Source organism: Onychostruthus taczanowskii, unplaced genomic scaffold (genome assembly GCF_017590055.1).
Source record: "Onychostruthus taczanowskii isolate IOZ18803 unplaced genomic scaffold, ASM1759005v1 scaffold57, whole genome shotgun sequence".
NCBI lineage: Eukaryota > Metazoa > Chordata > Aves > Passeriformes > Passeridae > Onychostruthus > Onychostruthus taczanowskii.
Window position 1 is genome coordinate 1991633 of NW_024503346.1, and position 63462 is coordinate 2055094.

The 63462-nt window shown below is 47.1% G+C and overlaps 1 protein-coding gene across 1 annotated transcript; it reads right to left on the reverse strand.

Moving 5' to 3' along the window:
- Positions 1-13823: 13823 nt before the first annotated feature.
- Positions 13824-45756, reverse strand: BCAS1 (brain enriched myelin associated protein 1). Its single transcript, XM_041417806.1, is given in 14 exon segments — positions 13824-14291; positions 17174-17432; positions 17539-17610; positions 17612-17655; positions 20983-21048; positions 23725-23892; positions 27467-27667; positions 27898-27933; positions 29965-30105; positions 32872-32916; positions 33423-33575; positions 38477-38994; positions 45515-45596; positions 45688-45756. Coding segments are annotated over 14 exon segments (1929 nt in total). The 3' UTR covers positions 13824-14216.
- Between the last annotated feature and the right edge of the window lie 17706 nt (positions 45757-63462).

A 63462-nucleotide genomic window follows, 5' to 3' on the forward strand; every position in this document is an offset into this window, starting at 1 on the left:
GAGCTTGCAGCAAAAATAATGCTGGAAAATGATTTCTCAGCTGCAGTTTAGGAAGGGACTAGCAACACTTTGGTCCAGTGCAACTGAAGGAGAAAAAAACCTTCTTTTTAAAAGCTACTGATTCCATGAGAGTTATTCTGCTGAGGTTACAGATAACAAGGTAAGGCTCCCAGTTACCTCAGTTATCTCCACATGAAAAACTCAAGGCTCCCAGTTACCCCAGTGTACCCCAAAGTAACAACTCAAGGCTTTCAGTGTACCCCAAATTAATAACTCAAGGCTCCCAGTTACCCCGAATTAATAAGTCAATGCTCCCAGTGTACTCCTCATTAATCACTCAAGGCTCCCAGTTACCCCAGTTACCCCCACAGTAATAACCCAAGGACCCCAGTTACCCCAATGCTCCCCTCATTAATAACTCAAGGCTCCCAGTTTCCCCAGTTTACCCCACATTAACAACTCAAGGATCCCAGTTACCCCAGTTATCCCCACATTAAAAACTCAAGGCTCCCAGTTACCCCAGTGTACCCCAAAGTAACAACTCAAGGCTTTCAGTGTACCCCACATTAACAACTCAAGGACCCCAGTTACCCCAAATTAATAACTCAAGGCTCCCAGTTTCCCCAGTTTACCCCACATTAACAACTCAAGGATCCCAGTTACCCCACATTAACCACTCAAGGACCCCAGTAGCCCCACATTAACAACTCAAGGATCCCAGTTACCCCAGTTATCCCCACATTAAAAACTCAAGGCTCCCAGTTACCCCAGTGTACCCCAAAGTAACAACTCAAGGCTTTCAGTGTACCCCACATTAACAACTCAAGGACCCCAGTTACCCCAAATTAATAACTCAAGGCTCCCAGTTTCCCCAGTTTGCCCCACATTAACAACTCAAGGATCCCAGTTACCCCACATTAACCACTCAAGGATCCCAGTAGCCCCACATTAACAACTCAAGGATCCCAGTTACCCCAGTTATCCCCACATTAAAAACTCAAGGCTCCCAGTTACCCCAGTGTACCCCAAATTAATAACTCAAAGCTCCCAATTACCCCACATGAATGACTCAAGGAACTCCCAGTAATGTGGGGGTAACTCCCAGTTATCCCCACATTACAAACTCATGGCTCCCATTTACCCCAGTGTACCCCACATTAACAGCTCAAGGCTCCCAGCTGTACCCCACATTCACAACTCAGCCCTGGCTGCACCCCTGCTTTCCTCAGGCAGCTGATTGCACCAGCGCCTCATTAATTACAGCCCCAAGCAGAGCAGCTCTGGCTGTCCCAGAGCAGCCGTGCAGCTCCCTGACTGCTGCCGGAGCTGAAAGCACACACCTGACTGTACAGGGGGGAATAAATACACTGATGGCCTGCAAAGCACAAATAAATACATGTATGGCCTACAAATCACAAATAAATACATGTATGGCCTGGAAATCACATGAAATCACAAATAAATACACTTATGGCCTGGAAATCACATGAAATCAGAAATAAATACATGTATGGGCTGGAAATCACATGAAATCCCCAACAAACACACGTGTGCCCTGTACATCCCATGCAGTTCCCAACAAACACACGTGTGCCCCATACATCCCATGCAATCCCAAACACAGGTGTGCCCCACACATCCCATGCAAATAAACACACGTGTGCCCTGTAAATCACAAATAAATACATGTATGCCCTGTACATCCCATGCCATCCCCAACAAACATGTGTGCCCTGTACATCCCATACAATCCCCACCAAACACACGTGTGCCCTGTAAATCACACGAAATCCCAAACAAATACACTTGTGGCCTGGAAATCACATGAAATCCCAAGTAAATACATGTATGGCCTGTAAATCACATGCCATCCCCAACAAACACACGTGTGCCCTGTAAATCACAAATAAATACACGTGTGCCCTGTAAATCACATGAAATCCCAAATAAATACAAGTATGGCCTGTAAATCACATGCCATCCCCAACAAACACACGTGTGCCCTGTACATCCCATGCAGTTCCCAACAAACACACGTGTGCCCCATACATCCCATGCAATCCCAAACACAGGTGTGCCCCACACATCCCATGCAATCCTGTACATCCCATGCAGTCACACGCAGCCGTCCCTGCCGCTCCCCGTGCGGTTCCCCTGCACCGCTCCCTCCGCGCACAGAACACCCGCAGTGTCCCCGGCTCTCCTTGGATCTGGGGGCTCAGGCCGGGCTCTGGGGGCTCAGGCTGGGCTCTGGGGGCTCGGGCCGGGCTCTGGGGGCTCAGGCCGGGCTCAGGCCGGGCTCTGGGGGCTCAGGCCGGGCTCAGGCCGGGCTCAGGCCGGGCTCTGGGGGCTCAGGCCGGGCTCTGGCCGGGCTCTGGGGGCTCAGGCCGGGCTCTGGGGGCTGGGGCACACTGCAGGCTGCTTCCCGAGCAGCTCCTGCTCAGACCCAGCTGCAGCTTTTCCTCAAAGCCCTGCGGTGAGGCTCTCAGGTGAGCGCTTTCCTCCCCACCGCAGCTTTGGCTCTTCCTCAGCGGCGTTGTTTTAATTTCGTTCTGACTCTTGAGGGGACGCTGAGAGAAGAACAATGCCACATTCAGAGCAGCACGAAAAGTCACTTCCGTGTTATGGCACGGCCAAGTCTCTCCTGACCTTTTTGTTTCTTCTGCATTTGAAAGACAAAGGGAGAACGGAGCAGGGAATATATCTTTTCATGTACATCAGGCACTTATTCTCATTAATCCTCTCTCTTTTTAATTTAAAGGCACTTCTGTGGTGCTTGCTTAGCATTCTCATCACACTGTGCAATTACATTTTTAGTTTTAGTTGCATTATTTTTTTTTTTTGCCCTAAGCATGCCAGTTTTTGCAAGGATCAGTCTCTCATTTCCCCTTTACCATCACCCCTTCCCCGGCACTCCTTGGCTTTTGTTTGCCCCACATCAGCTTTTAACCAGTGGGATCCCAACAAAGGCACCAAATGAAACCCCAGAGATGCCCCAACAGTGCCAGGCAGGAGCTCTCAGGGCCAGCAATTGGGATTAAACCAAGCAGGGGCATTGCTTTATTCTGCACGAGGGAGGGGAGGACAGCAGGAAACCTGAGCAGAGATCACCAGCCTGAGCTGCAAATCCTGGAAAACACCAAAATATCCCAAAGGACAAACAGACGAGCAGGGAAGTTCAGGGGGGCTGAGCTGGGCTGGGATAAAGCCTGGTTTCGCTGAGGCTGCAGGAGTTTATTTACCCAGAGCTGTGCAGAAATTGCTCCGAAAACATCTCGGAGGAGCTGCTCATTATCCTCCTCCCAGGAGGAGAAAAATCCTCCTCAGGAGCAGAGGGGCTGGAATTCAGCACAGTGGGGAGCCCTGCAGGGCCCCCCACTCCTCCCAGGCTCCTAAACTGGGATTTTGGTGGGATCTGGGACCCTAAACTGGGATTATGGGTTTGTTTGGGGTCCTATATTGGGATTATGGGCTTGTTTGGGATCCTCAACTGGGATTATGGGCTTGTTTGGGGTTTGGGATCTGGGATCCTAAACTGGGGTTATGGGCTTGTTTGGGATTCTCAACTGGGATTATGAATTTGTTTGGGATTCTAAACTGGGATTATGGGTTTGGGATCCAGGACCCTAAAATGGGATTATGGGTTTGTTTGAGGTTTGGGATCCTAAACTGGGATTATGAGCTTGTTCGGGGTTTCTCAGGAAAAAAAAAAATATCCCAAAAACCCTGTAAATGCTACTGCTGAACAGTTTTAGAGCCTGAACCATGGCAGAAATTAAATCCAAGTGCCCTCTGCTGGCATTGGCGAGAGATGGGGCTGAGCAGGGAAGGGAGGTGAGGCAACATCCAAAGGAGCTGTGGCAGGAACGGGAATTGTTAGATTGGGAATTTGTGGGCATCACACAGAATTCCAGGTAAATCTTTTACATTTGTTAAATTGGGATTTGTCAATTCCAGGTGACCAGCACTGAAACAGCCCAAAAAAAGCTCCAAACCTTGCTCACCTTTCCGATGTAAAGACAAAGCCAGAGCTCCCTGGGGCTGTTTGATTCCTGCCTCTGACAGTGCCCACACACCCCAGAGCAATCTGATTTTCCACAGCCAGGATTGCTTGCTCTGCTCAATCTTGAATATTTCAGCACGTCCTGCAGATGTTTCTGCAGCAGTTTGTGAACTTTTAGGGGAAATTAACTGGATTAGACCTATTTTGGGAATTACCAACGATGAACTTGCTCCACTTTTTGATCTGCTGAGGGGAGACTGTGACATTAAATCTCCCAGGACTTTAACACCTGAAGCTCAGCTCGCCATAAAAAAGGTCGCTGAGGCTTTCCAAAGAAGACAAGCCCAGCGTTGTGCTCCAGAGAAACCTTTTTGGGGCAGAAGCTGCCACTTTATGGCCTCATTTTTCAATGGGATCCCACTGAGAGAGATCCTTTGTTAATAATGGAATGGGTTTTTCTTCCCTACAAGTCTTCAAAGATTATTTCTACAACCCTGGAGATGACAGCACAAATTGTAATTAAGGCCAGGGCAAGAATATTAACCTTGGCAGGCAAAGATTTTGCAGTTATATATTTACCTCTGAAAAAAATTACTTAGATTGGGCATTGTAAAATTCAGATGATTTACGAAATGCATTGTTAAATTTTTCAGGTGTTTGTTCTATTCATTAACCAGGTCACAAATTATTACAAGCAAAATTGAGTTTTGGAGAAAAGCCCTGGCTAAGTGCAGAGCCTTTGGGTGCTATAATGCTCTTCACTGATGGGTCAGGAAAAACACACAAATCAGTGGTCGTGTGGTTAAATCAAACAAGAAAAAAATGGGAATCAGATATTTAAATGGTAGAAGGCTCTCAAATAGTTGAGCTGGCTGCTGCTGTTAGAGCTTTTCGGCTATTTTCTCAAATAATGAAAAAAAAAAATCTCAAATCTCTCAAACTCAAGCTCAATTTGAATATTTCAGCAGGTCCTGCAGATGGTTCTGCAGCAGTTTGTGAGTATTTTTGGGGAAATGTGATGGATCCAGGGTGGATCTCCCTTCTGGCACCTTCCCACCTGAGCTGAGCTTTGCTGCAGGGCAGCACCTTCAGCTTTCCCACTGCTCATCACCTGGGCCCAGCCTAAACCTCCTGCTGGGCTGGATTTTAAATCAGAACATGCTCAGGACTGCTTCTGGTGATGGAAGTTAGAAAAAAAAATAAAGAAAAAGAAAGAATAAAGAAATATATAATATATAAAGAAGAATAAAGACATATTACTTAATATAATATATATTTATATATTTCTTTAATAAGAAATACATAATAATAAAATAGAAATATATAATAATAAATAAATAATACATAACAATAAATTAATAATGAAACAAAGATATAGTTTAATATTTAATAATTTATATAGTATTTATATTTATAATTATATTATATAATGATAAATAGATGTATATTATATTTTATATAATTAATAGTATATAAAATAAAATAATATATAAAGAAATAAATAATTAATAAAGAAATAAATAAAGAAAAGCCTGTCTTGCCTGAGTGTGGCCATCTCTCACCTGAATGGCCACAGGGCAGTCTCTGGTACCAAAGCTTGTGCAGAAACAGCTGGGAAAAGGGAAATTAAACTGTGGATGGAGCTCTCCTATTGTGTGTGCTCTGCATCTCTGCCTTGAGTGTAAAAAACCCCAGAGACATCCAAGAAGTGTAAACAAATGTAGGAAGAATAAAGCATTCTCCTCCTGGAGTGTCTGATTTGAAGTCAACACTGCATTAACTTCCAAAAACTGATGGTTAATTTTAATTTTTTTTTTTTTCTACAGACAGTTAACAGCAAAATCTAAATTCAGGCTCACAACTGGAATAAAAATCTCACTTGAAATATCTGAGATGGCTGTTGGTGATGACAACCAGGCTGCTGCATTAGTTTTAACTGTCTCAAATTGCAAACTGAGATCTTTCAGGAGTACTTTGTGTTCTCCCTTGGCAGGGCAGCGATCAACTAAATGTGTTAAGAAGTCAGATATAAAAAACTACTTAGATAAATGTGGTTGATATGTGGAGTCCAGCAATAAATTAAAAATAGACAATGTTCCACAAAAACAGTGATTTGTCCCCAAACTTCCAAACCAACATCAAATTTTTCACCTTTTATAGGAACTAAGTACAATCTCATGAAGAGTCAATTGGGAGTAAATTCAGGGTAAAGGAGAAGTTGAAAACGAGCTGACAATGCCAATTTGGGGTCACCTCCACCACATCTCACAAAAGCCAAAGAATCAGCATTTACAAAATCTTCAGCTTTTGGAGAAATTAGGAGCAGAACCCCCCAAATCTGAAGTCTGCATAATCAGTAGTTGCTTAGGAAATTCTTGGCAGCCGTGTGCCCGTAAGAACAAAGCTACATCTGTGAACAACAAGCCTGAGGAACACGTTCTGCAAAGCCCTGAATTCTATTTCCAGCCTCCAATACAGACATTTACAAGCAATTCTGCCAGTAACCAGCAGTAATTTTAGTGCAATGTTTGTTTCCAAGTTCTTGAAAGCACCTACTCTGTAAAGGACTGGGAATAGCAACTACCATCTTTACCCTGTCTACAGCAATTATGTTTTTTCCCATTTTTCCTGCCCTTGAAGCTCAAAAAATGAGGCACAGGCTGGATGGAAAGTGAGGAAATTTTCCTGATTTCTTCCCCTTTCAGCATATGGTTTAATTTCAGTTTTTTTCCAGGCTAGAACAATGTGCTGTACAGGAGACAAGATGATGAATGCTTCATTTTGGGCTCAGTTAAAACAAACAACTTTCCCTAAAAGCACATGCTTTGTTTCAAAGTGACATTTGGTAAAAGTCTCGTGTCCATATTATGTTACATCACTGCAGGTCAGCTCTGTGACTGACACACAGGGCCAGGGAAAAAAGGAGATTTCCCTTAACCCTCACCTTGCCACAGCCCCGAGTGCTCTAAAGGCAGAATTCAGGCTCCTTTTACACCATTTCTTAATCTCTACACTAATCGAGTCACAAACTTAAGTGATGCTGAGTATTTTGTTTGTTGAGAATGAAAAAAACAGAAACAATTTCCCACCAAGATCAACCCAAGGAAGAGCATTTCACAATTTCCTTCACCAAGAAAACTTTTCTGATGCTGGAATTCAGGTTCCTTTAACACCATTTCACAATCTCTGCACTAATCAAGGCACTTACTAACTTACAGATGCTGAGAATTTTGTTTGTTGAGAATGAAAAAAACAGAAACAATTTCCCACCAAGATAAACCCAAGAAAGAGCATTTCACAATTTCTTTCACCAAGAAAGCTTTTCTGATGCTGATGCACCAAAATCCATCATTTTTGCACATCAAAACTCTCAATACCATTGAAGAAGCTTTAGTGTCACATCCCCTCCTTCCCAGCACATTTTACAGGGAAAGGCAACTTTAAAAACTTGTTATTTCTGTGATAAATGTTCCCCTGTACTCCCAGGCCTCACTAAATTCACTTTTTAGCATTGCCATTCACCTTTAAATAGCTATTTAAGGAGGTCAGAGTTATTTATGCTCTCAAGGTTGAATGAGGTGGCCAAGGCCACGTTTTGGCTTCCAGCAGAAAGGTGGGAGAGCAGAGGGATGTGCTGGGGCACGGGTGGGCAGCACTTCCCAAACAGTGGGGTTTGGTGGGGATGGAGCCAAGGAGCTGCACAGCACTGCCAGGGGAGCCACCCCACAGACAAAGCATGGGGGAACCACCCCAAAAAATCCAGAGGAACCACCCCAAACCACGGGGGAATCACCCCATAAAATCCAGAGGAACCACCCCACAAAATCTTGGGGAATCACCTCAAACCACGGGGGAACCACCCCACAAAATCCAGAGGAACGACCCCACACCACGGGGGAGTCACCCCACAGAATCCAGGGGAATCAGTCCAGAGGAGCCACCCCACAAACTCCAGGGGGAACTACCCCACAAACCACGGAGGAATCAGCCCAAACTAGGGGGGAAACCATCCCACAAAATCCAGGGAAACCATCCCAAACCGTGGGGGAATCAGCCCACAAAATCCAGGGGAATCAGCCCAGGGGAACCACCCCACAAACCATGGGGGAATCGCCCCAAACCACGAGGAAACCGCCCCACAAAATCCAGGAGAATCAGTCCAAACCATGAGGGAATCACCCCAAACCATGGGGTGATTCGCCCCACAAAAATCCAGGGGAACCACCCCAAGGGAATCATCCCACAAAACCCAGGGGAATCACCCCACAAACCACGAGGGAACCTCTCCACAAACTGCAGAGGAATCACCCCAAACCATGAGGAAACCGCCCCACAAAATACAGGAGAATCAGCCCAAACCATGAGGGAACCACCCCACAAAAATCCAGGGGAACCACCCCAAGGGAACCACCCCACAAAACCCAGGGGAATCAGCCCAGGGGAACCACCCCACAAACTGCAGAGGAATCAGCCCAAACCATGGGGGAACCATTCCACAAAATGCAGAGGAATCCTCTCGAAGCACAGGAGGACCACCCCACAAACTGCAGGGAAAGCTGGAACCACAAAACCTTACGGGGCACTGCTGTCTCCTTGGGAAGCCACAAAAAGACGGAAAGGCACCAGAGCATGGCAAGGCCACCCAGAGCCGGCTGGGCACAGCTCTTACCTGATCCTGGGAAAAGCCAGCCCTTCCTCCTGCAGCCCTGCCTCCCTTCCCATCCCTTCCAGGGGATTAAACCTTCTCATCACCTCCCAAATGAACCCAACCGGGCTGACCCCAGTGCAGCCCTTAACCCCTTCTGTGCCCCGTGGCACCTGCAGACCCCCTCAGCAGATTGACACAGGCAAAACCTCGTTTTTACTCAGCAGTTTTATTGTGGTAGGACTGTGTGGAGGCAACAAATCGGGAGAAGAGAGCCAAAAAATTATTTTTGAGTGTAGTCACAATGGCAGTAAAAGGCTTTGCATGGATTTAGTCTCGCTGGGATGAAATTTGTGTGGTTGTGTCTCTGCAGGGCTGCTCCACTCACTGTTGGAAGCACCAAAATCCTTCTGGTGTGGCCCAGCCCTGGGTTCTTGGGGTAAAGAAATTTTTTTTTCTAGAATGTCTAAGACTGGTTCTGCTCTGTGGCTGGGTTGGGAATGTCGATAGAGCATTTTGTGGCAATAAACAGGGAGTAATAAAGTTATCTAGCCCTGATTACTGAATTTGATGAAGGGTTCCTGAACGGGGCATTTGATAATTATGTGCCTTTTCAGTATGTGAAGCAGTGGTTAAAAAAAAATTAGAATTTTTAAAAATAGGAAAAAAAGATTGCTTCAGCTCAATTTTACAAGCAAATTTTTCACAGGCAATTCTTTTCTTTGACTCATGGCAGCCACTGCCAGGGCTCAAAAGCTTCCTGTGATGATGGAGTCCCAACATTCTGGAATACTTCAGATTCATTTACCAAAGTCATAAAATTTCAGCCTGTACCAGCTCAGAATCTATTTCTCCAATAGACTCGAAACTGCTGACAGCAAAAAAAGTGAAACCTCTGCAGCTTAATCCCCACTTCCCTTCTGTTTTCCAACCAACTCCAATGAAGTAATCACAAACATCCTGAAACTGGTGCACAAAGATGAGTCTGCAAAACTCTAATTGTGTTTTAGGTGAGGGTCTGTCCTTATCATCCCTGTGCCTGTGAGCAGAATGAAGGACTGTGACCAGGATGAAGGACTGTGAGCAGAATGAAGGACTGTGAGCAGAATAAAGGACTGTGAGCAGAATGAAGGACTGTGACCAGGATGAAGGACTGTGAGCAGGATGAAGGACTGTGAGCAGAATAAAGGCCCTTGCTGTGTGCAAAGGCAGGTGAAGGGGCACTGCTGGGCTCTGCATCACCTGCTCACCCTGGGATGTGATAAAGGAGGAATTTGGACTTTGTCCCTTTCCGGTTTGAAGTCAAATCTCTGGTGCTTCCTGTGCAGGAGGTTCTTTCCTCTGCCCTTCAGCAGGTGACAGATTTAATAGGAAATGATGAAGTCAAAGCAAAGAGTGCTGATAAGAATTTTATTCTTCTTCTTCTTCTTCTTCTTCGAGGGAGAGAGGATTTTGTTTCCAGAAAATGACACTTCTTTAAGGAATTCGTAAGCATCTTCAGCCTCGTCAGGGCTGCTGCAGAATTTCCTGTTTTTGTGTTCTCAGAACTGCTGAGCTGCTGAAATTGCCAGTAAAGCCCGGGGTGTGTCATCCAGAAGAGGTGGAGTCTATAGCAAATCCAGATTTCTCACTGCTGTTCTCAGATTGTGTGACTGCATGGAATTCAGAGCCATCCCAGCTCCAGCCTCCCATGGCTCAGTCCCACAGCCACCAGCTCTGTGTTTGCCTCCTGTCACACCATCCTTCCAGGCAGGAAACCACAGGTTTTGTTGCATGAGTGGCTTTAAAGCCAGCTGTGAAGATTTCCATCCCAAAAGGTATCCAAGGGTTCTTAAAACATGTTGTGGGTGCAGAGCTGTGAAACACAAACCCCAAATCAGGGCTTGGCTCAGTGTGAGCAGACTCAGCTCCTAAATAAGGACCTTAAACTTCCAAGGGGCAAGATCCTGCCCAGATTCCCTGCTCTGAGGCTGGATGGGTCTGGCATGCTCAGCAGGGAGGAGTTCATGGCTCTGCAGCCCTGCTGGGAATGGACACAGAGAACCCAGCTCCTGGGATGGACACAGAGAGCCCTGCTGGGAACCTGCAAATCACCCTGTGCGTGCTGTAAGCCAGCATTTCTTGCACAAAAACCTGCAGTTTTGATCCATTCCCCTTTATATTTATCAGATGCTTAAAACCCTTCCAAAATCCCCCCCTGAAACACACCCTGAGAGCCTCGAGCAGTGTGATGTGCCCCGATTGTGCTCCAAAGCATAAAACCAGAGCCTGTTTGCTGACAACGGGCTCTAATGCAATGTATGGCCTTGGCTGCTCCTTTCCTTTGTCCTGGGCTGCAGCCCTTCCAAAGCTTTGATTTCCAAATGACTTGTTAAGATTTCCTGGACATGAAAGCTGCATTTAATGTTCCTTATATCCGTGAGGAATGCGGAAACTCCCTGAGCTGGGGATGCTTCTCCTAAGACCTTTCTTCCTCTGGGTTCCACGTGTGGCAGAGTCATGGGCAGGCTGAGGGGCTTCTGCAAGGCTGCTGCTGGCAGCAGGAATCAAAGAAAACCAGGGAGGAATCAAAGAAAACCAGGGAGGAATCAAACAAAATCAGGGGAGGAATCAAACAAAACCAGGGAGGAATCAAACAAAATCAGGGGAGGAATCAAACAAAACCAGGGAGGAATCAAGGAAAATCAGGGGGGGAATCAAACAAAACCAGGGGAGGAATCAAAGAAAAACAGGGAGGAATCAAAGAAAAACAGGGGAGGAATCAAACAAAACCAGGGAGGAATCAAGGAAAATCAGGGGGGGAATCAAACAAAATAAGGGGAGGAATCAAACAAAATCAGGGGAGGAATCAAACAAAATCAGAGGAGGAATCAAACAAAACCAGTGAGGAATCAAGCAAAACCAGAGGAGGAATCAAGCCAAAAAAACAAAAAAACAAAAAACAAACAAACAAAAAAAAGAAACCAAAAAAAAAACAAAACAAAAAACCAACCCCAAAAAACCCAGGCAGTTTCTGCCAGGAGCCTGTGCCAGCTCTCTGAGTGGTTTTATTTTGCCTGCAGTGAGAGCCCCGTGCCGTGGAGGGCACCCACAGCCACCCTTGGTGCTTGTTTCTCTGCCAAGAGCCATTCCTGACTCCTCAAAGCAGCCCCTTTGCCAAGGGATGGGGTCAGGGCACAGCAGCCCCGATTCCTGGGAGCTCAGGGTGCCCCCAGCACAGGCTGCTCCCCGAGGGGAGAGCTCTTCTCCTCCAGAGAAGGTCTGGTCTAGCCAAAATACAATATTAATTAAGGTCTACACAGCCCATAATATAGAAATAGATATATATTCTGTATTTTCAGCCTGGAAAAGAGAAGGTTTTCTTCCTTCCACTGCCTGAAGGAGCTGCAGCAAAGATGGAGAGAGAGGATTTCCAAGGGATGGAGGGACAGCACACAGGGAATGGCTTCAAACTGACAGAGAGGAGGGTTAGGTGGGATACTGGGGAGGAATTCCTGGTTGTGAGGGTGAGGAGGGGCTGGGCTGGAATTCCCAGAGCAGCTGTGGCTGTTCTGGATCCCTGGCAGTGCCCAAGGCCAGGCTGGACAGGGCTTGGAGCACTTGGGACAGTGGCAAGTGTCCCTGCCATGGCACGGGGTAGGCTTTAATGTCCCTTCCCACCCAAACCCCTCTGTGATTTTATGCTAATTGATCATATTCATAATTTTTATTTGAAAATTACTGAACTACTATTCCTGAGGTAATCCCAGCAGTGTGATCACACCATTTATTCCCTCTGCTCTGCTAAGAGCCCCTGTCTCACCCCTGGCACTGCCACAGCCTGTGTAACCACTGCAGTTGTCTCCCTGGCTCTGCTTTATTCCATTCAATCTCATCCAATGTAGACAAAGCCTAATTTTATTTATTTCTTTTTGTGGAGCAAAGCTGGGCAGAACAACCCCAATTCTGTCACCCTGGTGCTGCCCAGAAGGACAAGGAGGGGCTGTGGGTCAATCACCATGGATTGATGTCCCTTTACATGGAATCAGAGTGCCAGGGAGGGAGCAGAAAGTGCCTTTATAATAAAGAACCCTTGGTCTGTGCTCTCTGTGCACAGAACCAGCTGAAGTTTGGGCTGGGCACCCCAAACCTGCAGGTCTGCAGAATCCAGAGCCAAAATCTCACTGAACTGCAGGGGCTTTGCATCTCTGTCCTCTCAGATTAGTTAGAAACACAATTGTGCAGAATTTACAGAATTCTCCCCTGCTTTCCATGTGTAATATTCACTCAAATAAAGAGAGAATAACAACTGTTCCCTCCACGGGTAAGGTTTGTCTGTGCTGATTTATGCCTTAGTGTCACATCAATCATCAGGCCACGGGGATGTAAATAACAAACTTGGTTTGCAAATTGAAACAGCAGCTGATTTTTTGTTTCAAAGGATAAGTATTAGTTTATTTAAAGATAAGGATGTCAAAATATACAGTATTGCATCATTAAGATCAGTGTGGATTACAGTGTCAGGCCCCTGGTTCCCTGTACAGGCTAGGATTGAACAAACAGAAATCTTAATTTTCTGTAAAATTTATTAACTACAGTTATTACAGGAGTCTTGTGAAGCACAGAGCTGCCTGGGCAGCTTCGATTTTGGTTTTTTATTAGGATTAATTACAAGTATGGATACAAACAAACATCAGGATGAACAACTAAGTTTCCTATGATCTAAGGAACATTAATTCCGGGCTGGCAGGCACAGCCCGGCGTTAGGGGACGTGGCTGCCCTCTTGTGTCCTATTAGAACCTTAAATAGCTTTTAATTTGTTATCCCACCCTGCCGGCCGAGACAGGAGCTGCCCCCATCACGGCAAGCCTTTGCATTTTAGCGTTTTAATTTACATTAATAACCATCAGGAAGCAGGACTCGATCACCACGGGTTCTGCCGGGCTGAAGGGCTCAGCTCTCATTCCAGCTCTGTCGAAACCCCACCAGAAGTGACTCGGCTGTTGTTACACTGCAGCAGAACATTTCTCCAGGGGATTTGTGTTTTCCTGGCTGCTTTCAAGCTCTCTGAAGAGGAGGATTCTCTGCCCGTGCCTCGCTGCCTTCCTCTGTCACCTGCTTGCTTTTTCTGCCATTTATTGAATTCCCTGCCTGCCTCACCCTCCCCTCTGCACACTTCAAACCATCCACAGCCTTGTACCTGACTCACCCTCCCCTCTGCACACTTCAAACCATCCATAGCACCTTACCTTAAACACATTTCATGGGATCTGCAGAGCTGCTTTCTACAGGTGAGGAACAAACCCTGCAGAGACAACCTGCAACATGACAAACCCTGCAAAGACAACCTGAAAAAGTGACAAACCCTGCAAAGACAACCTGAAAAATGACAAACCCTGCAAAGACAACCTGAAAAATGACAAACCCTGCCATGACAACCTGCAGTGGTACCCGGTGTTCAGCTTTTTTTGCTTCAGCCTCAGGTGTTTGTGACAGCCGTGGGAAGGAAAAGGAGTCATTTCTGCTGCCAGAAAGGAGTCATTTCTGGAGCTCCAGAGAGCTGCTGAGCCTCCCTCCAGCAGCTGGCACTACTTGGATTTCCCAGCAGGGAGGATGGACACGGGATCTGTCTGCACTTCTGCATCCGACATCCTTTTGGAGCCCTGTGGAACAAGAGGGACACCTTTAGAAACATTTCCAACTATTTCTGAATGGTCAAGTCTGGAATTGTGCCCTAGACTTTTGCTGCCAGATATTTCCCACTGATTTAATCTCCCTGCTTTTCTTCATTTAATATGCACAAATATACGAGCACCATCTGCATCATGAGAACCACACAAAGTTCCTGCCTAAATGTGGGGGTTATTTTAATAAAATTGTCTCAACTGGCATGGAAACAATTGTTGTCAGGAACTGGGCTCACCTACCAGAGCCAGGCTGCTGTGTGTCTGTAGTATTGGAGTTTTGGCATAACTTTCTCTACCATTTCCCTGCCCTAAACGCTTCACTGCAGCCCTGCTGAGAGTCCTTCAGGCATGATGAATGGTGTATTATAGCCAGCCCTGCTCTGCTCTAGGTTAAAGGAACATTAAATACTTTTATGCATGACAGGTATTCGACAATGTTCGAGTGATAAAGCTTTTTTTACACTGCAAACATAATTCTGGGTTTGGAACTACTCCAAGACACTAATCCAGCTTAGATGAAGGAAATGTATAGCTCTAACTATACCAACTACATTTTTCACTAACTGATAAAAACTTGGCTCTGGTTTAAGGTGCCTGACCTAATTTTGCTGGCCTTGAAGCTGCCAAAACTTCAGCAAAACGGACCCACAATCAGTGTTTGAGGTCACTGTTACCACTGTGGGGTGTCAGTGCTGTTTGTAACCCAAATCATGCCTTGCTAAGCAGAAAATCCAGCATGACAAAGCCAAAGGTGCCTCTGTGCTTTCCCTAGGATAGGAACCTGGCAGAATAATGTGTGAATTGTCCCTTCCTGGAAACCTGAGTCACCACTTCAGGAGGATTCTGTGTTACACGTGCAGAGTTGAAAGGTCTTGACTTCTTCATCCCCTTCAGGGAAGTAAAACCAGCAAGGTTTTTGCACTGATAAGGCTCCACCTCACTGATCTTCCTTTAAGGTTCCACCTTGGAGGATCTAAGCGTGAAAAAGGGCAGCCAAAAATCACAATGGACTGAAAAATCCCATGTAAAACTGATTGTAGCCTTGTGCAGCTGAGCTGGCTGCAGTGGCTTCACTTCTCCTGGCGTTGAGTTTGGAGGATGCTCTAGAGCAGAATGAAAGGTTTGGCCATTTACAGGTAGCAGCAAATCCATCATTTATCCACCAACCAATACTAAGTGAGCTATTCATTCCAAATTTAGCCAGAAACCCTAAAAACCTCCACATCAGGTAAAGATTTCCCACATGACAGGAGTAATGGGGTCTGCCAGCTCCAGCTCCTGTCTGAGCACGATGAAGTCACTTCTGAACTGATCAGGGAATACGATGCTACAATTTGCCTTTTTTTCCTATAAAAGGGTGGAGGGAGGAGACAGGAGAGGAGGATTCTCCGTGGAGATAATCCCCATTTTGCCTCTTTTAGCACCCATTTTGCAGAGGTCACTTATTTGCTCGCTGCAGTCCCCTGCTGCACCCTTTTTCAAGGTGGTTGCTGATTAAAGCAGGAAGATCAGACTGGCTGATGATTCCTGTTGAACTGGAATTTCCAAGCCCTTCTTTCTCGTGAAAGAAAGAGCTTTGTTCTGCCTTTTTTAAGGGACAGATTCCAGCTCTGGCCTGGGATTCAGGAGCTCAGGTACCACCAGCTCATAGCTTTGTGACACCGAGCTTGGAACATTTGGGCAGAGCATTTTAAAGGGCACACACAGCAAAACCTTGGTGCTGGAGTACTTTTTCCCCCCAGGTTTTGCTCAGGAGAAGCTTGGGTTAGTGCAGCACATACTCTGATCAGAAAAAATCCGAATACTTCCCACGTGCTGAGCACTCCCAGCTCCTGACAACTGGACTATGAGTTATTCCAGCCCAGGAAACAATGTTATTAATCTTTTTTCCCCCTTTTTCTTTCTAATCTAATCTTTCAAAGACTCCCTAAATACATTTGCTACAGATTATAAATTAATCTCTTTTACCATAGGAACAACCTTATCTGTGCTCAAACCCTGCAGCTGGGCACTGATCCCCCTTTCTGGAAGAATTCTAAATGTGTGTCTCTTGTTAAACTCCACAAAGGAGTTTTGATTTTGATCACCTGCCTTGATTTTGAACTTGCAGGGATTTTGTTTGGCAGGGATTTTGTTTGGCAGGGATGTCCCAGCTGCACCCCCATGGGGCAGGCAGCTTCCTCTGCTAAACCAGCCCCACCTCCACTTTCCTTTAATGACCACCCTGTAATTTGTAGGAACTCTGAGTCATCCCCACAGCCAAGGCATGAACCCCAAACCCAGCGCTGTGCCAAAAATTCCAGCTCCTCCTGGGCAAACCATCCCTGCCTCAACCAGCTCCTCCTGGGCAAACCACCAAACCATTCCTGCCTCAACCAGCACCCCGAGGGCAAACCATCCCTGCCTTAACCAGCAGCAGCACCCTGAGGGCAAACCACCAAACCATCCCTGCCTCAATCAGCTCCTCCTGGGCAAACCATCCCTGCCTCAACCAGCAGCAGCACCCTGAGGGCAAACCACCAAACCATCCCTGCCTCAACCAGCACCCCGAGGGCAAACCATCCCTGCCTCAACCAGCAGCAGCACCCCAAGGGCAAACCATCCCTGCCTCAATCAGCTCTCCCAGGGCAAATCACCAAACCATCCCTGCCTCAATCAGCTCCTCCTGGGCAAACCACCAAACCATCCCTGCCTCAAGCAGCATCCCGAGGCCCGAATTTTCCTTCCTTTCCCAAAACCTTGCTGTTCTTTGGCCCAAGTCCTGCTGGTGAAATTGAAGCACAAATCCCACGTGGATCAGAGCCTGCATGTCTAAACCAGCTGGAAAAGAGCAAAAACAGGAAGATAAATGAACGTACAAGGCCTTTAAAAAACCCTCCCAGGGACTGCCTCTTCTCTGTCTTCTTGTAGGAGGGCTCCTTGGCGTCCCCGCCGTTGTGGATGGAGTCAGGGTCAGCTGCTGGCTGCTCCCGGGGCTCTGGCTGCTCCCTGCCCTTCTGCTTGCCCAGCTCCACCGTGGACTTCTTGTCTTTGGAGCCCTCTTTGCTCCTTGGGCCCCCAGGGTCGCTCTCAGATGGGGCAGGAGGCTTCTCCGTGGCGTTTAAAGTCTGCAGGGGTTTCAAACAGGGGTTATTTTTAGTGGGGAACAGAAAGAGTTCAGAAGGAGATCCATAAATATGTTAGGGGAAAAAAAATAATTAAAAAAATGAAAGGCCACCTGGCAGGAGGAGTCCCGCTGCCCAGCAGGTTTGCATTTCCAGAGGCTGGGATGAACTCCTGCAGTGTTGGCTCAGGGAGCTGATGGAATTCCGTGAGCAAAGACTGCGGGATCAAACCAGCCCTGCCTGGAACAACATCCCTGAAGTGCCTGCTGGGGCTGCTCGAGGAGGCAGGGAACACCACTGAGAGTCACTGCCCACTGAAACACCTCCAGAGTCTGCACCCCAAGCAGGGAAAGCACCCAAAAAAGTGCAAGGAAAAGATCTGAGAGAGGACAAAAATCAAAAGACCCCATAAAGCAAAGGGTGAAAACAAATTCCCTGTGAATGAGCAGCACTCCACCCAAAAATGATCAACACAGGGTTTGGATGTGGAAAGCCAGAATATCATAGAACATTTCATGTGCAAGTGCAAAAGAAGAGACAGGAAATCTTCCAAAAAGCCACAATCACCAAGCACCTGTCTAGAGTAAAGGGGAAGATCCTGGAACTCAGAGAAGTTCAGGATATATTTGAAGTGCACACAAGGAAAATAATATCTGGCAAACAAAGGATCAGACAATGAAATCATCACTGTTTGGACAGCAGTAAATGAGGGTGTTTTAGCCAGGAAATCTGTTTGCAAATAGGATTTTCCTTTTTTTTTAAATGAAAAAAAAAAAAAAAGAAAACCCTAAACCCATATGGCTTTATTTATTGCCATCATTAAAACAGCACAAATTTGCCATGCTGAAAAGCTGGAAATCTCACATCTGCCCTCAGGCCATGGCCCAAGCTGAATGCTGTGTATTTTTCCAGCTTTGGGAATTTTACCATTAGTCTTGAAATATTTGGTGTTCTTCTGAAGGCCTGGGGTTATGTGCTCACACGCCAGGCTTAGCTTTCATTCAAAACAAAAACATTTTTAGATATCATGATTTCAGAGAAAACGCTGAAAGGAGAAACTTGAGAGAAACAGAATGCAAATACACCTCTTGTATTTAAAAATAAAGAATGTTCAAGCCTGTCTAATTCTGGGGAAACAAGAACGAGAGGGGACAACAATCCTGCTGCTTTGCTTTTTTCACTCAATTCAGCTTTTCTCACTGCCCAGCCTTAAAGAAGTTCCCTGTTTAAATCACAGAACCCATTTAATACATTCAGACTTGACCAGGAGACTCAACTCCTCCACTAAACACGAGCTTTTGGAATTATTTCTTTTTCCAGAGATTAATATATGTGGTAAATATTTCCTCACACCTGGATTGCTCTGCTCTTAAAAAAACCCAGTCAGCAGCTTGTCTTTGTGCAGGAGAACGTGAAGGAGGGGATCAGCAGATTTATGAATGTTTAAAGCAGGTTCAGTGGGGTCAGAGGAGAGCAGAGCTGTGGTCTGGGCTCACAGGCACCACGCACAGCCCACCTGTGTCCCCTCACCTGGGCAGTGACACTGCCGTGCCCAAGGGATGCAGGAGCTCTCCCAGCACGAGGATGGACACAAAGCAAATGGAAAGTTGTCTCTCAGTGAAGTCTGGGAGCTCTGAGCTGCTTCCCAAGACTCTTCTCACTGGAAGTGGCCTCAGCTCACCTTTGAAAGGATTCTCTGGTGAAATTGCAAAAATTCACCCTCACTGCAGCAACAAGCACAGCTCCGGGACTGAGCCCAGCCACAGCCGAGTTCAGAGGGGCAGAGGAGCCTGGAACCCTCAGAAACACTCTGTGCAATCTGTGGCTTTGCTCTGTGGGTGTAAAATTAGAGTTTTCCTCCCCACACGTGCCTGAGACAGCGCTGCAGCCAAAGCAGAACCGTCCCCGTGGCCGAGAGCAGGTGGGGCCTTTGATGTCAGGCAGACTAAACAGTTTTTAAAAAATATTCATAATACATTTCCCAGGCAAAAAATACCCAACTCCAACCCTATCAGATCATCTCTTTGAGGTGTTTCATATTAACCTTGAAAGGCAGGAAATTGGCAGATTTGATATTGACGGGAGCAGCTCAGGAAATGCGGAGTGAGGCCAAGGAATAATGAAAGATGTTAATGCTCCTTATTCCAAAGGGGAGCTGCTCCTGGCAGTTTGCTTTGCCTCCCTCAACATCAGCAGTGCCACTGAAATAAAAAAAGAAAAATGGACAGCATTTTCCCCGTTACCTTACAGGAGACCTTGGGCCAAGGCTGAGTTTTAAGCCTGGGATTTCTGTGGTTTTGGAGCAGTGCTGAAATTTCAGGAGGGTGCAGAGTGGCAGGGATGGGAAGGGGAGAAGAATCACAGCATTCCAGAGACACTACAGCATAATTTAAGGAAATCCTTTCAAAGAAATCCCCAAAAAGGAAGAAGTCAGCAGCAGATCCAGTTTTCCTTGGGCTCCTCTGAGGAATAAAACTGTTCTACTTTACACCAGGGCAAGGGAGAGAAGGAGGAAGAACAATAAACTGATTGACAGAAATGGAGGGAAGCTGGCTGCTCATTAAAATAATAAAATAGATCCAGGGCTGAAACTTTTGGTGTCTTAGCCAGATCACTTCACAAAGCTCTTGTATGAAATAAGGATTAAGTGTCACAAGACAAGGCCCTTCTATATTTAGCGTGCTTTTAGAGACATAATTCATACAAATTAACCTTGGTGTCATCAGACATTGTGAAAATAGGAAGAGAGAGATATAATTTTACAGCTATTTAAAAGAGGAAATTCTGAAATGACAGTTTTGAATGCAACTTCAGTTTTCCTCTTAAAGGAAACTGTCTATAGACAGAACCTTGTTTTAGTTCTCATTACTGAGAGATGAATTCTTCAGGATATCTTCACTTGCAGCACATGAGGGTTTGACTCTCAAATTAACAGAATTTGTATTTCTAATGAAAATTTTTTTTTTTTTTGGAGCATTTTGAAAGCCATGAAGATTAGATTGAAAACACCACACCCAAAGTTTGGGTTTAGATTTTATGAACACAGAACAAAAGAAACAAAAACAGAACAAGAAACAAATATTTTCATGGCTTTTGTTACATTGCAGTGAACAGTTTTCATTCTCGTTTTCAGTTCTCTTTCGTAGAGTTTCCACCTAAATGATTCTTTCCTCAGAAGTCAAGTAAATCAACAAAGTAAAAATAATTTTGTGTGTATTTAGCTCCACTGCCTGAGCCAAGGTTCTTGCAGAAAGTCAAAAAGCAGCAAGAGAGAGGAAGAAGATTGTACATAAACCCACTGATTATTTTAAGAAAAGGAACACACCCGGAAAAAGCTTTTTTTAAAAAATAAAATATGATGTTGACTCTTTAAAATCTTGTTTAATATTCTGAACAGATAAAAGAAACAGAAGCTGTGTGTAAATACATGAAGCTCAGTTAGTGTAGCACTCTCCTTTCAGTGACTTTTCCATCTCAAGAGGCAGAGCTGTGTGGAAGGAGGTGACAAGAACCCACCACCAGAGGATGAAGAAGTCCAGGCCAAAGATCCAAAGTCCACTTACGTGGTGTCTGGGGCTGGGACCATCTCCCTCTTCGGAGCAGGGGGTCCCTCCATCCCCCCTGACTGACTAAAACAACAAAGGGTCCTGTTTGAGGCTTCGTTCAGGAGGAAAACTCCCAGGAATCAAGGCTTGAAGGCACTTCAGCACCTCCACTTTGGAAATGTCCCCATCTCCAGGGTGGGTTTTGCTGGCTCTGTTCTGTGGGATTGCCTCTTGCCAGTCAGGTTTCCCATCAAGGCCTGAGCAGGGATCATTTCAGCCACTAAACAAGAACCTGCTGTCAGCCCTGCTGCTGGAATTTTCTAGGAAAGAGCTTTTCTTTGCTTTGCAGAGCCAAATCTGTCCTACAAGACCTAGTGGGACTTGCTCTTTACTCACCCTACTAAGTGCATGTGCTGTGAATAATTAAAGCCCACTCACATTTAGAGGGATGTTTCCATATTTTGTCATCAGCATCCATTTAATCCTGATTTTTACTTTCCAGTTTATTCCTGCAGTCCTTAAGCCTCTAAAAAATAATCCTCCTTGGTTCCCACACTTCCCAGTCAGGACAATCCAGGCAGAGCCTGAGGCTGCAGCACTGGAAGGTCACTCAGAGCAAACCGTGACTCTGAAATATCTTTTTAAGGTAAAAACCCATTTCCATCTAGATTTAAAAGTGAGAAACCCCTGTTTGACCAAACTAAGTAAACAGTACACATTTTGTGAGAATTAGGTTAAGCTTAAGTTACAATCAGTGCTACAAAAGGGACAACAGGAATGAGCATTTGTGTTTAAAAATGTGTTGGGAGGGTTCAGTGTGTTCTCCTGAGCCACAGAACTCAGCAGCAAAGCATGAAATAAACTGCAGGATTTCAGAGTGCCCAAATTTAAATGTCATTTTTCATTGCAGAAGTTCAATGAAAACAATGAAAGGATGTGACTTTTGTTCTAAATTTATCTCAGGCGGAATTGTGGTTTGCTGCAGCTCTACGTTGGTAGAGCTACAGCAGCACCAGCCTGGTCCCACAGATGGGGTTACTGCAACCCTGACTTTCCTACAAAACCACAAAAATCAATGCATGGCAGCAGCAGGAGAGAAAATTAAACCACTCCATGACAGTTCATGGGTTTTGTGGGGAAAACCCTGTCCCTGGCAGGTGCCATGCTGAGCCTGGCAGGGTTTGTGCTCGGGAGCTTTATCTGTGCAGGAGGTGCAGGGGAGGAAGCACAGTGTGGTCTGTGCTGGGGACAAACCCAGTCCAGAGTGCATGGAGATGGGCTGTGATGAGATCTGCTCTGCATTTGTGTTTTAGCAAGTCCTCAAATGCCTTTAGGAAAAAAACCAAACCTGCTTTAACAGCAATCAGTGTTACCTTTTCCCCTATAAACACCACAAACCCAGATAAAAATAGCCCTGCTTTAGCCAACCTCTCTAATCCACCTCGTATTTTTATTGTTATGATTATTTTTAACCAAAAACAGAGTAAAGACCTTGAGGTCTAGACAAAGCTCCCTCTTGCTGCCAGTGAGATGAGGACGAAACAATCCCAAGGATTTCTCTCCAGAGCACTGCTGACCTCTTATCCTTGCCTCTGGTCACTTGGGCTTGCTGCTGCCCACAAAGTTTTCAGCAGTCAGCAGGGTGGGTTGGGATGTTTTTAAATGGAGGAGGGTGGGGACAGACAACACCCTGCTGCATTTTCACCAATAGTTGTGACAACATAGTTATTCTCAATTCTAAATGCTATTCATTGCCTAAAAGTTTGATTATGTGGGACTGCAGATGATCTGGGAACAGTTTTGCCCTGAGAAGCAGGATTAGATTCTACTTTCTGCCTTTCCTCTTTCCCTCCTGATGGACCTTTGCAGGAGTGGCTGCCTCCTTTCCTTTCACGTGCCAGTTTACCTAACCTACACAAACTGCCAAAAAAAGTCCTGCCACTAAAAATACAACTCCCCAAAGCCAGTGCAGGACAGAACACGGCACAGGAGGAGTGACAGTGCCGTGGCCAGCAGGAGATGGATTTGGAGGCGGGGTTGGAGATGGGCTCCTCCAGGGGCTTCCCACGGGGGATGGTGCGGTTTGTGAGGGGGAGCATCCTCGGTGTCGCGACCCCTGGAGCTCCCTGGGCCACCTCGGCGGGGAAAGGGCCACCGGAGCCCTCGGGACGTTCCGGGAGGAGCCGCGAGAGGGAGATGCAGGACGGGGAATGCACGGGGGAATGCGGGGAGAAGTCCCAGCCGCGCATCCCGGAGCATCCCTCATCCCTGAGCACCCCTCATCCCTGAGCATCCCGGAGCACCCCTCATCCCTGAGCATCCCGGAGCACCCCTCATCCCTGAGCATCCCGGAGCACCCCTCATCCCTGAGCATCCCTGAGCATCCCTGAGCACCCCTCATCCCTGAGCATCCCTGAGCACCCCTCATCCCTGAGCATCCTTCATCCCTCGGCACCCCTCATCCCTGAGCATCCCTGAGCACCCCTCATCCCTGAGCATCCTTCAGCACTCCTAATCCCTGAGCATCTTTCAGCACTCCTCATCCCTCATCCCCGAGCATCCCTGAGCACCCCTCATCCCTGAGCATCCTTCAGCACTCCTAATCCCTGAGCATCTTTCAGCACTCCTCATCCCTCATCCCCGAGCATCCCTGAACATCCCTCATCCCTGAGCGCCCCTGTACCCTCCCAGACAAAGGCAAGGTGTTTTCCAAGCCTCTCCCCAGCCCCCTGAGCTCCCGAAGGGCAAAGCTGCTCTTACCAGCTTAAAGAACTTCCTCAGGTTTGCCTTGGGCGTTTTGCTCTCCGCCCCTCGCGGTTTCACCTCGGTGCTTTCCGTGCTCTTGCTCTCGTCCCTGTCGGGAGCCACGGCCTCGAGAGCCACCTCTGCCTTCTCACTGCTCACGGCCTCTGCTTCTTCCGAGGAGTTCTGGGGTTGGGAATAAAGTGCAAGAAACATTGTGGCTCAATCTGTGAGGAGTTAGTTGAATTCTTACAATTTTACAATCAAACAGGGCATAAAAACATCCTCAGCTTCGCTGTTCTCTTCACGTTGCTTCAGGAATTTGATTGATCCCAATTGAAAGGAAGTGAATAAGTGTTAAAACCCCACCAGTTTATATAAACAAGAGAAATAACCTTTCTTGAGTTGCTGGTTCCCAATCACAAGAACCTAGCTTTGATTACAATGTAGAAAGAATGAAAATGAAATTACACGCAGCAATGCTGTCCTGAGGAGATGAGGCTCAAGTAAATCCAGTAAATGTGAGAAAAACCATAAAACTCAGGAATTTGCACTCAAAAGCAGAATTAAGATTATTTGAAACACACTAGGGACACTATTAATTGCTGAAACCTGGCCTTGGACATTTCCAGGGATGGGGCAGCCACAGCTCCTCTGAGAATCTGTGTCAGGACCTCACCTCCCTCCCAGGGAACAATTCCTTCCCAATATCCCATCTAAACCTCCCCTGTGCCAATTTGGAGCCATTCCCCCTGTCCTGTCACTCATTTATTCTTATTTGTCACCACATTCTTTTATTTGGATGCTGAACTTTTATTGTGAAAAAGGATATTTCCTGTTCCCCTTTACAGCAGTTTTTGTGTGCTGTTGTCATCTCCCTTTCTGAGCAAATAAAATCCCAGTTTATTTAGTCCTTCATAGAGGAGCCATCCAATATATTTACTCAGTATTCCATCACACCTTTAGTTCTGTAATATTTTTAAGTTGCAGAGAACTCCACATTCAGGAAGGGGACTCACCATGGACTCCACAGCAGCAGGAGAGATTTTGCTTTGTTCCTGACTCCTCTTTTGTGGAAGAAACAACATTTTGGGGGTGGGGCAACAGGGAGAAGAATGATGAGAGAATAAATATTCCTTATCCCCTGCTGCCTGAGATGGCTGCAGCACATCCCACTGCCCCGTGCAATTGTAGATTTAATTTAAATTTATGAACAGCTTTGAGATAATCAATCTATAATAATTTTACTCTGGATCTCTGCCTATTCACACATCCATATCATCAATTCCCCATCTATTTGCTGGAAGGAAATGATTCAGAGCAGAGTGGAAGCAGTGGCTCAGTAAAGCAGGGCTCAGCTCCTGGGATCCCTCCAGTGGGGGCAGGTTGGGACCACTCTGCTGCACCCCAAAGGAGTTTTGTCTCTGCAGGTTTGCTCTGCACTGGAATTGGTGGCACAACCAACAAAAGCACCCTGGGACCAAATGCCAAGCTCCAAAAGGCACTGCCCAGTTAAATTAGGGTTAGGCAGCTTTTCAGGGATTGAGTTGTTTCAAGGATGAGGGATTTTTGCACATTTCTTCAGGAAATTCTTCTGCAGAACAAGGGGGGATGGCTTCACACTGAAAGAAGGGAAATTTAGTTTGGGTATACAGAGGAAATTCCTCCCTGAGAGGGTGCTGAGCCCTGGCACAGGTGCCCAGAGCAGCTGTGGCTGTTCTGGATCCCTGGCAGTGCCCAAGGCCAGGCTGGGCAGGGCTTGGAGCCCCCTGGGACAGTGGGAGGGGTCCCTGCCATGGCAGGGGTGGCACTGGGTGGGCCACTTTAAGCTCCCTCCAACCCAAACCATTGTGGGATTCCACGTTCTGCTTCACCCAGTAATTAACCAGTTTGCTGTCTGCACATCAGTAAAAAGAGCAAGATTTTCCTGCAGTTGCATGGCAAGAGTTGCTTAAAATTCAAGCTTTTTAAGCAAAGACAGATCCCAGAGCGGTGTAAATAATGCTGCCTTGATCACCTTCCACCCTGGCCTGGCCTGCTTTGATCAGATAAATGTGAAGCATCATGTTTCTCTGCCCTGATCAGATATCTACCAGGCCTTGGAAGCAGCTTTCCAACACAAATATTGGAAATTGCTCACTGTAATTCCCTATTAGTATTCCTTCTGAAAAAAAAAAAAAAGAAGAAAAAAAAAAAAAAAAGAAAAAGGGAAATGCTGGCACAGCAAATATTTGAGTAACAGTTCTGAAAATTCTCGTGAAGACTGATCAGGAAATGGGGCAAATACAAAGTGGCTCCCAGCTGAGAAGCTGAATAAGGAATTTTTCATTTTCCCTTTCCATATTTATTCATCTGCAGGCAGAGAGCAGCATTAACTGCCACGTGTTGACAGGCACTTCATTAGCTGCACTTTGAAGTGAAAGCTCATCAGAAGATGGATATTTAAGAGACTGCCTGGAAAGAGAAGCTGGAGCTGAATCCTGCATCCATTGAGTGTTGTGGTTGCTGTTTGCGACTTCAAAAGCAAAGCTACTCCTGATTCTGAATTCTCCACCTATTTGAGCTTGGATTCTCTGTCCTAGCAAAAGGACAGTGCATTAAATGTGCCAGAAAAAGATAAACTCACTGCAGAACACCCCACAGAGTCTTCAAACCAAGGTGAGTATGAGGGCAACCTGTTGCCTTTTGGTTTTTGCACATCTCTCCTCTTTTTTTTTTTTTTTAAATCCTTGATACTTCATTAAGAAATGACTGAATTCAGATGGATTTTTTGCTGTTTTACACTGAAACTACACACAGCAGCCTGCCAGGAGGCCTCTTCTCTCCTGATTTCATCCTGATCTTCAGCACACATCCTGCTTCCCAGCTCTGTTTTCAAATAAGCCAGACTACTCAGAGGAGGAGGTTTCTGTAGCAATAACAACTACAGAAAAACCTCTCTCTCCCTCTTATTCCCAACTTTCCTCTCATTCCAAGCACCTGATCCCCTCAGTTCCCCTGGAAATTCAGTCCCAAGTGGCGAATGTTTGAAGCTTTGATTATTTTCAAGCATGTTTAATCTGTAAATATCTAAACACCTTTGTGGTTTTTTTAACATAAATTAAATATCCAAACTGCATCTCCAGTGGGAAAAGTCAGCTAAAGAAGCTGCAGGAGCAGCAGCCACTCAGGGGCATCTGGGTGTTTGGAAGCAGCAAATTTCTCGGGTTTGAGCTTGAGCAGAAGCCCAGAAAAGCAGTTATTTAACATCCAGTGACTCAGTAAAGTTTCATACAGCCCTTCTGTGAAATGAAATTAAGAATGAATGAACTTCAGCTTATAAACCATATGGACGTGGAAACAGGAACTGTGTTTTTAGAGTTAGCCCTAAATTTAGTTAAAATTATTATTTAACCTGAGGAACTATGTGTCTTCCTAAGCAATTGAGACCCCAAATCAAAGGCTGACCAGCTCTGTCACAGAACAATTTCTGCGGAGTAAGAGTAGATCCCCCTGATCCCAGCTTTTCAGATATTAAAGCAAAGAAATCAAACGAGGTTTTAGAGCTTTATCTCTACTAATGATACATTTTAGTAAAGAACACTGTGATCTCTGGGGGATATTTAACAGAAGCACTGAATTGTGAAAGGATAACATTCCTGACTCCATAAAAACATGAAAAGCACCACAGTTAATTCATGCCCCTGCTGCTGGACACGTGGGAGCTGCTGCCCGTGGCGGGTTTGGCAGGAATGAACTCCATTCCTCCATTCCCCTGTACCTTTTTCCAGAAGAGCTTGCTGAGGGGCAGAGGAGTGGCCGAGCCCTTGTCCTTGGTGCCCTCCCGGGGGGGATCGGTGCTCACTGCCTGCGGAGGGGCCGCGGCCTCCGGCGCCTTCGGGTTCTGCTTGGCCGGCGCCTCTTGGGAGGGAGGGACATTTCTGTCTGCTTTGACACAGGTCACAGGAGGCTGCTCAGGGCTCTGGGAATGAGAGGACATGGAGATTGTGGGGAACAAATGCACAGCCATCACCTGGGGCAGGTGAGCATCCCCTCTTCCCAGCCCCTCCAGCCCTACTTCCTTGGGCAGAGGAACAAAGACACAGCAAAGCCAGAACAAGATGCAGAAATTAAAACACTTAAAGACTGAACACAGCAGTGAGAATTCCCCTTTTCCTGCATTGCACAGATAATTCAACCCCTCCTACTCACTTTGGTGTTGGTTGTCTGCTGGGTTTCTTTCGCAGCCTGAAGGGAAACAAAACACAAAGATGAGTCTGTCTGAGGCCACGGCAGCACTGCAGTTCCACAGGCCAGCAATTGTCTGTGTCACCAATTATTTTATATTTAGTGAATGTGTGTGCAAGTCCTGGCTCCTGCAGCCATGGTAACTGATCCCTGGAAGAGTGGAGGCTGCTGAAGGGAATGCCAGGTCCCATCCTTGTACCTGCACCAGCTTGGTGCTGCATCCTTTGTGCTTGTAGTCCTCAACTAGTTCTTTAAAAATATATATGCTGTTCCACCCAGCTCTCGTATTTTTGGGCAGGAGGTGGGATTTCCTTCAGCACAAACACTGAGTGATGGGGCTCCTGATTTCAGCAGGATACACAAAGGAGGAGCCAGTTAAATTCCTCCTTGGCCAGGGATGTTAGCTGCATCTCTTACCCCTCACACTGAAGAATGACCTGAGCCACAAAAACCCACCCAACCCATCTGGACAGGCTCCAGCAGCCTGGGCAGACTTTGGGAAGTTCTCCACAGAACAGGTGAGGCATTTTGCAGGGCAGGTGAGACATTTTGCAGGGCAGTTATTCTGCAGGAGCCAAGAACTCTTTTTTATGGTCAGTTTTGACAAACAACACCCAGAAAGGGAGGTGAGAACAAGGGTGAGGATGCCACGGGCTGGCTTCAGCATGGGATTCACCCTTCTCTTCCAAGGAAAATTCCATAAATCAGCACAGTTATATGCAAAATTAGCATGGAATGAAGGACAAATGTGCATGGATGGGAAGAGCATCACAAGCTGCTTTAGAGTTAGGATTTTGTAACACAGGAGCCTGAAAAACAATGTTTCTGTTAACTCAAACTCTTTAAACTTTCATTAAATATTCCAGGGAATTTTCTCACTACAGTTTATTGCAATATTAATTATTGGAATGGAATCTTTAAAAATGCCAGTCAGGTTTGGTTTTTACCAGGAACCTTAATTCATTATGAACAAGTAATTAATATTTTAATTTTATTAAGAAATGAAGCTGAGATATCAAATTTAAGGTTTTGGGAAGAACTGCACACTTGAATTCATTTGGAATATTATTATTCCTTCATTACTATGCAGATTACTTTTTTTTTCCCCTCAAAAATGAGATAGTGGAAAGAACATTTTTGGTTTTAAAATGTATTAAAGAATGCCCTATGCCCTTGATTATAAAGCCCCCTACTCACCAGAAATTCCATGTGGGTGTTTGGAGGGAGAACTAAATATTAATTAAGATCCTCCCCCACTGGAAGGGTCCCTGCTTCTGCATTCTCTGGGCTAAAAGGCTGCAATTCTCTGCTTGCCTGCCATGATTATCTTCAGAGAACGCAGAAATGTTTAAATACAGAGCTTGAGGCCAAAAGTTTTTGGTAATTTCTGGTTTTTAACGTAAAAGCTTACGTCCTCTGAAACAGCCATTTGCTTGACTGTGCATTTTGAGCCCTTTAAAGTACTCATCAAACCCAGATTTTTTTTTCTACTCCAAACTAAATCACAACTAAAATAAATTAATTTTCTTGGTTGCAGTGAGAAATCCCTATTTCTGCAGGGAATTCCATGTTCCAGCCTCCTCTGTGCTGTACCAGATGCCCCAAAATGCCAATTTCAGCCAAGTTCTGGTGTACATTAATGACATAAAACCCGACCTGTGGCTGGGCTGAGCTCCCAAACCTCTCTGGTTTCAGGCTTTGGTCACCTCTACACAATTCATTGTTTGTCAGCACCTCTGATTTTGGTTTTTAGTGGCCAGGGGGGTTTAGTCTGTGTTAGTAACTGGCAGGGATTATTGCTCCAGGAATTATTGCTCCAGGAATTATTGCTCCAGAACCCTGAGCTCACAGAGGGCCCAAGGAGACGAAGGTGCAGCTCAGGATGGTTCCCATCCCCCCCAGCACAGAAATGCTCCCCCAGGAACCTCCAGAGCTCTGCACATCTGGCCAGATGTGGGCAAAGAACTCCTCTCTCACAGGAGCCAGCTGTGATTGCTCAGGGTTCTGCTGCTCCTGGAGCTCCATACCAACCTTGTGCCTAAAGAGTTTGCTAAAGGTGCTGTGGCCCAGCTTGGGGCTCTGTGCCTTCTTTTTCTTGGCTCCTTTGGAGGGGGATTCTGCTGCTGCCTTCGGGCCAGGCTGTCCCCCAGGGCCCTTCTCCGCCTTGGAGCCCTTGGCACAACAGCAGGGGCAGGTGAGTGTTTGCTGCAGATATTTGCTTCATCAAAGACATTATTCCATCATCACACACGTGGGATTAAAGGAAAAGATCCCCTCTTAGCTCTGGATAAATTGTGGGGTTTTTCCTGTGTGATTTCTCAGCTCTCCTCAGAGTTTTTTTTCACACCAACAGCAAAATAAAAGCCAATGCAATCCACCCGATTCCAAACTAAACCACGACTTTCCCTCTAAAATCTCCACTAAACTGAAACCTAAATCACACAAACATCTGCCTTTCTAAGTCATGAAGAAGCAATTTAGGATTTATAATTTAAAACAGGCAAATATATAAATCTTTGGAGGAACCTTCAGTCTTTTTATTGCAGCATAATAGGGACTTTAAAATGTTTTATATAATGCATTATTTAGCAAAAGGGCAGTGTGAATATTCATGATATACACTGCCTAAATATTTCAAGCTTGCATTAATGTCCTTGAAATTAATTAATTAATTGCTCGAGGTCCCAGGATTTAAAGCAGGAAGATGCCTTTGACTACCTGGCATGGAGGAGGATGAAGGATTATTCCTTACTAATTCTCACAGCAAAAATGACCCTTTTCCCTGCAAAATTCCTACAATTCCTGAACACAGAATGACACAGGATCAGCTCAGGGTCTGCCACAGGAGGGTGAGGTCAGTGACTTGGGGCAGACCTTGTGCAAACAACCTCTTGGTTTGTAGGAACTGCCTGAGCAGGTGTGACCAGGCTCTGAACTGGTGTGGGCACAGAGGAAGGGACAGCCACTGAGGGACAGCCACCACGGTGATGCCTTTGGGTTTAGCTTTTCTATTCTCTATTTTTCTTTTTCTATTTTTCAGGTTCTGTGCTGCTTTAGTGTGTGGGTCTGGGTTCATATTATGGGATGGTGAGCTCTGTGCACAGAGCAGGGACACAAAACAATTCCTGCTCCAGCTGGGCACCAAGGACAAATGATCCAAATCTCAGCCCAAGAGCACAAACCCCGTGGGCTGCAGAGAGAAAAACAAGCAGGGTGGGAGTGCAGGGGCTGAGCTGGAATTGGACACTGAACTGCAATGTGCACATGGAGCAGAGCTGATCCCAGGGAGAGACCCCATGACCATCGTGCATTTTGGGACCATTTGGGTTCATCTTGGGTTCATTTTGGGCCTATTTGGGTTCATCTTGGGTTCCTTTTGGGACCATTTGGGTTCATCTTGGGTTCCTTTTGGGACCATTTGGGTTCATCTTGGGTGCAGCCCTGGCTGGGCTCTTGTGCTGCCCAAGGTGGATCCATGGAGGAGATCCTTTTCATAAATCCCTGCTTTATTCTTTAGCTCTGTCCAGTCTCTGCTCTAGCTCAGCCTGCCCAAGGCACCTGAGGGACTGCCACCACCGAGGGTGTGCCCGGCTGCTGGCAGCACACGTGGCCCAGCAGCTGATTAGAGCTGGAGCCAGCACTGATAAGAGCCTGACCCTACAGAAACAGAAGGGTTCCCCCCCCCCAGAGGATGCTGGGGCACTGCCCAGGCTCCCCAGAGATCATTCCCTGCTCCAAACCTTTCAGAGCTCCAAAAGTGCCTGGACAAGGCTCTGGGTGGGATTGCTGGGGCTCTGTGCAGGGCCAGGGCTGGATGAACCTTTGGATCCCTTCCAGCTCCAGGATATTCCATGACTCTATCATTTGAAGGCAAAGCAGCCACCCAACAGCCCCATGGCATTCAGGAAAACTTCACTTAGCAAAGCTTTATCTTTAACACACTTCAGTTGTTTTTTGGGGGAAAAAAAATACCATTATTTCCTATCAGCCAAAAAATCTGCAGCTTTTCTACTTGGGAGCTGATAAATTAACCTCCTCGACATATTTCCCCTTTATTGAAGTACAAATGCCATATCAGATAAAGGAATTCCCAATAAAAAAGAACTCCCACTTAATCTCCTGGAAGGAGTTTGCACATCCTGCAAGTCACCTGGGTTTGTTTGCCCTGCCAGGTGTGCCAGCAAACCAAACCCACCCAGAATATTCCTGTCCAAATGACAGCAGCACCAGCAGTCACCTGGCACAGGTGACAGAGTCAGGGAAGGAACTGGGGTTGTTTCCATCCAAACTGGATTGTTCACCACCTCTGGGAAGAGCTGCAAGTCTCCCTGAGGCAGGGCACTTTAATAACTGCATTTTCTGCATTGCTTGGAAAAGCTTCACCCTATCTGATGATTTTCAGAGTTATTGAGAATAATTTATAGAGTTATTCAGAATTAAATCCCCCATGTACTCACCAAGCTTGCCACAAAGACTGAATATTGAATAGGACAAAAGAATAAAAAAATAAAGAGAAAACCCAAAAATGTTGTGATTTTGGCTAATATCTGCACGGGAAAACCACTTCCATTTTTAGGGTTTTATTCCTTTTTTCTTAATAAAGTTTTTCCAAGGCACAAGGAAAACTGTTGTACGAGCAAACAGAACTTTTTTGTGGACTCAAAGTTTTCACGGAAATTTTAGATCAAAAACAAGTCAGAGAAACAACCAAAAGTGTCACCAGTCATCACCAAGCTTGCAGAAAACACAACAGATTGTGATTGTAACAGATGATATTAAGAATTGCACTGTTTAGCCTCTTTCTTTTCAATTTATCCAGCGGAAAATATTTGAAATTACTTCAAATTATGACATCAGTTAGAGAAAAAACCCAACAAAATGAAGAGGAAATCCCTGTGTGAAAAACACCTAATGACCAAGGAACAAGGAACTGCCTACCTTGTCTTCAGAATCACTTTTGGCTTCAGCTTTGCTTGGGGAGACCTTAAAGGAATTTAAAAAGAAAAAAAAAGATCACTCAACCCAGCCTTTCAAAGGATCGAAAAGATAAGTTTGAAATCAGCAGGTTTTATTTGCACAAAGGGAAAATACACATATTGCTTGCCTCAAGTGGGAAAATTGATAATGCAAATATTCCTTGAGAACAACGTAATGGCTACGATGAAAAATGCCTGGAGTGAATATTTACTATTCAAGCTTCTAAACAATTAATAAAAATGAACTTTTAGAGGTGGTACAAAAGGAATATCAAGCAGGAAGTCTTTGAGACAGTCCAAGATCTGTATCTGTGTAGAAGTGGAAGTTTGCAGAGCAGGTGGCACTCACTTGATCATTTCAGTGTCCCCCCACACCCTCCTCATCCCCCCTGACAGAGAACATTTTACATTTATTGACACATTTTACTGAATTTATACAACTTCTCCACTCCCACAGGGGATTTTTGGAAACAGCTGAAGCCCAAAGAGATGGAAAGGCAAGGCAGAACTTACCAGTGTTTTGAGGAAGCTCATGACTGAGCCCTGTCCTGCAGCCGCCTGGGGACTGTCCTGCTGTGCCCGTGCCCTCCCAGGTGCTGCAGCAGCCGGGCCCCGCTCACCTGCAGAGTCCTGCCCGAGCTCCTCTTGGCTGCACTCATCTATCTCCTAAAAAATAAAAGGGGGCACAGATTGCTCAGTGCCAGCTTGCCTGATGCCCAGTGGAATGCAAAAGTGGCTTTTGTGACTCGCTGGGAGTCACAACGGCAATTCCAACCATTCCTGCCCAGCCCACGGGCAGAACAATCCAGCATTTATCCCTCTCCTTCCCCTCTCCCCTCGGACACTCAAGCGCTGCTGCTGCTTGGGGGAACGTTGTTCTCAGCCACAACAAGCACAGGGCGAGCCCCAAACTCCACTTTTGTCCTTTCGAGGCTGAGCTTGTGAAAAATGGGAGCAAAATGCTGAGATTTTGGCCCTGCCAGCTCCGTGTCTGAGCGCACCATCCAAAGATGGCTTCTGATTCTCTATTTTGTCATGCCAGGAATCGTTTTTATCTATCAAACACCAATGTGACACACATTAAAAGAAGGAAAAAGGATACAAATCAAAGTGATTCCTCTTAGCCAGACAGAGCTGCCTCTTCTCTTTGTGGAATTACACTTCCCTGAGCCCCAAAACATTTTCTAGTGCTCAAGCACTCACAAAAGTAGGTAATATTTAGGTATTGTTTTCTGTTTAGACAGCTGGACAAGGGTCTGCTTCTATAAAAACACTTCTTGAACCAGTTTTGGGGAGTTTAGCACTTCTCACACTGAATTTACCTTCCATTTTGGCCACCTTTGTCTTGAACCTGCACAGGAAAGCTCACGAAAAGTGTGCAGGAGAGAGTGACATCAAAGAATGCCTAAGTGACATCCAAGGTATTTTTCCCTAACCAGCCCATTATAGCTCAGTGCTTCTTTTAGTGGGAAAAATTAGAATAAAAGCATTCTAAAGAACCCTTCCCCGTGCTGGGTGATTAAAATAGCACAATAATTGTATAATATGGATTTCTTTATGTCACCAGTGGAAGGAATAGACTTTAAATGCTGTAAGATTTCAGAGGGATCAGGACAGCTGGGTGTGGGGTGGGCAGTGCCAGCAGAACACAGGGAGTTAAAGCAGACACTGAAATGCCAGAAGGGACCTCAGTGTCATTCCCCACCCACCCAGTTTTGCAAGCTGGCCCAGGAAGCAGCAGGGCACTGCTGGAATGCTCAGCAGGCCACTGAAGGGTCTCACACACCACTTTGTGCAGCTGCCAGCCCCAGAGGGGCCCCAGGAACAATCTGTCCCATGCAGGACACACGTGGCCACGCCAGCCCGGGGTGGCACACGCAGAGCTCTGGCCCCATGGAAAATGCTGGCTCTGCTCCAGGTGTTCAAGGGACAACTGAGGCAGGAGGAGGAGAGGAGGAGGATGATGTGCTGCTAAACAAAACTAGATTCACAGCCCAAGTGCTTGGCGCCATCACACTCTTTCGAGCTGGATGCTATCAAGAAAAGAAACAGATTTAATAACTTTTTTTGGAATTACAGACAAGCCCAAGCCCTGGCCTTGGGATGCACTTCGGGAGGGAGCTGCACACAGCTGTTTCCAGCACCTCTGGCTGATCCAGGACATCTCCCTGACAAAGTCACATTGAAGAGAAAGCCACTGCAGATCCTGAGGAGTGGGGCCATCCCAAAATCCCTGAAGTCCAGCCTCACAGCTCAGATGTGCCCCAGTTGATGTGCCCATTTCAACTCCTGTGTTCTGCTGGCACTGCCCACCCCACGCCCAGCTGTCCTCATCCCTCTGAAGTCTTACAGCATTTAAAGTCTATTCCTTCCACTGGTGACATAAAGAAATCCATATTATACAATTATTGTGCTATTTTAATCACCCAGCACGGGGAAGGGTTCTTTAGAATGCTTTCATTCTAATTTTTCCCAATAAAAATGACCTTGCCCAAGCCGAGGCTGCCCCTGGCTATAGAGAATCACTCCAGTCTGGCCTTGGAGAGGGGCTGTGATCCATCCTGTGCTCCCATGGGAATATTCCTGCAGGAAGAGCCCAGGCTGGGGCCACCAGCACAGAAATCAGGCACAGAAAACACACAGCCCTGTAGGATCACGTCTGCAGAGCCACCAAATCGCCACAAAAGCCTCTGTGGCAGCTCCCTGCTCAAAGCCCTGGGGGTAAATAATGAAAGAAACCCCAGGAATAACAGAAGATCAGTATTAGGAGTTAATAGATGCTATGTAAATGTTCAATTCGTGTCTTTGAGAAGCTAAATTTGGGGGTAATAAACACCTTAAATGTACTGTAGTTTCAGTTCAGTCATCAGAAAAAAAAAAAAAAAAACCCACCCCAAACATATCAAAAGAATGTATTCCTGCCAGCACTTTTGTTTGCATGAATCATGGCTCAGTGAAACATTTCAGGCATATAATTTATCTTTTCTTTGGCTTACATAGTAAATGCTTCATGAATTCATGAATTCTGCCCTTGTTTTAATTATGCTGCGCTCTGAATGTAGTTTTGTAGACCACAAAAATAAAGGGTGGCTCAGCAAACACAGAATGTTTGTGCAGCTCTTCAGCTACAACTGTGGAGCCTCTCTCTTACTCACCAGCAACGCTGTTTGTTTTGTCTTGGCACTCAGTGCAGGGAAACTTTGCTTTTAGCATTTACAGATACTACAAGTCATAATCCACAAAGAAAAAAAAAAAAGAGAGAGAAAGAGAAAAAAGAGGAGCTGTTGGCAGCGATATCTTGATTTTTAGTATGATTTTTTTGGTAACAGTTTGTAGTTAGTACAGTAACAGTAATTAAATTAGGCTTGGTCATTCTCCCATCCAGCAGGAGAATTGGAACTTCAGAGGGAACAGAAGGCAACTGTGCTGCAAGGCAGAGCCACTGCCTTTGTTTTAGGGATTGAGTTAAATTTGGCAACACATTGCAGTGTTTAGCTGATGTATTTTCCCCCAAAAAGGTGCTTAACTCCTCTCTGCCCCCACCATATATTCCTTTTCATGTCTGAAAGAACCAAAGACAAAATTATAGCCCAAAAAATTCAACTGTATGTTTAAAATTCCTCTCCCAGTGATCCAGATCTGTCATCTGTGAACCCAAATTTTGTGATTCCTCAAAGATGTCCATGTGTAGATTCAAGCACACACCTAGGAAGTGTAGAGGCATTTTTGATAACCAGACCTGTCCTCAGGAATGTTCCAAAAAGCTGCAGATACTCCCAGCCAGCCCCAGCACCACCCAGGGCTCAGCTGTGCCTGGGATTTCCAGGTTATTCCCATCAGGCACCTCCAGGATGGGGATGGGTACAAGGGGACTGGAGCAGAACTGCCAATCAGTAGGAATTAATGAGAAATCCAGGTGTTATTGATATAATAAAGCTTGATCTGGATGAGCAGTGTGCTTCCCTGCTTGAACTGGGAGAATGATTTAGATTCCCTTCTGTCCCTGATCATGCTCTGCCTCACCTGAGCTTTCAACAGGACTGTTTGCTCCCAGCAATGTTTAACTCTGAATTTTGGTTAAAACTGCTCCAAAGTGTTCTTTCCTTGGACTTTCACAGCATTCCTTCAGCAGCACCAGCTGTGACCTTCCCCACTCTGTAAATGAAAGCAGTGTCACTGCAGTGACAGCAAAATAGGAAATGAGAATTTGGCATTTGGTGGGAAAAGAGACAATTCCTGCAAGCCACGGGGAGGACTTGTGTGATAGTCAAAAATATCTGCAGGAATTTGGGGTGTTGAAAAGCTTCATTCTGAGAGGCTGAACACAGAAGTGCCAGTGTGCCCTGAACAGAAGATTCATTGCAAATTATCCACCCTGTTCTGCTTAGGTGCTGAATGCTTTTATGGCTTCTTTAAATGTGCATCCTGAGCTGTCTGAAACACCAGTGATGGGAGCACTCCTGAGGGGCAGGGGTGAAAAATGGAACAGTTCTTTCTTTAAAATGAACCCTCAGAAAAAGTATTTACAATGTAAATTTACACAAGAAATGTGATCTTCAATTCTGAGAAGGAATCAGATAGAGAAGAGAAAGATTAAAAAGAAAAGAATTTTGGGGCAACTTGCAATGCTGGCAGTGTAAGCAGTGAGGATCCCATGAGGTAAGTTCAACACTACCCAAAGCATCAGTGATCACCATCTTATTTGTAAGCCTGAACTGGCCAATAAAAGCAATTACTAAAGTGCTATTTACACATTGGTTTTCCCCTCCTGTTCCTGACATTAGACAGGGTTTTAATTTGATCACCAATTCCTGCATTCCACCTCTCCAGCAGAACTCAGAGTTACACCATTATTCCCTTTCAGAGGATGGGCTTTTTCTGGAGTTAATTACCTGAAAATTATACCTTTGCTGACATCAGATCTGGCAGGAAGTGTAAAATCTAAACTCATAATTCAGCTCCTTTGACCAGGATGCTCTTTAAGATCTGTAGTTTCTTATATCACATTCTCATCCTGTAAAATCATTTCTAATGAACCACTTTTCCTTGACTAAAACATCACAATAATCTGGAGTACAAAAATCATTGCTGCATAATAGTCTTAATTTTGCTGAATAGGGTATCCAGCAACTATTGCTAGAGAAGTAGGGCTATTTTAAAAACGACACACCAAAGGACTTTTAGAAACCCATCCAGTGTCAACCTCCAAGGTCCTAAAGCACAAGAAACTGGTTTAGTTTCAGGTATTTCTGCTTTCATTTGCAGCTGGCAGCTGCTCCTCCTGGCAGTTGGAGCTGTGTTGCCCAAACCTTTATTGTAAAAAAAGGGAATTATAAATTGAATTAAACTGGAGGTCAGGATTTAGTCATGAGACACAGCTTCACTCCTTGGCCACAGGTTCATCTTCCACACCTCTGTCCTGGAGCGTTACCTGTGGTCATTTTCAGGGCAACACTGATCCATTCCCACCCCACACAGAGTTACCCCACTCTGCCAACATTTCCAAGAGGTTTCACCAGCAAAAAGAAAATTAAAGGCTATTTTATGGATATAAATGAAACACTTGCCTCACGTAGTGGTTCCCCGTGGGGCACGCTGGCCGCGATGCTCCCGTTGGGAACGTCCAGCCCCTGCCTTCCCTCCTCAGGGTCCCCTCGTGTCCTTCCCTTGCCCTTCTCCAGCCTGAAGATCCTGTCCAAGAGCGTCACTTGTTTGTCCTTTGGGGCGGCCACATCGTGTCCCTCAGGTGTCCCCGCGAGCTCCACGTCCTGCAGCGGGGCCTGGCCCGGGTTTTTATGGCCGCCCTCCTGCGGCGCAGCTGCCCTGGGCCCCTCCGTGCCCTCACTCGGGCCTTTGTTCAGCCCGGTGGCATCAAGGGTGGCCTCTCCGGGGGCTGCAGCCGCCGCCGGCTCCTCGGAACGCGCTGGCACGGCCCAGGGGAAGGCCAGCAGGGAGCGGGGCCTGGCAGCTGGCAGGGCCCTCCTGGCAGCGCTCCCGCCGCTCTGCCCGCCCGCCCGGGCACCGGGGCCCAGCTCCGCCGAAGAAACGGGAACGTTATCCCGGCCTGCAGGCACCCTGGCATCCGCTGCAACAGAGGGAGAGAGGGAATTACCCACAGCACCAACACAGGGAGAGAGGGAATAACCCATGGGTACGTTATCCTGGCCTGCAGGCGCCCTGGCATCCGCTGCAACACAGGGAGAGAGGGAATTACCCACAGCACCAACACAGGGAGAGAGGGAATAACCCATGGGTACGTTATCCTGGCCTGCAGGCGCCCTGGCATCCGCTGCAACACAGGGAGAGAGGGAATAACCCACGGGAACGTTATCCCGGCCAGCAGGCACCCTGGCATCTGCTACAACACAGGGAGAGAGGGAATTACCCATGGGCACCAACACAGGAAGAGAGGGAATAACCCATGGGCATCAACACTGGGAGAGAGGGAATTACCCATGGGCACCAAAACAGGGAGAGAGGGAATTACGGGCACGTTATCCCGGCCTGCAGGTGCCCTGGCATCTGCTGCAACACAGGGAGAGAGGGAATTACCCATGGGCATGGGCACCGCCAGCCACAGGCACCACAGCCATGGGCACCCGCGCTGGGGTGAGCTGGTCTGAGGGCACACTGGGGACCCCGTGCTGCTGCTCAGCCCCCAGAGGGGATTTCTGCCATCCCTCACTGACATCAGTGCACATTTTACTCTCTGTTCATCCCCAGAGTGGATTTCTGCCATCCCTCACTGACATCAGTGCAAATTTTACCCTCTGTTCAGCCCCAGAGCTGATTTTTGCCACCCCTCACTGAAATCGGTGTGAATTTTACCCTCTGCTCAGCCTCAGAGCTGATTTCTGCCCCCCTGCAACTCCTCACTGAAATCAGTGCAAATTTACCCACTGCACAACGCCCCTGCAGTGTCAAAGTCAGATACCAGCCCTGTTTGGCACTACTCAGCCCAGTGGACAGCAAATTAAAATCAGTGATACGCAAAAATATGTATCAAGATATCACCTGCTCCTCTGTCAAAGCTCAAGTAACAAAAGGAATGGGAAGCACCAGGACTGATCCCATTTCCTGGCTGGCCAAACTCCCAGCAGGGAGTTCTGTGCAGCCAGAACTGATCTCATTCATTTTTCCTTGCCCTGCTGCCTGCTCTCCTCAGTGTAGCTCCTACCTGCACCTCTCCTCTGCCTGTGGGTTATTTTTGAGCCTGATTTGAATACTGATAAATCACATCACAGCCAGGTTTCTTATCCTTACATTTCTCTTTACATTTTACATTTCTTCTCTCACAAACTATGGCTCAGAATCACATTTCCTCTCCCAACACTCACACAAATAATTCCATGTGTACACACGTGGCCATTACACCTTAGATGAAAAAAATCCTTTTGATTTAAAAATATATTTTGTGATTTTATAAAACAATGGTGCTTTGATAGCACTGTTGAGGTGAAAATCCCTGGTATGGGATTCACAGGCAGGAAAAGGCAGCTCCTGCTCTACACAAGACAAAAGAAAAATAATCTTGCCTGGATCAGTTTTGTGGCTGGGAGTCTGAAGCACAGATGATGTGGTGTGAAACCCCAATAAAAAAGGGTCTTGTCAGAGGTAAATCTTACAGCTCCCCCTGAGCTTCAGCTTCTCTTCCCTACTTGGACTGGAATATGGATCTGATTTCCCTGTCAGTCATCAGCACATTTCAAGGATGAATTTAGATGTATTTAATTATAACTGTAGAAAACTGTCAGGCTCAAACCAGCTTGCTGAATTAGAACAGGAAAATTGTCAGTTTCAATGTAAAATTGAAATTGTTTCAAATTATAATTGTAATAGTCTAGTCAATATTATGCCTTTCACATTTTCCTTTAAGAGAAAGAAAACCCCAGATACCAAAAAAACCTGACTGAAACACACCTTCCACACAGCACAGATCTTCAGTGTGAAATTCTCCGAGATTAGGAAAACAGAACAATTTTAGATCCCAGCTTTCAAAGCTACCCCTTGGCTTTTCACAGCAAAATTCCCCCCGGTTTCCCACCTCCCCAGGGATTCTGGATAACCCAGAAAACATCAGCAGGTCCTGGGCTGATGTGTCTGCATCCATCAGACTCTGTCCTGCCTGGCAGCTCCAGGGATCCCGGGGACACCCCTGGGAGCTCCAGCAGCAGAGCAGAGCCCAGGGCCCAGCCTGGAGCTTCCTTTTCCACAGCTTTAATGCCATGGCTGAGTGTCCCCACGGGACCCTAAACCACAGCCCAGGCTGCTCCTGCTGAGCAGGAAGGGGGGGTTTTCCATGAACCCCAGGATCTTTGGGCTGGGAGGGACCTTGGGGACCACCTCACCCCACCCTGCCATGGCAGGGACACCTCCCCCTGTGCCAGGGGCTCCCAGCCTTGTCCAGCTTGGCCTTGGGCACTGCCAGGGATCCAGAACAGCCCCAGCTGCTCTGGGCACCTGTGCCAGGGCCTGCCCACCCTCACAGGGAAGGATTTTTCCCTAACATCCAACCTAAACCTCTTCTCTGTCAGTTTGAAGCCATTCCCTGTGTGATGTCCCTCCATCCCTTGGAAATCCTCTCTCCATCTTTGCTCTTGGCTCCTCCAGGCCACACTGAGCTCCCCCCAGAGATTCTCCTGTCCGGGGGAACAATGCCAGCTGAGCCAGCAGAGCTGGCCCATCCCCTGCCCACCCTGGAGCCTCCTCTGGACCCTCTCCAGCAGCTCCTGCCCGTGCTGGGAGTGCAGTGGAACATGCCAGCATCACCTCAAAGGACTTCACCCAAACATGTGCCAGCAGCAGAGGCACAGCTGACACTGTCAGGGCTGTGGTGACAGCAGCCACAGCTGCCCCAGCACTCCACAGCTGCTAGGACCTGGCTCCCAACTCCTCCCCTTGGATCATTCTTAAGGAGCCTTTTGCTCCCTCTTTGTGTTTTGGGCAGAGTGGCCAGAGCTCCTCAGCACAGCCTGCTCTGGCAGGCAAAGATTTCCTCTTTCTGGGCATACGTGAATTTTTTTCCCCCCTGCATTGTTCTTCTGCTGTTCCTGTAAGGAATCAGCTCCACTGGCAGGAATCTTGGAGCAGCAATATCCTCCTGGGATATCTCATGAGCACCAGTTTCGATTTCAATGTCCTGACAGGCACAGCAAAAGTGCAAATTACAGCTACTCCAGCACCTACTGAGATACTCAGCTGGGGCCACTAAGGATCAGCTGTAGTTTCCTGAGCCTCCTGTAGTAAAGTTAGAAAAAGAACTTCTAATTACAGTTGGAAACTTGGGAAGGAAGCAAAAATCAAAAACCCTTCCCCAGCTAAAGAAAGGAGAAACAATATCCATAGGAAAATAAATGTAAGAGATGCTGAACTTCTGCTTTATGTAACAGATAACAAATGAACCACAGGAAAACTGGCTTTGGCTCAAAAATGGGGACATAAGCTCAGCATTAAGAAAACCAGCTAAGCAAGTAGCAGCTCAGGAACCTATGGGGCTCCTTTTATCTCAAATTATCATGGAAGGAATGGAAGCCCTGGAAAATGTCACTGCCTGGGCTCTGCTGTGTGTGTGTTGTGTCAGGAGAGCTCCAGCTGCTCCAAGGAAATTCTGCTCAGCCAGAGGCAGAGCAGATCCCACCAGTGCTGGGCTGCACTGAACAGGCATGGCAAACTGAGGGAGAAAAACCTTGAAATTCCAGTATTTGGGTGAAAAGTCTGTGTTATTTTTGTTTTTAAAGACACACCAGTGCCATCTTTTTTCCACATTTATTCCTCAATCCAGAGGCAGAATTGCAAAGGTAAGCAAAACCCCCCAAATTCTAGGTCAGGTCTTTGAGCAGATCAAAGCTGCTCGTTGTGACTGAGATTAAAAGCTGCTCTGAGATGAAAATCAATACACAATTTACAGACTGCATTTCAGACTACTCCTGCTCGGGTATTTGCCTTTCAACTCTTTAACAAAAGACAGTCACACTCCAGAAGATTTGTCTCTCTTTCCCCTTCCCTTTATCAGGGCGTGTTAAAAAGGAAATTTTGTGGCTACACAAAGTCCCTCTTCTGTAAGAACACTTTTTTCCCCTGGAATTTGGCAAATTAAACCAACATTTTTTTCCTTGACTTAGTGAAAAAAATAGAGCAGATCAATGGTTAATGCAATATCACAGAACTGTGGAATGGTTTGGGTTGGAAGGGACCTTAAAGCTCATCTCATTCCTCTCTTTTGAGTACAAGCCAGCCACAAACAAATATTTTGCTTAGCCATGGAATTAGAGCCACACAGCGCTTTTTTCTCCCCTGGTGCTCAGATAATCGTGGACAAAATATTTTAATGGCCATGAAGAAACCATTAAGGGCTACAAGACAACATTTGGCACCAGGAATTCCAGCAGGGCAGGGCAGCACAGGCTACAACAGTGCTGAATGAATTTCTGCAGCAAATACAAATCCAAAATAAAACTCTCCTCCTTCTTTAAAAAAAGAAGGAACACACTAATATGTTTTGCCATCTTACTCCACTATTCCATGCACATAATTTTTTTTGCTGCAAGAATCATCTTGTTTCTCTAATTTAACTTGCATTGTTATTTACCTGCAGATTTCCAGAAACTAATGGAAATAGGGGCAGAGGAGTCAGCAGCAAGAAGAGCAATGCTCATTCTCTAAAAGCATCCCTGAAATATTTCCCATTTCAGGCCTTACAGGAGCTGCTGCAATCAGGATTTCTGCTGGGTTCTGGCTATTAGCAGGATTTGCTGAATGGGATTTGCCCTCTGGGACAAAGGAGCTGCATCTTCACTCAACATTTCTCCTTTGTAATCTTTTTAATTCCTTTGCAATTCTTTTTAGGAGCAGGTCGTTGTTTCAATCTGCATGGAATTACCACCCGAGCCCACAGGAATTTTTCCTGTTTTGTCCTCCTGCTGCATTTCTGCCCTGTGCAGTGCAAACCAGATACAGAAAATTCCAGTTCCAACCTTCTCCCCTTCACCTGTTGCTCACCAAGTAGTTTTATTATTGAAAGTACAAAAAGTTTCCCCTTTTTTCAGCTCTGGCTCCCCCCAAAATCCTCCCTCTATGCCCCAAAAATGCTATTTATTAGAATATTTCATTTTAGAAATACTACGTTTCCCTAGTTATAACTTCTATCACTTGTATGCCTCCAAAATTATGTTGCACAAACATGGAAATTTCAATGCTATCTCAGTGACTTTAACTGCTTTTCAAATAGGGAAAAAAAGTTAAAATACAAGAAATATCAACACAGGAACGTCTAATTTTTCAACTTGCTACTTAAACTGATTTAGCAGTTACATTAATTAGATAATCCATTTAAGTAAAGCAGTCCCATATGCTTCATTTTACATACGAGGAATAAAATGTACATGTATTTTCTAGGTCTTCAGGCAGTGAAAATCATCTGGCTTTTATTTCCTCCTCAGAACTCTGCTGGTTTACACCAGAAAAAAGCACACAGAGAGAGGCTTTGCTGGTAGGCAACTGCTGAGAGTGACTTATGATGGGATGGCACTGGGAAATTTGGGTCATGGAGCAGAGATTCTGAGCCGTTATCAGATCCACTTGCATTTCCCCACACCAGCCTTTGACTATTTTTACCGAAATTTATATTTTTCAAGTGACAGACTGAGAGGTTCTCTTAACAACAAATCATAAAGTGTTTTTCCCAGCACGGAATTATAAAGTATTTTCTTTGCTGGTAAGATTTGAAGAGGAATTGTTGGGTTTTATTTCTTCTGAAAAGAAAAGTTTTTATTCTTTTCAGAATTAATATCAACGAGCGTGGCTGAATCTCAGAGCTGTGGATGGGGTGCTGCTGCTGCTGCTCAGAAAGGCTCCAAAGCCAGCAAGGGGTGGAAGGAGGAATTAATGAGGTGTGAAAAGCAAGAAGAGCCACGAGCCTGTGGATGAGAGCAACTGCCCTTGAATATGTGGGGATAACTTCTCAAAACCACTTGGAAACTGTTGTGTGTGCAGGGAGCCTCGTGGCAGGAAGGAATGATGTCTCTAAGACTTTATCATCCTGTGGATAGGAGCAGATAGCCAGGACATGGATTTTTATCCCTTTCCAACACATGAACTGTTCTCTTCTTGTAAAACATTTCCTGGTGTCCCCCAGAACCCCAAACCTCTGTAAGAGTCCATAATCCCCCTACACTGCTGCATTTTGTCCTTTCCAAGAGCCTAAATTTGGGCTCCTTGCAGCAACAATTCCCCCCGGGCTTGCTGGAGACACGAATTGCACAAGGAATTCCTCCAGAGCCCGGGCAGAGTTTGTCACAAACCTGGCAGGGACCAGCACCCGAGCAGCCCTGCCTGGTGATGCTCCCCACAAAGCCCTCCTCCTGTAAATCCACTTTTTGGGGCCAGGGCAGAACCAAACCCCCAGAGCTCTTAACCAGCACCCAGAGAACTCTGGAAAGAATTCCTTATTTTTCTTTTTGTTGTATTTCAACTTTGCATCTTCTGCAGAGCCACATTTCCAGGTCAGAGCTGGAAAATGGGTCCATCCCCTAATTCAAAGCCATTCATGAATATTTATTGTTCCTTCAGTCCCCGGGGCACTTCCCACTCCCCTTCCCAGCCCCTACCTTCACCATTCACCGCCAGGGGAGGGGTCTGAACAAACACCACAGATCCATTTGTGACACCGTCAGGAGACTCGGAGAGAGGCTGAAATAACAAAGAGCAGAGTTTTTAGGACATCCAAGCGGTGGAAATTGCACTGGCAGCAGCCAGGGGAGGTGGGAGTGGGGTTGCTCACCTGGTAACTCTTCACTGTGCAGGTGTTGTCATCCTCAGCTTCCTCTGGCACACTCAGGTTATTCCCCATAGCTCCTGTGAGCTGGAGGAGAGAAAACCCCAAATAACCCTTTCTCTGTCGTTTATATGAATTCTCTAGTTAAGAGACAGCCAATGGGGGCAGGCTGTTAAAATCCCTAAAATCCCACCTGCCCCAACCCCATGGTGCTCAGGGCTCACAGCTGCTCCCCAAAAACGGCACAAACCAACCAACTTTTCTTGTTTGTGGAGGAAAACTGGCTGCAGCCCCACCTGCAGCATCCCTGGGGCTCAGGAAAGAGCAGCGTGGAGTTAGCAACAGCACAAGGCTGAAACCTGTGCAGAAATTACAACAGCTTGAGTATTTTTGTTTGGTTTTTATTTAATAAAAAGCAGAGGGAAGGAAAAGAGGCAGCATGGAAAGGCATCACACATGGTAACTGAACTGCAGCCTGTGTACTAATTCACATAAATCTTCTGGGGGTTTGTTTTGGTTTTCTTTTCTTCTTAATTTCAAATACATTTGGGGGCTTTTCTTTTCTTATCTTCTTTTCTTTTGCCCTTAATTTAGAATGCATTTATGTACCCTCTGATCTTGCTCTGTAAATTCTTTGGGGCCAAACACTCCCTGCAAAGCGGTGGAAGAGCAAAGCAGATCGAGTCAAGAGAGGAGTTCCTGTTGACTCAGGATATAAATGTGTGTTTGCTGTTAAAGTACCCAAATAAACAACGGGGAGAAAGCCTCCAGCCACACCTGGAGAGAGGGAGGTGCCCAAGGAGAGGAGGCTGGAGCTGTGCTGCCAAAGTTATTATTGCTCTGCTCTGCCTGTGGGAATCAGTGAAGCTGCACAGAATGGAGGAGAACACCTCCTTTAAATAAATCAGATTAAATTTTAATTGAACCACCTTAGCTGTCAGGGAAAAGAAGGAAAGCAGTGGTTTTAGTAAATGAGATTGCCTAGGATTGGAATGGGGGAGCAGGGTCAGCTCTCAGCCCTGGGTCTGCTCTTATTGCTGAGGGTTTCACAGGGGTTTTGCTCCTCAGATGGTATTCCTAGTATAAATCAGAAGTCTGATTTGGGGTGGGAAACAGCCAGTGCCTCCCTGTGGATGTACAAAAAGCTCCTGCCCTTGCTCTGTGACTGTTTCCCAGCAGCTTCCAGGGTTATCCCACGGCAGGAGAAGAAATCAAGATCAGAACCCAGGCTGGATGGTGAATTCAGTGTCTGCTCCAATCTGGAGGGTTTGTTTTGTCCTGCACTCCCAAGGCCTGGTTTGTGCCAGGACACAACCCAGGCACAGGATGGAATATTTGCAGGTTTGCTTCCTTTCTCACACGTGCTGTAAAATCTGTGTGTGTGAGAGAGAAGCAAATTCCTCTCTTTAAAAAAATAATTCCAATGATTTGTAGCTGATTCTCAGCCCCTGCAGCTTCCTGTTGATGCAGATTTCCTCACTCCAGGTGAGGTGTCTGGAGCTGATGCAGAGCAGGGCCCACAGGCTCTGATCTCTGGCAGATTTTGCTCCAGGGGAGCTCAGCCATTTCCTAAAATCCAGTTTATAATTCTGAAATAAAACACACACAGCGGCCACGTGGAATTTCAAAGCATTTTCACTCACAGGAACTCTCTCAAGGAAAGACGGAGATGAACAGGAAGGGTTTTTTGCTAAAAATGGGAAAATTTCCTGTAGAGTCCCAAACGTGACCCCAAAATACCAAACTCTGTTCTCTGCTGTGCACATGGAGAGGATGGAGCTGTGGCTGCCCCTGGATCCCTGGCAGTGCCCAAGGCCAGGCTGGAGCAGCCTGGGACAGTGGGAGGTGTCCCTGTCCTGGCAGGGGTGGGACAGGACGGGCTTTAAGCTCCCTTCCACCCCAGACCCCTCCACGATGTAGAAAACATCCGTGTGTGCTACTTCTGCCCCGTTTCACAGAAAAATGACAGGTCACTGCCACCTACAGACAAATGCGAGCAGCAGCAGTGACGATCCAAACTCAGCAGATGAATCGAACTGGCAGCTGCTGTCACAGCTCTGCCCTTGTGCCAGCACAGCTCCAGCCAGCTCTGGCTGCGCCCTGAGCTCCAGAGCTGAGCAAACAGCAGCTCCACCTGGCATTCCCGTGGAATGGTTTTGTTTTTCCCAGAGTGCTCAGGCCTCTGTTGATGTGGTCAGATCAGTTTTTCTCTCATTTCGTATAGCGAGGTTTAAAGCTGGAGTTATTCAATGTGAATAAAGGCAAATAAAGAGCTCTCACGATGTGTTTGTGGAGTAGATAATCAGGGAATTGCAGCAGAATTTGGTTGGAAGAGGCCTTGGAGATCACCCAGCCCCTGCCCAGGCAGGGCCACCTGGGGCAGGTGACAGAGGAACTCAGCCAGGTGGGTTTGGGGTGGCTCCAGAGAGGGAGATCCACACCCTCCTGGAGCTGTGCCAGAGCTCTGCAGGAAGAACTTCCTCACTCTGTGAGAGAAAATGTCACAACTTTTATGGGAGAAGGTGAATTTGGAGGGCTGAGAGGGGAAAAGAGATGATTCTGATACAAGAACATTCTTCAAAATGAGAGGAAAGCCCTTAAAATCAGGCCTGTCCTGAGCCTTCCTTTCTAGGTACAGGCTTTTCACCAAGTCCCAAGGATATTGTCCTTGTGGGGGCTCCTCCAGGCCAGCTGGAATCCAGCCTGACTGGTTCCAAAAGGAACATGAACTACCAGCTTCTACAGCTCTGAAACAATCCCTTTCCCAAATTATGCCTCACTGCTTCCATTGTAATGCAGAAAATAATTCAAAAGGAAAATGATTGTATTTTTAATTGGTTTTAATGTTATGTGCACCATAGTGTGCCAAGTTCAAGGCTTGGGAAAATCCTCCTTTTTAACCCTCTCTCTCAAAAATCATTGGTTTGGTTCTGGCAGAATGATAAATACTTAGAAAATACGAGAGAAAATTATAGCAAAATCTATGATCTGCTGTGTGCTGCTAAAGGCAGCCAAGCCTCCCCTCCCTGATGTATTGACCAGCCTGGAATATTGCAATCACCCGTGTCCATCAATGCCAAAAGTCCACAATTAACTCCTCGCTAAAACTTACCATATGTTGTATTTAAACACCACAGAAAATAATCAATTTCCCTGCCCTCGGAACCCAGCTGAGCTTGAGGACATGGCCACGTCCAGGTGGAAAAGCAGAATTTTCAGCTCTGACTGACGCGGAGCGAGGAAAGGGCTGATAATAGCACAGATTCAGAAATTCTGCTTACCTTGAGAGCAGCTCTGTCTTGTCCTGCAGGGAGAGGACGCGTGCTGGGGTTGGGGGAGCAGGGCCAGGGGCTCTGAGCCCTGGCAGAGCTGGGCAGCAGCCGTGGGCACACGAGGGACAGCAGCAGGGAGGGCTGGCCTGAATCACCTACAGCAAACAAGGAACACCCAGGAGCACCTGGGATCCAGCCTGGCAGGGGCTGGGCATGCAGGACATGCTGATTTACACTCCTTCAGGCTCTTGGGACAGATTTATACAATTCTTTCAGCCACTCCACGCTGGAGCCAAGTGGGAGAAGCAAAATAGCTCAAACATTCACGCCCTGGGCTCCCAGGGAGGGGACAGCTCCACAATGCCACCAGGTGAGCAGCCAGTCCCAGTGTGGCTGGGGAAAGGCTCTGCCACCAAGCTGTGCTCCCATTCTGCAGGAAAAGCCAGGGCACTGCAGGGGAAAAGGCAGACCAGGTGCTTTAAAACCCAAATAAAGAAAATGAGACTTGCAGGAGCTCCCAAGATCCTTGGGCAGGAGAGCACAGGCAGGACTGCTGGAGCAGAGCAGAGCAGCAAAAAGCAAATGCAAAAAATGCTTTTGTGAGAGCAAAACTCAGGAAAAGCTAAACCAGCAGAGAAGAGCTGCACATTAGGGAAGGAAGGAGATGAAGGATAGGAAGGATCTGAAGGAGTTACCTGGGGGAGAGGGGCTGGGACAGCCTCTGGGAGCTGGAGCTGGTCCAGGTGAGGTGCTGCTCACCCAGCCCTGACTGCTGTGCCACTGTCCTTATCCCTGTCCCTGCTCTGCCCACAGTCATCCAGGGAGTGCTCACAAACACTGGGTGCAAACACAGCCAGGGTGGAGCAGCCCCGTGCCCCTCCCCAGGTGTTTTCTGTTCTCAGCTCTCTGGCCACCCAAACCTGCTCCAAGGCACTTGTGGATCCCTGGCCCTGGGGCAGCCCCTCACCACCCTGCTGTGGGAATGGTGACATTGTGCTGCACACCCACAAACCCCTTCCCAACGTGGGCTTTCCCCAAAATGCAGAAAAAAACCCCAAAGTTCTGATACTGGCAAAGTTCTCCTACTGTTCTTTTGACTGTTTGCTGTTGTCAGTGGTGGTTCTGATCCTCCTGCAGAGTGTGCAGCCTGGGTTGTTCCTGGTCCTCCTTCCGAGTGTGCAGCTGGGTGGTTCTGATCCCAATGCCCTGCAGAGTGTGCAACCTGGGTGGTTCTGATCCCAGTCCCCTGAGGAGTGTGCAGCTGGGTGGTTCTGATCCCAATCCCCTGAGGAGTGTGCAGCTGGGTGGTTCTGATCCCAATGCCCTGAGGAGTGTGCAGGGTGGTTCTGATCCCAATCCCCTGCAGAATGTGCAGGGTGGTTCTGATCCCAATCCCCTGCAGAGTGTGCAGCTGGGTGGTTCTGATCCCAATCCCCCTGCAGAATGTGCAGCTGGGTGGTTCTCATCCCAATCCCCTGCAGAATGTGCAGGGTGGTTCTGATCCCAATTCCCTGCAGAATGTGCAGCCTGACAAAGTGCTGCTGTTTTAAAGCCCTTGTCAGGATTTGCTGCTCCCTCAGGTGGGTCACAGAGCCCACTCTCACACTGGGGGTATCTGTAGGGGGAAGAGCTTTTTGTTCTCAGTTTTCACAGCACTTCAGGCAATAAAACCTGGCTTTGCAAAGCGAGGTTTCCACAGGCAGGCGAAACAGCAAGAAAAAAAAAATCCCAATTTTATGGTTTGAAAGGAAGACCACTGACTTGCTTGCATCATCCAGCTGGCACTTTTATTTCAGAGTTGCTTTATGGGTATAATTCTGTTCTTAATCATGACAAAGAAAACAGATTTGTCACGAGGGTTGTGCTGGCTGGGGAGGGTGTCAGGTGTTTCAGGGGTGATGGGGAACCTGCAAGGGTGGGACCAGAGCAGGAATCTGCATCCAGCACCTCAGCAGGGCGTGGGAAGGGAGGGGATATCCTGGTTGTTCTTTTATTCTGCCACTGGGTCAAGCATCTTTCTCATTTTCTTCTTGGTGCAAATCCCTGTCTGCTACAAGCTCAGGTGATATCCCACAAGTCCACTCTCAAAGTTCCATCCACAGACAGGATATGATTTTGGAATGGTCTCTGGAACTTATCCCTGGGCTGAGGCACAGAATCCCAGCCTGGCTCTGAAACCACTCACCCATGCAATAATGCTGGACTAATTGTCTTTTTTAATTTGATTTTTTGGTCTTTCTCCCCTGGTTAAAATATTATTGTGAAGTGATTTTGAAATGAAGGTGTAAAGATTTAATTCCAGAAATGCTTCATTTCTGTAAGAGAAGGTCATTACATTCACTACAAATTTGCACCGTGTTTTGCCTTCCATGAATCTGTTTGCTCCTAAAATGTCTTCAAATTCAGCCTTAAAACCTTAATATTCATCATGAAGGAAGTAATTTGGATTATCACGTCCTTCACCTGAATGTAAGAATTACAGTGCTCCTTTTCCTCCAGAAAAAGGCTTTTCCTTGAACTGAGTCATCACAGTGAGCTTTATCCTGATTAATTTCTCCCAGTTGTGTGGACAATGAACCATCCATTCCTTGAGGTGTCTTTCAACTCTTTAATATTCTTTCCCAGTAATTTCAAAGCCATCCCATGTTTACATCAAGGACAGACCTGAGGGGCACACGTTGAGTTTTTGTTTCGCCAAACTGGGAATTATTTAGCTGGGTGGCAGCCACAAAAAATCTTCTGCAAAGCACAGGAAACTGCTGCTTTCATGCTTTTGCAGCTCTCAAAATGCTATTTTTTTCATTTCTAAAAATCTCCAATGAAGCTGCCACCAAATAAATCTTCCTCCCTTGCAGGAAATGCTCAGCTGGTGCATCTGACAGCTGCATAAAACTTCCTGTTCATCAATGGCACAACAATTATCAATGATTAACCAGCTTCTTTTATTACTGTCCGGAGCCAGAGCCAAGAGCATTCAAATATTGACAGTCGAGGAGCAGACGACTCCAGGTCTGTGCTTGCATCTGCTCCTGCCCACGTGCTCTGGAGAGGGGCTGGTGGGTTGAGGGGAAGGTTTCCACCTGGCTGCTGCTGCCAAGGTTTGTTCAGCATGGCACGAGGGATCAGCAGCAGGGAGGGCACAGCTGAGCAAAAAAAAGGAGAATGAGGCATGGCTCCAGGGGAATCCTGACAGTTTGGAACAAAATATAAACGAGGTTTGGACTCAGCTTTGGTGTTTCTCTCAGAAGAGGATGGATGGAGTGAATCACGGATTGTTTCAGATGACAGAGCCCAACATTTGCATGGATTGATGGATCCTGGATCCTGGGCAGGGAGAGCTGTGGGAGCCTCCTGAAGCCCGGCCCCTGGGCCTCTGAGATACACAGGGTTTGTTCACCTGGAGCCTGCATTCCTCAAACACTTCTGAGGGTCCCTCACTTCAACCTACTTAGAGGAGATTCCCAAAAACCTGAGGCAGTGCAGTGACTGATGCTGGGGCTTCCACACCTGGCAGACCCCAAAATAAGGTGCTGGCACTCCAAAATTCCTGCTATCCATTACAAAATCCATAATCCTTGGGACAGGCACGAGCTGGAAGCTGGTGCAGAGGTGAAGTCATCCCCATCAGCACAAACATCCTCTCTGGGGGAGCAGGTGCTGCTTTGAACTGCACGAGGAAATCACACCTGAACTGGTGTTCCTGCAAACCTGGAAAGCCTGGCTTGCACCTCCAGGGAAAACCCCTTCTGCTGAAGTTCTAAGCTTGGATCTGGCTCCTGTGCAGCTGGTGGCTCCTGGTGGTTGTCCCAGTGGTGTTTCATGAGTCTGGTTTCCCTGCTGTCTCTCATGGAGTTCCCATCAATGGTCAGCTGTGCCTTGTGTTTCACCCCTGTGGTCTAGGTACTGAAAAGGAGACAGTGATTGCTGCAGTGCAAGAGCTCTGGGCAGCAGCACCATCCCTAATTATTGCCATTACCTGCCTCTCAGCAGGCCTGGGTGAGGCTGCAGCCCCTTCTGTGGTCTGGCTCTGCAGCAGCTCCCCCAAGCCCAGAGGAATCCCTGCAGATCCCCACTGGGCTGGGAGCAGCCTCTGGCTCGCACACTCCAGCTGCAGCTCAATGGGAAACACTCCCTCATTCTGCTTCCCAGAGATGCCTGAGCAGCGTTTTTAAATGATATTTCAGCCTGGAGTTTCTGCAGACTGTGAGTCACAGTGTTGATGTAGGAAGGGAGCTGCTGATCCGATTGTCTCTTCTTCCCCCACCACAAAAATCCCCCAGGTTCCTGCTGCCACTATTCTGTTTTTAAAGAGGGAGGATTACAGACTCTACACCAGCTATTTCTCCACGTGGGAGCTTCTAGAACAGATAAAAGGTTCCTGTGTCAGGATTGAGACAGAGACTTATTGTAGACGTGGTGCCTCCGTGGGTGGAACAGGCATTTGAAGCACAATTACTCTCCTGTAGGAGCACTTTAAGTCTCTATCAAATATGCAGTGATGATAACAATACTATGTCAAATATTCAATTCCTTCATGCAGCTTCTGCACAGCCTAGGTCACCACTTTGAATCCCTGCTCTGCTTTCCTGTCAGTGCTTCCCCTTCCCAAGCCTGAAATGTGGAAAATTTGAGGAGCTGCAGCTACTAAAAAGAAAAAGAAATTTAAAAAGTCTTCTTGTAAACCCTGTATTTAATTCTTGCCTTGAGTGAGGAAGTGTCAGGCACATGAGCATGGACCTGCAGCAGGGGCAGAGAAGTGATGGCTTTTGGGGGGGGTCAGGTGTGGGATGTTCTCCTGTGCTGAGGAGGGGCCAGGCACGAGGCTGAGCCTGCTCTGGTGGGATGTGCAGAGCTGGGGATGGCACAGTGCCCACAGCCAGCTCTGTCCTGGCCAATTCCTGCTGCCAGCTGGGCACGGCTCAGGCGCTGGCTGCACTGCTGCCCTTCTGTCAGTGCTGCTGTGGAACCTTTGTTTCCCCACCCTGGTGGCTTTGGGCTGAGGGAAAAGTCCGAATTTTCTTCTGTTTTCTTTGGACTTTTCTCAGGAAAAGGCATCTATGGCCTCAGGCACCTTGTCCTGGTGGGGATCAGCTGGAAGAGCTCTCCTTGCAATTCCAGCTGTGAATTCCTGCAGCTGCCCCAGAGCACGGGGCTAAAGCTCCTGCTCAGCACAGGAGAGCCCCCTCAGGTCACTGCAGGATTAGGGCAGCTGCAGCCAATTTTTCTCCCTGGAAAAATACGATTTGCTAAATTTCTGCCGAGTGGAAACACAAGGATGGATATATATTTATCCCGAGAAAAGCTTTAAAAAGCTATGGGAGGAAACATTAACCTTAGTGAGGGACAAGGATTTGATACCATTTTATTGCTGCCACTGGGGTGTCATGCAGGAGCTGTGCCAGCCCCTGGGCTGTCCCTTCCCTTTCTGAGCTGGTGTGAGCTCCGTGACCCCGCTGGATTACTCAGCACTGCTGAGAGCCAAAGCTTTATTCCACAATTCCAGGGCTCCCCGAGCAGCCCTGTCCTCCAGCACAGCTCCTGGAGAGCAGTGACACTGCAGCAGTGACACTCCTGAGCAGCACCTGACCTGTCCCCATGGCCAGGCCTTGGGAATTACACTTCCCATATAACCTTTCATTTCCCCCTTTGTTTTACCCACGTGTAAAAAGCAATTAGAGCTTGAAATCTGACCACAGTCTCAGCATCAGCTGGCAGAGGTGGCCAGGTATGCTTTGGGATGCTCCGAGAAGTTCTGGGATGCTCAGGGAAATTCAGGGATGCCCCGGGATGCTCGGGGAAGTTCCGGAAAGCTCAGAAATGTTTCGGGAAGCTCAGGGATGCTTAGGGAAGCTCAGGGATACCCTTGGAAGTTGCGGGATGCCCGACAGCCTGTCAGCAGGTGGCGGCGTTAAGCCGCGCTCAGCCTGGAGATGCTCAGTGAGCGTTTTACCCCAAAACTCCTTTTCCTTCCTTCCTTCCTTCCTTCCTTCCTTCCTTCCTTCCTTCCTTCCTTCCTTCCTTCCTTCCTTCCTTCCTTCCTTCCTTCCTTCCTTCCTTCCTTCCTTCCTTCCTTCCTTCCTTCCTTCCTTCCTTCCTTCCTTCCTTCCTTCCTTCCTTCCTTCCTTCCTTCCTTCCTTCCTTCCTTCCTTCCTTCCTTCCTTCCTTCCTTCCTTCCTTCCTTGTAAAAATAAATAAAAATCATCTTTCCAAGCCCTCTGGTTTCCCCCATGCTGCTCCACCACCACCTGTTGTCCTTGTGCAGTTAAAATAGACAGACTGTGGTGACTGAGGGGAGAGTTTGGCTGCACAAGAGCTGTTCTTGTCATGACAGACTCATGGGCAGGTTTGTTTTTAGCATCTTGAGTAAAATCCCAAGTCCCAGCTGTGAAAATAACATGTGGGTGTCAACAGGTCAAGGAGATACTCATATATCCTTTAAAATTAGGTTATCATGGTGAGTGTCTTTTAAATAAAGAAATACAACCAAGAGAAGCTGATTTGAACATTGATATTTGGGTAATTAAGAGTAACTTAAACATTTAACTATCAAATTTCTCTCTCTGGCATTAATGAACCAGCTGCCATGATTGACTCCTACTCCAGCTTCATCCCTTTGTTCCCATTTTGAACAAAAACCCCAATTTAGGCATGAGAAACCCTCTGAAGATGCCTCTTGTGCAGGCAGAGGTGGAAGGGGGTAAATGCCAACACATGACTCAGGCTGTGTCTCAAGCCACTCAACTGCCACTGTTTGCTCTGAACCAGGCTCATTCTAAAGTTATCTTTATTTTTTTTTTTCTCCCTCAGATCAAGTTTTTGTGTTGTTAAATTTGTTCCCTGGGGTCAGGGAGTCCGTGCTGGTGTTTTCAGGTGTGGTTAATGATTTAAGGTGACTCATATGTCAGGGCTCACAACAAACCCAGCAGTGACTCAGGCAGGTTTTTTATCATTGCGTTGAGATGATGTGTGCTCACGGAATCCTAAAAGAAAGAAGAATAACAGATATTTCAGCTGGGTTTTTTTTTGGTGTTCCCGCTGTTTGTGGCTCTGTGAGGGGATTTTAGATAGCCCTTATCAGGGACAGCCCACACGGCCCAGAAAGCAGCAGGTCCTGCAGGGCTGGGTTTACAGAGGACGCCGTGGTTAATGTTTTTGCAGCTGGCATGTGACTTGCAGAGGGGACACCGGGGGGACAGGGGAGCTCTGCACCGTGTGGCACCGCTGGGGTTGCTGAGTGCGAGGGGCAGAGCCGCTCCAGGTCTCCTGTGAACACTTCCAAACCCTGGGGAAGGGAACCCACCCATTTTAGTCAGCTCTGGAAAGCACCTTCGCTGTGCACAGGGATGAATGAGAACGTGCACAGGGATTAATGAGGATGCTGTGCAGAATGACAGAGCCAGGGACATCAGAGCTCACCCATCCACCCCTGCCAGGGCAGGGACACTTCACTGCCCAGCCTGGCCTGGGACACTGCCAGGGGTCAGGGACAGCCACAGCTGCTCTGGGAATGCCATCCCAGCCCCTCACCACGCTCACAGAGGGGAATTCCTTCCCAATGTGCTGAGCAGGGATCCCAGAGGGAGCGATTTCCCTGTGTCACTGTCCCCTGCTAGAGGCAGACCCAGCACTGAGCTTTTGGTCAGAAATAAAGAATGAGCATGAAGTGTTGAGTCAGAGCAGAAATCCCACAGGAAAATTGTGGGTGCATTCCATAAAATGAGACTTCTTCAGCAAGGATTAGTAACAGCTGAAGTATTCTGTTACAGAAATGACACTTTTTGCAGTGCTGCTGAGAGGTAGGGACTATTTTTTTCCCCCCAGGAAAAAATTGGTTGGGAATTCTAAAAGCATCTTGATTGTATTTGTGTATCCTGCAAATTCCACGTGCAAACACTTCCGAAGGGCGAGCCTGGCACTTCCCTGACTCCGGATTTGAGGAGTTATAAATAACTGCAGGAAGCACTGCCCGTGCCACTCGTTTGGGTAATATTTAATGGGGGTCAGTGTGCAATGAACTCCTCAGGTAACGGAGTCCAGTGGACAATTATTGCCTGACACTTCAGTTTTCTATTTGGAGAATTTCACCTTTTAATTGAGCACTTAACCTGAAAGTTTACACAGTTTACGGCCACTCTCAGAGGAGGAAAAAAACCCCCACTATTACATATATTCTTCTCCAAATTTCCAATTAAAGGAACACCATAGAAAATGGAGTTTTGCTGTGGCTGCTGGCTGGTGTTGGAGCTCCCAGGAGGAGAGCAGGGGCGTTTGAAGCCCAGGGATTTTCTGGCAGGGCAGAGTGGGTCACGTACTGCCAGGGCTGGGATGGGCTGCCCTCGTTGGCCTCTCCCTTATCACAGAGGGATTCCTGCTGCAGGTTTGCTCTGCCTGCTCGGGGTGAGCTGGGTTTGCTGGGCACACACAGAGTGGCTGTAATCCATGTTTTCCCCAAAGCTGGAGGGTTTTTGGAAGGGCAGTTCATCCACTCAGCAAATCCTTCAGGAGTGGGAAAAGGCACAGGCAGGGCTGGGCTGCTGCTGCTGCTGCAGGGTCCCTGTGCATCCCCAGCCTGCTCCCGTTCCCAAGGCTGCCCTGCTGCTCCAGGTCCTGCCTGATTGCATCCCTGGGGGCTGGGCCTGCTCCCAAAGATGCCTCAGGTTTGGCTTTTCTATTTTTCAGGTTCTGAGCTGCTTTAGTGTGTGGGTCTGGGTTCACATCAGGGGATGGTGAGGTCTGTGCACAGAGAAGGAAAACAAAACAATTCCTGCTCCAGCTGGGCACCAAGGACAAATGATCCAAATCTCAGCCCAGGAGCACAAACCCCGTGGGCTGCAGAGAGAGAAAAACAAGCAGGATGGGAGTGCAGGGGCTGAGCTGGAATTGGGCTCTGAACTGCAATGTGCACATGGAGCAGAGCTGATCCCAGGGAGAGACCCCGTGACCATCGTGCATTTTGGGACCATTTGGGCTCATCTTGGGTTCATTTTGGAACCATTTGGGTTCATCTTGGGTGCAGCCCTGGCTGGGCTCTTGTGCTGCCCAAGGTGGATCCATGGAGGAGATCCTTTTAATCAATCCCTGCTTTATTCTTTAGCTCTGTCCAGCCTCTGCTCTAGGTCAGATTCTGAAGGCATCACCAAAGGGAATTCTGCTGAAAACAGTGTTTAGAGAAGCCACACCATGATAAAACATATATATATTTATACTCCCTTGTGAACTTTTTGCAGCTCTGGGGAATCACCCAGCTGCTAAAATGGGTGGTAACTCTACCAAGGAAGTAGCTGGGAGATTCAGAGACCTCAGATTCTAGTGGGGTTTTTTTTCCACTTTTAATAGTGTCCAATAAAAGATAAAAGGTGGGAACTGTTTTCCTTCAGATCAGTGATTGCTGACAGCCAGGGCAGTGCTCTTACTCATGGGCAAGCCTGATAATCCCAGCAAACTCACTCATCCATCTCCAAGAGGAATTTATTCCAGCCCAGATCACGCAGTTCATTGCTGGTGAGAAGGAAGAACAACCTTTTGCAATATGTTCCTCCCAGCAATCCTCCTTTGCTACTGGCTTTTTCCTACCAGGTTGCCCAAGAATATTAAAGAAAACTCAGGGAGACTTTTTCCCACCACTGACTACCCAATGTTTTTGCTGGCAGCAACAAACCTGGACTTGAAAGTTTGTGCAATGTGGAGATGGGATGGTGGGTGGGGGAATAACTGAAAATGCAGAAGCAAACTCAGGGTTTAGGGTGTGGAATTTAGGTGCTTCTGCTTTGGCTGAGACACAGAGGGAGAGTAAAAGAGAAAGGAATTCAACACAGGAGCACTTGCAGCTGAAAATTCTCAGTGAAGTTGTAGAGAAGAAATGGGTTTGGGAGATAATTTCTCTAAATGTGTTCATGGCAAAGGAAAAAGAGTGGCTACAAAGATTTGTACATCTCTGAATATTTTCAGTGCAAAGTGGTCTTGACTCTAGCCCTGCTGGACAAAATGTCCACAATTTCCCTTATTGACAGTTCTAGCTGAAAAAAAACAGCAATTAATGCACAAAATTAATGACAACTTCTCTGCTAGAACAAACTCCTCGAGGTAAAGGCTAATGGAGCTTTAATGATCTCTCTGAAAAATGGAAATGGTCATTTCCAGCACAGCCAGCCATGATTCTACCATTTTAACCAACACTGCCAAACCAGGAAATATTGTGCTCTGAACTGCTCAGAGCTGGTGGAAATTGTGCTCTGAGTGTGCCTGTGACAAAGAATATTTAACTTGTGAGAGCAGGGAAGAGCAACCAGTCATTCTGTTTTATTATTTGCCTCTGTTTTATTATGTGTCTCAATCCTGTCCAGCCTGGAAAATGTAAAAACAAAGAACACTTTATTTCTCAAGTTATCATAAATATGGATTAATCCTTCAAACCTCACAGGAAAGCTGAGGGTGCTGGGGGATCAAAAAGAGGGGAAATCCACATGAGCTTAGAGAAATGCTGGCATTTCTCACCAATAAACATGATGTGCAGTGGGATGATCAAAGCTGCTGCATTAGCTCAAATATTGTCCTTGGAGCAGAGCCACCACCACGGCGTTGTCCTTCTTACTTAACCTCTCAGGAAAGGTCCCATTGCTCATGGAGTGTCTCACCCTGCTCTGCTTTCCTGCACTCATGGAGTGTCTCTGCAGCTCTCTGCTCTGCTTTTCCATTCCTCATGGAGCGTCTCAGCCTGCTCTGCTTTTCCTGCACTCATGGAGTGTCTCATCCTGCTCTGCAGCTCTCTGCTCTGCTTTTCTTGCACTCTGGAGTGTCTCACTCTGCTCTGCTTTTCCATTCCCCATGGAGTGTCTCACCCTGCTCTGCTTTTCCTGCACTCATGGAGTGTCTCACCCTGCTCTGCTTTTCCTGCACTCATGATGTGTCCTACCCTGCTCTGCTTTACTGCACTCTGGAGTGTCTCTGCAGCTCTCTGCTCTGCTTTTCCTGCACTCTGGAGTGTCTCACCCTGCTCTGTTTTTCCATTCCCCATGGAGTGTCTCACTCTGCTCTGCTTTTCCTGCACTCATGGGTTGTCCTTCTTACTCAACCTCTCAGGAAAGTTTCCTTTGCTCATGGAGTGTCTCACCCTGCTCTGCTTTTCCATTCCCCATGGAGTGTCTCACCCTGCTCTGCTTTTCCTGCACTCATGGAGTGTCTCAGCCTGCTCTGCTTTTCCATTCCTCATGGAGTGTCTCATCCTGCTCTGCAGCTCTCTGCTCTGCTTTTCCTGCACTCTGGAGTGTCTCACCCTGCTCTGCTTTTCCTGCACTCATGATGTGTCCTACCCTGCTCTGCTTTACTGCACTCTGGAGTGTCTCTGCAGCTCTCTGCTCTGCTTTTCCTGCACTCTGGAGTGTCTCACCCTGCTCTGCTTTTCCATTCCTCATAGATTGTCTCACCCTGCTCTGCTTTTCCTGAACTCATGGAGTGTCTCACCCTGCTCTGTTTTTCCATTCCCCATGCAGTGTCTCAGCCTGCTCTGCAGCTCTCTGCTCTGCTTTTCCTGCTGTTTCCCTGCTCCATCCTGAGGTCACACAGCTGCAGCGTGCTGCTTGCCCACGCTCTGACACTGACTCCCACTTGCTGCACTTTTGGCTCACATCCTGACTCTCATTATCTTTATAAAGTATCTTAAAATTACCTGGATCCTTTGTTTCTTCCGGTACCATCATTCTGCCCTGCTGTTCAGACTCAGAGCCATTCCTAACATGGAAATATTTGGGAATTCTGGGGAGATGTGCAGCTGGGAGCCCGGCTGAGCCTGCATCCCTGTCCTGAGCCCAGCCCTGTGCTGCCCTGGAGCCTGGAGGGAGGAATCTGGGGCAGTTTGGCCACGGTTCAGCCCAGAATAGTTTGGGTTGAAGGAACCTTAAAGCTGATCCCATCCCACCCCTGCCATGGCAGGGACACCTTCCACCATCCCAGGCTGCTCCAAGCCCTGGCCTTGGGCACTGCCAGGGATCCAGGGGCAGCCCCAGCTGCTCTGGGAACCTGTGCCAGGGCCTGCCCACCCTTCCAGGGAACAATTCCTAATTCCCAACATCCCTCTAACCCTCATCTCTGTCACTTGAAGCCATTCCCCGTGTCCTGTCCCTCCATCCCTGTAAATTCTCTCTCCATCTTCCCTGCAGTTCCTCCAGGCCACAGTGAGGTCACCCCAAATCTTCTCCAGGCTGCACAATCCCAATCTCCCCAGCCTGCCCTCGCAGCTGGGGGCTCCCAGTGTCACAGCTCTGGCACTCCCAGCTGGGCACATTTCCCATGCAGGAGCAGCCAGCCCAGCCATGCCCCTCTCGCCCCGTCCTGGTGGGTCCTGAGCTGGATTTTGTGGATTTTGGGAAGGTCTCTAGCTGAAGGTTTCCCCCTCACCCCATGCCCTGGCACTGGTTGCTCATTAAACCCCCTGCTATTAATAGCAGAGCACAGGGTGGGAGTGCAGGTTCAGCCAGTGCATTCTCCTACAAGGCAGGCCAAAAATAGACACAAAAGTCCAACCCTGATGAAACTTTAACTGTTCTTAGTAAAAAAACCCACATACTATACTAACTACCTGATCCCTGACACTCACGTCCGAATTCCTCAGAAGCTGTGCAATAAATGTGTTAAAAACCCCATCATCTGTTTATATTTATTAACTTTTTAATATTTACATTATATTTACAATATATTTTTTATATTTACATTGTGTTTGCAATACCTCTTTTGGCTGTATTTCCACATTAATACGTATATTTTCTTTTCCTGCTGTTCAGCTGATGAGGTGAAATGAATCTCCAGGATGTCTCCATGTATTTCATGAACTGTGATCAGTGATGGACATGAGCTGAAGGCGTTTTCTGCAGTGCCTGCTCCTGTCCAAACAGCCGGGGAATGAGAGAATTGGCTGGGTGGGGATTCCAGGAGGGAAGGGGAAGGATTCTGACAGGCTGAGATGAGCCCTGAGGGTGAGCCTGATGGATCCTCAACTCCTGACCACTGGTGCCAGGTAAATCTGGGAAGTGCAGCACAAAATGAGGGCAGAGAGGAAGCAGAGGAGGAGGAGTCCACCTGCTTTTGATAATGACAGAATTAACTTTGAGTTACATGCTGTTACCTGAGCCTTTAAATCTCTGACTGTTAATGTCGTATTTATGATTTCTGTGCAAGCTGAGGAGATGATGAAGTCCTGCACAGGCTGCTGGAATTGGCTCAGGAGCAGCTTTTCCCCGGGACCAACACTGCCTAATTAGTCTGGCTCTCATGCCAGGCAAGCAAAGCTCTATCCCTGGATTAACAACTGAAAATAAATCAATTTTCTCTGTCTGTACAACAAGAGCAGCAAGGTTGAAATGGCTGCATATATCTGAAAATTTAAGTTCTGCCAAAAAGGTGCCAAAAAGGAACCAAAAAGGTTCAACTTTTGGCAGAAGCAAAGTTTTCCAGCTCAGACCAGGACTGTCCAAGGTTTTCACACCATTTAGTGGTGCTGACTTGGGCCTGCTGGTGCTGTGCCTTGAGCTGTTTGGGAGGAGCTGCTTCTAAAAATCCAAACATGCCATGAGACTGAGGTGTTTTCATGAAATGCCCTTTCCAAATGAAAATGAAGAGTTGTTGACATAATAATGTTGAAAACTACAGGTTGGGAGCTTGACTGGAAGAAAAACCTTTATCCTGGAGGAAGCTCTGGTAACAGCCCTGCTAATCTTAAAAGCAACTCCAAGTCCTCCAGAAGATTCCTTCCCATAAGATTTGCATCCAGCTGTTGTGTTTTCTCGCTCCCAAACTTTTGCTGAGAAAACACCTTTGCTTCAATCAGGTTTTCAAGCACAGAAGAATTTTAAATTTCAGGATCATTTAGAAAAATAGCAAAGCTGGTTCCCATTGTCCTTCAGCACGGCCAGTGTGGGGCACGTGGTTCCACAGCACAGCCCTGACACTCTGTGACCCCCAAAATGTTATTTCCGCATCTCTGTTTGCCCAGGGGCTCTGATTTCCCCAGAAATTCCAGGTTTTTTCCCCTGGATGCCATTGACTTCTATAAACAGCACACTCCTCTCTCTCCATGCCTCACAAATCTTTTTTGACAAAAAAAATAAATGTTTTCCAGCCCGGCCCTGCTCTGGGTGCCGAGCACAACCCCAGAGAGGCTGGGGGGAAGCAGCATCTTCCCCAGGGGATGCTGAACATGCAAAAATCCCTCAGTGCTCCATGTTTGTGAGGGCACCTGCCCTGGATCGAAGCACAGATCAAACATTTGGCACCAGCCTCGTCCCTCCCCGAGCAGCTCCTCCTGCAGGCACCACCATGTGCTATTTTTAAACCTTTCTTCCATTCATCTGGCTCCACACACAAATAAAACTTGCCCTGCTGCAGTGGTTATCTGTTGCCTCACAGCTGGCTCTGGCTCTTCAAGCAATGAGTTTCCCTTTCAATTCTGCCTTTGGGCAAGAGGAGCCGTGCAGGGGTTATGAATCAGCTGCACTTGGAGCTTCTGTCCTGTCTGGAA